Source organism: Dromiciops gliroides, chromosome 1 (genome assembly GCF_019393635.1).
Source record: "Dromiciops gliroides isolate mDroGli1 chromosome 1, mDroGli1.pri, whole genome shotgun sequence".
NCBI classification, from domain to species: Eukaryota; Metazoa; Chordata; class Mammalia; order Microbiotheria; family Microbiotheriidae; genus Dromiciops; species Dromiciops gliroides.
In genome coordinates this window covers 501787952-501854175 of record NC_057861.1, presented here as the reverse complement: position 1 = coordinate 501854175, position 66224 = coordinate 501787952, and the positions used below count along the sequence as shown (strand labels likewise).

Genomic DNA, 66224 nt, shown 5'->3' with positions numbered 1-66224 from the left:
CACTCCAAGTCTAGCTTCTACCACTATCTCTTATAGTAACCTTTCCCATTTCAATGCTTCATAAAGCCTCTATAGCATGCTTGTGTATTATGTTGTATTTTATTTCTCTGTGAATGTGTCATTTCCCCCAACTAGTTTGTAAGTGGCAGCTAAGTGACACAATGGATGGAGCTGGGCCTGGAGTCAGGAAGACCCGAGTTTAAATCTGGCCTCCAACATTTACTGTGCGACCCTGGGCAAGTTGCTTAGCCTCTGTTTGCCTCAGTTTCCTCAAATGTAAAAGGGGAATAACAACCTACCTGCCAAGGCTGTTGTGAAGATCGAATGAGTTAATATTTGCAAAAGTGCTTAGCACAGTACCTGGCATATAGGCACTTAGATAAGTGCTTCCTTCCTTCCCTTTGCACACCTATCAACACAGCCTACTATCTCACTTGTGAATGTTCCCTCACTCTAGAATGCTCAGGACCTCTTCTGTATTTCCCTATTAAAAGTCCTTTCTACCATTCAAGGCTTATTTTTCCTACAAATCTCACCTCCTATAAACCTTGACCAAATGTGATCTCTCCCGCTTGGGTAGCCCCAGAACACTTTGTATCTGTGTGATAACACTTGCCCTATTTGGCCCCATTGTTGAGAGATTTCTGCCTATGTGTAAAATGAGGGATTGGCCATAGCAGCCCAGTCCTTAGAAAATGTGCAATCATTTCTGGTGGAGTTGTGAACTGATCCAACCATTCTGGAGAGCAATTGGGAACTATGCCCAAAGGGCTATAAAGCCGTGCATAACCTTTGACCCAGCAATATCACTATTAGGTCTCTATCCCAAAGAGATCATAAAAAAGGGAAAAGGGCCCACATGTAAAAAAATATTTATAGCTGCTCTTTTTCTGGTAGCAAAAATTCAAAATTGAGGGGTTGCCCATCAGTTGGGGAATGGCTAAATAGGTTGTGGTATATGAATGTAATGGAATACTATTGTGCTGTAAGAAAAGATGAGCAGGCTGATTTCAGAGAAACCTGGAAAGGCTTGCGTGGACTGATGCTGAATGAAGTGAGCAGAACCAGGAGAACATTGTACACAGTATCAACAACATTGTGTGTTGATCAGCTGTGATAGATTTGACTCTTCTCAGCAATACAATGGTCCAAGATAATTCCAAAGGACTCATGAAAATGTTCTCCAAATCCAGAAAAAAGAACTGTGGAATCTAGATGAAGATTGAATCATCCTGTTTCTTTTCTGTTTTTCTTTTTTCTTTTTCTTTTTCTTTTTTCCTTTTCCTTTTTTTTTCTTTCTTTCTTTCTTTTCTTTTCTTTTTCTTTTTCTTTTTTTTTGCGGAGCAATGAGGGTTAAGTGACTTGCCCAGGTCACACAGCTAGTGTCAAGTGTCTGAGGTAAGATTTAAACTCACATCCTCCTGAATCCAGGGCTAGTGCTTTAACCATTTCACCACCTAGTTGCCCCTACTTTTTTCTTTTTGGAGGGTTTTCCCTTTTGTTCTGATTCTTTTTTTTTTTTTTTTTGCGGGGCAATGGGGGTTAAGTGACTTGCTCAGGGTCACATAGCTAGCAAATGTCAAGTGTCTGAGGCCAGATTTTAACTCAGGTCCTCCTGAATCCAAGGTCCATGCTTTATCCACTGCACCATCTAGCTGGCCCTGTTCTGATTCTTCTTTCACAACATGACTAATGGAGAAATATGTTTTGTTATTTATTTATTTGGGGTTTTTTTTTGCAGGGCAATGAGGGTTAAGTGACTTGCCCAGGGTCACACAGCTATTAAGTGTCAAGTGTCTGAGGCTGGATTTGAACTTAGGACCTCCTGAATCCAGGGCCAGTGCTTTATCCACTGCACCACCTAGCTGCCCCCAGAAATGTTTAATGTGATTGTACATATATAACCTATATCAGATTGCTTACTGTCTTTGGGAAAGGGAAGGGAAGGGAGGGAGGGAGAAAAATTTGGAACTAGAAATCTTATAAAAACAAATGTTGAGGGGGCAGCTAGGTGGCACGGTGGATGCCCCACAGAAAAAACAAAAACAAAAACAAAAAGCCAAATGTTGGAAACTATCTCTTCATGTAACTAGAAAATAATAGAATACTTTTATGATTTTTAAAAAAAGGAAAAAAGAAAATGTGCAATCAATTCTTCCTGGTACCAGCCCATGTGGAAGCTTCAGGAGCTGGCACTGGGAACCACTTGGCAATACATGATGGAAGGGCTCAGCCCCACTGCAGAAAATATGCAGGTATTCTGTGAATGTTTTGTCAGCCAACTTCATAGGGACAGAAAGTCTTCAAAAGGTCATAAAAGCCACCCCCAGTGGTGCAGTGAGGAGAGCCCATTGCCTGATTGGACAGTAACTAAGCCTGGGGAGGAGCCTGTCCTGATGAATGATCTGCTTGATCAGGTCAGCAGTGGATTGACCAGGCAGCCTCAAGACCATGTTTTCCAAGTCATTCTAACACAGGTCTGCTGGAGGGCTCAGCTCAGAGGGGCTGGCTAATCCTTGGGATCCAGGCCCAGCAGTTTCACAGGGACCTTATCTTCTGGTGCCATTGCACTGTCAAAGGGCTGCTCAGGTATGGGAACAACCAAAACTGAGGTCATTCCTAGACCGAACCTCATTTTGCCAGTTCCCTTTGAAGAGGATAGGAAATCACATCAACTCTTCATCCCTTATCACTTTGAGGCATGAACTATGAGCAATGTGGTATGATGGGTAGAGCACTAGACTGGTCTAGAGTCCACAGAAGGCTTGGGCTGGAATCTTGTCTCAGACATTTATCACCGCCCCTCTGCTATTCTCACAATTATCTTCAATCTCTAATGGCTTGCTTTTCTATCGCCAACAAATATACCCATGTTTCCCCCACCCCATCCTCATAAAATTATCACTTGACCCCATCCTTCCCTGCTAGTTATCATTCTATATCTCTCCTCTCTTTTGTGGCTAAACTCCATCTACAATACATAGAAAAAGTCACTTCAATAGGTGCTTCCACCCTCTCTTCTGAACTCTACAATCTGACTTCTGACCTCATCATCAGTAAGCTAAAACTGCTCTTTTCCAGAATCAACAATTCTCTCTCTCTCTCTCTCTCTCTCTCTCTCTCTCTCTCTCTCTCTCTCTCTCTCTCTCTCTCTCACACACACACACACACACACACACACACACACACACACCAGGGTTAAGTGACTTGTCCAGGGTCTTGTTTTGTTTTGTTTTGGGGTTTTTTTTGCGGGGCAATGGGAATTAAGTGACTTGCCCAGGGTCACACAGCTAGTAAGTGTCAAGTATCTGAGGCTGGATTTGAACTCAGGTCCTTCTGAATCCAGGGTCGGTGCTTTATCCACTGTGCCACCTAGCCGCCCCCGTCCAGGGTCACATAGCTGAGGCCAGATTTGAACTCGGATCCTCCTGATTCCAGGGCCAGTGCTCTATCCACTGTGCCATTAAGCTGTCCTACAATAATCTCTTATACAAAACCTAATGGCCTTGGGCAGCCAGGTGGCGCAGTGGATAGAGCACCAGCCCTGGAGTCGGGAGGACCTGAGTTCAAATCTGACCTCAGACACTTAACACTTACTAGCTGTGTGACTCTGGGCAAGTCACTTAACCCCAATTGCCTCACTTAAAAAAAAAAAAACTATCTGGGATTTATTTGGGGCAGCTAGGTGGCGCAGTGGATAGAGCACCAGCCCTGGAGTCGGGAGTTCCTGAGTTCAAATCTGGCCTCAGACACTTAACACTTACTAGCTGTGTGACCCTGGGCAAGTCACTTAACCCCAATTGCCTCACTAAAAAAAAAAATAATAAAACCCCCCCAAACCCTAATGGCCTTTTCTCAGTCCTCATTCTTCCTAATCTTTCTGCAGCCTTTGACACTGTTCATCAGCCTCTTCTTGATAGTCTCATCTCTCTAGGTTTTTGTGAAATGATTCTGATTCTCCTCCTGTTGGACCAGTCCTTCTCCATGCCCTTTGCTGCATCTTCGTCAGGGTCATGCTGGCAACCCATGGGCATCCTTCTGGGCTCTGTCATGCATACTCTTCTGTGCCCTATTTTGCTTGGTGACCTCATCAGCTCCCATGGATTCAATTATGCTCTCAATAATGATAATTCTCATATTTGCTTATCCAACCCTAACTTCTTTCCCAACCTCTAGACTCATGTCTCCAACTGCTAATTAGATATCTCAAACTAGATAGATATGGCTCAAACATCTTAAACCCAACCTGTCCAAGACTGAACTCATTATCTTTCCTGCCCAAGCCCTCCCCTCTTCCTAATTGTCCTATTATAGTTGTTGTTGAGGGCACCACCATCCTCTCAGTCACCCATGTTCACAATCTAGGTGTAATCCTCACTCCCCTCCCTCATATCCAATCAGTGATCTGGTCCTATCCATTTTATGCCCCCTTCTCTACTCTGACACTGAAACTAGCCCAGGAAAAGTTCTTAAAACTAACTCACCCCTACCTTGGGGGCAGCTAGGTGGTACAGTGGAAAAAAAGCACCAGCCCTGGATTCAGGAGGACCTGAGTTCAAATCCAGCCTCAGACACTTGACACTTACTAGCTGTGTGACCCTGGGCAAGTCACTTAACCCTCATTACCCCACCAAAAACAAACAACTTACTCACGCCCACACAGCCTATAATATAATGTCATTGGCTTCCTCATTCTCGCTCAAGACCCTCCATCTCCCAACTCCATGGAGCTCTCCTGGTTTTTCCTCTTACCTTGAATTCTTGCCCTTTTTATCTACCTCCTGGGTTGCCTAGTTTCCTTCAAGTCCCAGCTAAAATGTGCTTTTCCTCTTTCTTGTTTGTACAAGATGTTCTTCGTCTTGTTTGTATATAGTTGTTTGCATGTTTTCTCCCCCATTAAACTGTGAGCTTCTTGAGGGCAGGGATTGTCTTTTGCCTTACTTTCTATCCCCAGTACTTACCATGGTGCCTAGCACATAGTAGATGCCAGTCACTTAACCTCCTGAGGCCTCAGTTTCCTCATCTATAAAATGTGGTTGGATTCTATAAGCTCTTAAGTTCTCCTCCAGCTCTAAGTCTATGGTCTTATGAAAATCCTGGGGGGATGCCAATCTGAAGTCTCAGTTCTGTCCCAAATGGTTGGTGAATCATGGTGAGGACAGACCCTATCCATAGATGCCATATGGAGAAGTTGATCCAGGAAGTCCTCCCATGCCATGTAGAAAATATCATTGGGATATTGACGAGCTGGGTTCAACCACTTTCAACTTTTTTTTTTTTGTGGGGCAATTGGGGTTAAGTGACTTGCCCAGGGTCACACAGCTAGTAAGTGTCAAGTGTCTGAGGCCAGATTTGAACTCAGGTCCTCCTGGATCCAGGCCCAGTGTTCTATCCACTGTGCCACCTAGCTGCCCCCACTTTCAACTTTGATCACCTTGGCTGGGTCATTTGAAGTCTCTAGGTCTTAGTTTCATTTATAAAAACAGAGGGTTGAACTAGATGACCCTTATACCATTAAGCTCTCCATCTGTGATACTAGGATCCTCAGGATCTCCCTTTGGCCTCCTGCGGTGCCCCCAATTCCATCATTGGAGATTTTTTTGTTTTTGTTTTTTTGTTGTTTTTTTTTGCAGGACAATGGGGGTTAAGTGACTTGCCCAGGGTCACACAGCTAGTAATTGTCAAGTGACTAAGGCCTGATTTGAACTCAGGTACTCCTGAATCCAGGGCTGGTGCTTAATCCACTGTGCCACCTAGCTGCCCCATCATTGGAGATTTAATGGAGGCATTCATATAGAGCCTGACTGACCTTTGGCAGATAGGGGCTGGGAAGATGGCTCTGATTCTCCTGATCCCTTAAAAAAAATCTAAGACCATGATTCAGTGCTTTGGTTTGGGGCTTTGTTTTCTCAAACTTCAAACCACCTTTCATTCGCCAATACCTCAAAATGAATGAATTTTATTAGATATTTTTTCCAGGCCAGAAGGGTCTGGGATTGCAAGATTGGGACCCCAGGGTGGAAGACTGAAAGGGACTGAAGGATGCAGAAAAAAAGAAAGAAGTTTTTGGGACCAGCTCTTTCTGGAGAATCCCAGCCCAACAACTCAAGGAAAAGAAGCTTCTTTGGGATGACTTTATTTTTCTCCTCGCCACATAACTGTGCTCTCACCTTCCACATCCATTTTGTGAGAAATAGTCTTAAGGGGTAAAGGGGATGGGGGAGGGAGAGGACCAGGAGGAGATGGGACTGACTCCATGCTTGAGTGAGAGGACAGGGAAGAAATAGGTGGATGATGGGGCGAGGGTACCACCACCTTCTGCTTCAGGGGCTGCAGGACTCGAGACTTAGGCATGACCAACTCCACATTTCGCTCCGAAGGAGGGTGGCTGGATCCAATGAAGATTAGGTAGGCAATGGCTCCCATGAGGGCCCCTAACGGTGGGGCAACCACAGGGACCCACCACCAGCTCTCCCCCGCGCTGCAAAGGAAACGGAAAAATCGAGAATGAGGTTGAGGCAGAGGTCTCCAGGAGCGAGATCACGTTGGACTCCCCCCGCCCCGCCCCCAACGCATCACAGTCACAGTTCTCAGTTTTATATGCAACAGAAGGGGCCCATATTATCCTATGAAATAATCCCAACCTACTTTCCACAGGGTGAGGAGGGAAGTAATTGTATCACAGCTGGGAGAAACTAGGAAAAATTAAGTCCTGTCTCTCTCTTTTATAGATAGGGGAACTGAGGATGGGAGAGAATACAGAAGCACCTGCCCCTAAGGTCATATGACTAATTATGCCAATGGCTAACTAGTGGCAAAGAATATTAGCATTCAAGCCCCCCAACTCCCAGGCCAGAGCTCTTTCCTTGACACCGGATGGGAACATCTGGAGAGTCTGCCTTTTAGTGGAGCATGTACATGCAGAGATCGGGGAGAGGAGAAAAGTGGAAAAACATTTGCTGCTATGTAATTTCTTTTTTTTTTTTTGAAACTTCCTGTCATTTTATTATTAGTGCCATGGAACAAAATAATTAGATACTTAGTGTTTAACATGCCAGTTGCAGAAGCACTGATTGGAATATGGTCTCCCTTCCCATAGAGGGAAGACCCATTTTTTTAAATTAATAAAGTATTTTATTTTTTTCCGTTACATGTAAAGATAGTTCTCAACTTTTGTTTATACAAGTTTTACAATTTCAGATTTTTCTCCCTCCCTCCCCTCCCTCCACCTTCCCCTCCCTCCACCCTCCCCTAGACAGCAGGTAATCTGATATAGGTTTTATATATATATATACTTAATAACATTAATCCTATTTCTGCATTAGTCATGTTATAAGAGAAAAAAATCAGAGCAATGATGAAAAACCTCAAAATAGAAAAAAACCAACAGCATCAAAAACAAAAGAAATAGTATGGTTCATTCAGCATCTATACTCCGCAGTTCTTTTTTTTTCTTGGATTTGGAGATCCTCTTCCATCACGAGTTGCCTGAGGAAAATCTGCACACAGAACACTTACTCATGTGCCCTCACGGATAACTTCCCTATGCCACATAAGGTCTTCAAGAATGAAAAATCTAGGGGCAGCTAGATGGCGCAGTGGATAGAGCACAGGCCCTGGAGTCAGGAGTACCTGAGTTCAAATCCAGCCTCAGACGCTTTAACACTTACTAGCTGTGTGACCCTGGGCAAGTCACTTAACCCCAATTGCCTCACTAAAAAAAAAAAAAGAATGAAAAATCTGGCAACTATCTCCTCTGCCAATCCACTTCTAGACAATACTCCATATTAAGACAACTCCATTGTGAACCGATCCAACCATTCTGGAGAGCAATTTGGAACTATGCCCAAGGGGCTACGGGGCTGTGCATACCCTTTGACCCAGCAATACCACTACTAGGTCTGTATCCCAAAGAGATCATAGAAAAGGGAAAAGGACCCACATATACATATACATATTGTGGTGGCAAAGAATTGGGAATCAAGGGAATGCCCAACAGTTAGGGAATGGCTGAACAAGTTGTGGTATATGAATGTAATGGAATACTATTGAACTGTAAGAAATGATGAGCAGGCAGATTTCAGAAAAACCTGGAAAGGCTTCAGTGGACCGATGCTGAGTAAAGTGAGCAGAACCAGGAGAACGTTGTACATAGTAACAGAAACATTGTGTGATGATCAATTGTGGTAGACTTTAACTCTTCTCAGCAATACAATGATCCAAGACAATTCTAAAGGACTCATGATGGAAAATACTCTCCTCATCCAGAAAAAAGAACTGTGGAATCTGAATGCAGATTGAATCATACTATTTCTACTTTTCTTGGTGTTTTTTTTTCCTTTTTTGAGGTTTTTTCCTTTTGTTCTGATCTTTTTTCACATGACTAATGCAGAAATATGTTTAATGTGACCTTTTTTAACAACATGACTAATGCATTAATGTGTTTAATGTGATTGTACATGTATAAGCTATATCTGCTTTCTGTCTTGGGGAGGGAGGGAGAAAAATTTGGAACTCAAAATGTTATAAAAACAAATGTTGAAAACTATCTTTACATGTAACTGGAAATAATAAAATACTTTTATGATAAAAAAATTTTAATTAAAAAATTAAAAAGACCCCCAAAACTCCAGACACCTGAAATTCTCCCTTTCACGTCAGGATGTCCAGACAGTACCAAGCATCCCTTGGTCGCACAGTCATTTTGGGACCTGAGAGTTGACATTTGGGAAGTGTCACACTCAGAGTTCCCAAGGACAGAGCCATTCTTCCCAAAGACAGAGGTAGAGAGGTTTTCAGGGTTTTGTTTGTTTGTTTTTAAATTTCTTATCTCCACAGACCACCTATCCGGGCTTTTATGTTGCAACCTTCATTGAACCTACACTGGGAGAGCAGCTTGGTATCCTGGAAAGAGCTGTGAACCCTGGGCCTCAGTTTCCCATTCTGCAAAACAGAAATCATACTCCTACCCCCTGGGTTGTTCTGAGGATCAAACGGGATCTAAGGTTCTGAGGAGCAAATACTTCAAGCAAAGGACTTTGTGAATCTTAAAATGCTATTGTTATTTATAAACCTTAAAAGCTCTAGAGACAGGGCAGCTAGGTGGTGCAGTGGATAAAGCACCAGCCTTGGATTCAGGAGGACCTGAGTTAAAAAGTGACCTCAAACACTTGACACTTATTAGCTCTGTGACCCTGGGTAAGTCACTTAATCTTGAAAAGAAAAAAGAAAAAGAAAGAAACCACTAATTATTTTTTTTTAAAGCTCTAGATGGGGGGCAGCTAGGTGGCGCAGTGGATAGAGCACCAGCCCTGGTGTCAGGAGTACCGGAGTTCAAATCCGGCCTCAGACACTTAACACTTACTAGCTGTGTGACCCTGGGCAAGTCACTTAACCCCCATTGCGTCACTTAAAAAAAAAAAAAAAGCTCTAGATGGGCTCAAAGAGTTTACTTGGGAGCACAGAGATGTTAATAACTTACTTGTACTGGTCAAGAACCTAGGTCTTCCTGACTCCAAGGTTGACCCACCAACTGTTATCTACTCTATACTGTGTGGGGTGCAGAGTCTGGCCAAGGGAAACCAAAGCTGTTATTTAAGTGAATAGAGAGTTCTACAGTCAAGAAGACTTAGGTCCTTGTCTCTGACACATGTGAGCTGTATGACCATGAGAAAATCATTTCAACTCTTAGAACCCCCTCAGGCAAGTGCTAAGGTTGGGGCATGGGGGTCGGGGAGGCTGCTCAGGACCGAACTAAATGAAATAGAATTACGTGAAGACTTCATTGCCCCAGCCTGCTATGCTCGTGAAGATCCTGGGGGGCAGGTCCCTGGATGGGTTGATGGCGTAACCTGTGTTCATGCCCAATGACAAGCCAATGGTGATCACGAGGACGCCAACGACTAACGCCTGAGTCCCTTGAAGAGCTGGACTGTTCTTCTTGTCAGAGATAGCCAACAGGCATAACTGGAGTACCCCAGTTATGAATATCTATGGAAACCAAAGAGAGGACACTTCACCCCAGGGAACACCTTTTGGGGAAAGAACCTGGCTTCAGAGAAGCTGCCCAGCAAACTGGAGAGTATCATTTGCACCTGAATTTTCCCTTGCGGTGCCAAGCACTAAGGATGGGCTAGGGATTGGAATGGGAATTCAGTAAGAGGCTAAGAGCTCACAGATGGAGTCTTGGTATAAGCATTCATTCATTCATTTGTTCATTCTTTTGTTTTGTTTTTTTTTCATTCATTCATTCATTTGTTCATTCAACAAAGATTTGTTAAATACCCAGTGTGTACAAGGGACCGTGCTAGCTCCTATAGATAGAGAAAATAAATGGGAACACACAGGAGCTTACGATCTAGTACAACAGATCACCAGTATACAAACATAAGACAAATTTGAGTATGATCAGTGCCTAGGGAGAAGCTGTGGTTTAGTGAAAAGAATACCACATTTGGAATCAGAAGACCCGCATTCAAATTCTGGCCCTTCCACTTACTATGTCCCCTTGGGCAAATAATTTCATCTTTGTAGGACTTGGGGAGTTTCTTCATCTGTAAAATGAGGAGGGTTGGAGCAAAATGATCTTTATGGTCCCTTCTAGAATGCCAAAAAGCCAGGTGTTCAGAAACCAAATGATTGCTTAAAATGCACAAGGGAAGAAAGGCAACTCTCTTTCTCAACCCTGCAGGTCACAGGAGGGACGCTCAAAATGCTTTTTGAAAATAATTCTGGGACAATTTGGCACTTATCTGGAATGGATGTGACTTACTCAAGACTGATTATGAGGGCTAAGCTTGAACTTCCTAAAACTGCTACAACTGGGGCAAGCTAGGTGGCGCAGTGGATAGAGCACCAGCCCTGGAGTCAGGAGTACCTGAGTTCAAATCCGGCCTCAGACACTTAACACTTACTAGCTGTGTGACCCTGGGCAAGTCACTTAACCCCAATTGCTTCACCAAAAACAAAAGAAAAAACCCTGCTACAACTAAAACTCAAGGTGGGGAAAGGCTTAATGAGAATGATGGGACTCAGTGAGAGAGATGGGAACTCAGGGAAGAGAATTGTATTTAGTATTGATTCTCCTTCCTTGCCTTTTCCAATCCAATCCAATTGACTCAATGGACACCAGTGTTGCCTCTGGACACATGTTCAAGGGAGCTGGGGGAAGGGTTAGAGTTGGCCATCCGCTTGGGCAGATTTGGTTTGAGGGGAACTGGTGTTCCCCCTTCATTTTAAATACCTCCCTTGGGGCAGCTAGGTGGCGCAGTGGATAGAGCACTGGCCCTGGAGTCAGGAGTACCTGAGTTCAAATCTGCCCTCAGACACTTAACACTTACTAGCTGTGTGACCCTGGGCAAGTCACTTAACCCCAATTGCCTCACTAAAAAAAAATAAATTAAAAAAAAATAAATAAAATACCTCCCTTCTTCCCAGACCCCATACTTATATTATTGGATGCACTAACAGTAGAGAATAAGACAGGGTTCTCTGTATCCAAGATACCCCTATTTTATATGTAGGAAAGTGGTAGGAGGGCCCTCAAACCTCTCCCATGGCACTTGAAGTTTCCCTGGGTACCCTTAATTCCCACCCTGCCCTGTCACTTCCCCCAATTAGACTCTAAGTCTCTCACTCACCACTGACCTCATCTATGAATCCCCTCCACAGAGTCATGTGAGAAGCAGGGTAAGTAGCAAAGATGCCCGCAGTTGCCCGGGGTCCAGTTACTGTCAGGTTCCCATCTGTGTACCGTATGAGTGCCTCTGGGAAGGGAGGGGGAAAAATCACAATTGGCTAGCCTTGGACTGTTATGGACCCATAGCAACCAAGAGTCTAGGACCTATGACCCTTTCTGTCTACCCTAACCCCCAAGCCAGCTAAGAAACTAGAGACTGGGGCAGCTAGATGGCACAGTGGATAGAGCACCAGCCCTGGAGTCAGGAGTACCTGAGTTCAAATCCAGCCTCAGACACTTAACACTTACTAGCTGTGTGACCCTGGGCAAGTCACTTAACCCCAATTGCCTCACTAAAAAAAGGAAAAAAAAGAAAAAAGAAAAAGAAAGAAACTAGAGACTTCAGGGCCCAGAAGGAAATGAGACAGTAGATAGCTCAAGTCATTTTCTTTTCCATGTTATCCCCATAGTTTGGGGGCATACAACTTGAGAGATGTAGAATATAGAACAGGGAGCACCCATCTGATAGTGGAGGAAGCAAACAGAAATATCTGTTTACATCAGGGCAGAGGATGCGGGAGACAGCCATGAGTATATGCCCAATACCACCCATTTCACAGATAGCGACCCAGATGTGCAGAGATGAGAAATGATTTAGAATTCTTGAAGATCAGAGCTTGAAGGGAACTTAGAAATCATCTAATCTAACCATCCTATTTTTATAGTTGAGGAATCAGGAGACTTGCCCTAGGTCACACAGTAAATTTGAAGCAGAGCCCAGATCTTCCAGACAGGCTCAGGTCTGCAAACAGTCATATGGGAGTATACACCAGACTAAGCCCCTCGGGCTTTGTGCATAGGACCTCCAGATTCTAGTAGTGTGTGACTCACGATAGAAGAGGCCATATATGGTAGCTGATGCTAAGAAGGACCCAAAGCACTGTCCCAGTGTGTAGACAGGAAACTTCTTCCAGGGCATTTGACCCAGGACACAGCTTGTAAAGGTAACAGCACTGTTCATGTGGGCACCTAGGGAAAAGAGAGGAAGCAATGGGGCTTGGTCTGAAATACATCGCTAATGTCAGTCAGCCCAGATTAGTAAGTAGGTTGGGACAGTTTTCCAAAGGGTCATGTGACATAGGACCCAGTCTGGGAGTGGGGGTGGGTGGGGAGCTGGCAAGGGAATTTAAAAAGGAGACCTAGGGGCTGGAGCCTTCAGAGAAATTGGGGGGAAGGGGGGAGGAGAGTGATTGGCCATCAGTAAAGAGGGATAGTTTTTTTCAGTGGGCTGAGAGGTCCCTAATCAGAACTCTTTCTTACTTTAGACTTTTGAAAATGGTTTAATGTGTGGGAGGAAAGGGAACGGAATCAGCTTATGTTGACAATTAAGGCAAGACCTGATGTCCCAGATACTTACCAGAGATTCCCCCAGCCACATGGACCCCCATGGTAACACCAAAGCCAAATCCCAAGTTGATGCTGAGGTACGTCCCATAAGCATTCTCTCCCAGAACGTTCTGGGCCACGGACCCCAAACCAAACACCTGGCTCCGAAAAGAGAAGAGCAAACATTCAGGGCCTCTTAGTCCTACAGTCAGACAGTCACTAGTCCCAACGTTGGGCTGTACGGCCCCACCCTTAGAGAGCCCCCAAACTGGGTGACCCAAGGGGATAACCCAGATGCCCTAAGAAAGACCTGCCTTGCTCATGTCTCACCCTCATCTTCATCCATCCTCATCCCACCCACATTCCAGCATCTCCCAAAAGAGAATTCGTGGCTGTCACCACACTGCCATGCCCTTAGCAGTGTCAAAGCACCTAGTTTTTTATTGTGATCTCATCAATCCCATCTGTACAGACCACCCTGAATCCAGTTCCTTTTCTCCAATGGTGCCCTTTAGGTCACCAGGCCCTGTCCTCCCTCCTCTCCCTCTCCCTACCACCAAGGTAGGAGGATAAGGAAGAGCTTTTCAGGGAAAGTACACAGGAGGAAATGAATAAATAGGTATTGATTATTATTATTATTATTTTATTTTATTTTTTTAGTGAGTCAATTGGGGCTAAGTGACTTGCTCAGGGTCACACAGCTAGTAAGTGTTAAGTGTCTGAGGCTGTATTTGAACCCAGGTCCTCCTGAATCCAGGACCGGTGCTCTATCCACTGCACCACCTAGCTGCTCCCAGTGTTGATTATTGAAAGGAGAAAAACCAGGAACTGGAAAAGGTCATTCCCTGGCATAGAAGCAGCCATTAAGCCTGAAACCCTCTCTTATCCCCTCTATTCAGAGCCCCCATAGGCCTAAGGGAAACCTGTCTTTCTAATGAAAATCAGACATAAAAGAAACTAGTTGGCGGGGAAAAGAAACCAGACCACAGCTTCCAGTCTACTCGCCCAACCAAAGCTCCCTCATCTGGATGTGCCTTAGCTTAGCAACATCCTTTCTCTCTTTCTCTCTTTCTTTCTTTTCTTCCTTCCTTCCTTCCTTCCTTCCTTCCTTCCTTCCTTCCTTCCTTCCTTCCTTCCTTCCTTCCTTCCTTTCTTTCTTTTCTTTCTTTCTTTTCTTTCTTTCTTTCTTTCTTTCTTTCTTTCTTTCTTTCTTTCAGTTTTCAACCTTTGTTTAGATAAGATTTCCAATTTCAAATTTTTCTCCCCTCTTCCCCTAGACAGCAGGTAATCTGATATAGGTTATATATATATAATAACATTAAACATATTTCTGCATTAGTCATCAACATAATTTCTAAACTTAACCAAAACATATTTTCATACACTAGACCTTCTATGACCAAGGCTACAAACAATGGAGCCAAGCCAGGGCAAAAATTTGTGTGATCTCTAGAGTTTGAAAATTTGCCTCCTCTACTGGGGGTAACTCTCCACCTATCCACCAGGTGATTTGTACTTTTACCATGACACACATATACATGGATTCATAATGAAATAGATATGTCCTTGCTGGAGAGTAGATATTTTTTCCCCATTGGCATTTATCCTTAATTCAATTTCATCTTCTTAGGTTCAGTTCATTTATTTTTATGCCTTTAAAGATCTTTTTTTTTTAATTCCAATTTCGTTCTTCCCAACATAGTCATTCTCCTTCCCAACTTCACATCAGCTATAAATCTGCATGCAGGTTTTCAAATTAGGTGAAAAAAAAAATCAACAGTAGGCTAAGGCAGTTACAAAACCACAAAATCTAGTCTGATTCTTATGAGGCTGACATGGGAAAAGAGAAAGGAGGGACATTCCTAATTTTTTTTTTCCAAAGAGCACCAGAGAAAGGCAAATATGAAGGGCATATTCTGTACCTTCAGTCCCAAGGTTAACAGCCCTCATCGGGCTGGAATTCTTTAGTATCAATGAATAACTCCCCCTTGATGGTAAGAAACAGTAGAGAGAGGGGGCAGCTAGTTAGTACAGTGGATAAAGCACAGGCCCTGGATTCAGGAGGACCTGAGTTCAAATCCAGCCTCAGACATTTGACACTTACTAGCTATGTGACCCTGGGCAAGTCACTTAACCTTCATTGCCCTGCCCCCCCCCCCAAAAAATAGTAGAGAGAGAGAAAGTAGGGAGAGAAAAAGTAGGGAAGAGATTGGATCCAAAGCCACCGCCTGGATAAGCCTCATCTCCTTGGGGATTTAGGATGAGTGGAGATGACTGGTTATCTAATCTATTACCCCTCCCCTTGCTGGTTAAGGTAGCCCTAAAGACAAACAGGGAGCAGCTGGGTGGTGTAGTGGATGGAGAAATCAATGGGTTTGGATTCAGGAAAACTTGAGTTCTAAAATCCAGCCTCAGGTGCAGCTAGGTGATACAGTGGATAGAGCACTGGCCCTGGATTCAGCAGTACCTGAGTTCAAATGTGACCTCAGACACTTGACACTTACTAGCTGTATGACCCTGGGCAAGTCACTTAACCCCAATTGCCTCTCTTTAAAAAAAAAAAAGAAAATAAAATCCAGCCTCAGACACTAACTTGCCCTGGGCAAGATTGCCTCACTTCCTCAACTGTAAAATGAGGACACATAGGAGAAGGAAATGGCAAACACTCCAGTATCTTTGCCAAGAAAACTCATGAAACTCCATGGACCTGTCACCAAGAGTTGACACAACTGAACAGAAAGAGGAAAAGGAGATGTAGGAGAAAAAAAATCTCAAGGAATTATAGCAGCTGCTATCCATCATCCAATCAATGCCTGTGCACACTACCAGTGAACTGTTTAGAGATGTTAGCTCCTCCCTACCCCATTCTCCTTCTGCAAAGACTGATTTGAAGTCCAAAGATGTGGGTTTGAATCCTTGCTTCCTACCTATGTGCCCTGGAGCATGTCAACCATTTCCTCCCTCTCTGCCTCAGTTTCCTCATCTGTCAAAAGGGGAATAATGCCCTGCTTTGCTTTACAGGGTTGTGGAGGATCTAATGAGATGATGGGATATGAAAGCCCTTTGAAGAAATATATGTTGATTGTCCCCCCCTCCCTTTTTTTTCTTCCCTGTCCACCACTTTTAGAAATAGTGATTTAGGGGGGCAGCTAGGTGGTACAGTGGATAAAGCACAGGCCCTGGATTCAGAAGGCCCTGAATTCAAATCCGGCCTCAGACATTTAACACTTACTAGCTGTGTGACCCTGGGGCAAGTCACTTAACCCCAACTGCCTCACTAAAAAAAAAAAAATTAATAATGCACATTGCTTACATATGAACATTGTATAGCTAGGGAAACTGAGGCCCTCAGTGGTTAAGTGACTTATCCAAAGTCACACAGTAAGCCAGTTGAAAGACAAGGACTCCAATTCAACTCATGAGTCCTAACAACAAGTTCAATACTGTTACAACCTTGACCTTTATTATGTTTTTTTTTTTTTGAGGGGGGCAGGAAGACTAGATATAGACTCGTCTTCCTGTCCTCTATTCACCCTCAATTTACCTAGACTGTCTGTTGGAGCTGGGTTGTACCGGTAAGGCCCATATAGTATTAGTTATGGGCTAAAGAGAAAGACTGGTTTTATTGACAATATGGTAGTAGAAGTTAGGTGAATTTTATCTTGAACCACCCATAGCTTTCTCACTATCCACTCACTCCTCAATTCTGGGTCATGTCTTCCCCATCCCCTTCCCCCATCACACTTTTGCTGGAATTGTTCTCTCCAAGGTCATCAATGACCTCCTATAATCATCAAATCCAATCTCTTCTTCTCCATTCTCATCTTCCTCAACCTCAATGCAATTAGCTGTAGAACTTTTTGACAAGTCACCCCTTAGTTTCCTCATCTGTAAAGTACAAAATGAGGGAGGTCCAAAGAAAATCTGAAGGTCAAAGTGGCCCACAAACTTGATAAGAGTCAGCAGCCGCCGCCCCCCCCCAAAAAGTAATAAGATCTTGGGCTGCCTTAAAAGAGGCAAAGATTCCAGGAATAAGGAGGTAACTGTCACTCTGTATTCTGCTCTAGTCGGACTACTTCTGGGGTATTGTGTTCAGTTCAGGCCACCAGAGCTTAGAAAGAGCATTTGATGAGGTCTTGGCTGGGGGGTGGAGGAAGGGGTGCAGTATTTGAGGGGCTATCACATGGAAGACAAGTTGTACTTGCTCTGTTTGGCTGTAAAGACAAAACCATGAGCAGAAGAAGTAAATCGAGGCTTGAGGTGAGAAAAGGCTTCCTTCACAATTGGATCTATCTAAAAGTACAATGGGGGTAACATAGGTAGAGTGGGTTCCGTCTCCTTGGAAATCTTTAAGCAGAGATCTCTCATGAGGATGTTACAGTAAGGATTCCTTTGATTTGAACTAGATGGCCAGTCACTTTCAACTCTAAAATTTCTGTGATTTGGCAACTAGACAATCTCTATTCTATGTTCACTTCCAGCTCCAAGTTTAAATTGCCTTTTTTTAAAAACATTGCTCACCTCTCCTCCCGTGGCTCTGTCAGCAACTCTGGTTTTTATTCTCTTTTTCCTCTATCTCCATTACTGATTCTCTTTCTCCTCCAATCCCTTTAATAGAGACATTCTGTGGGGTCTTGTCCTCAGCCTTATTCACTTCTCTTCTCTATTTTGTACTCTTTTCCCTTGGCAATCTTGGTCCTAACCTGTTTTCTGAGCCCCCAGAGCTTGCATTTCCAACTGTCTGTTAGACATTTCCATCTAATTGGTTTGCTAAACTGAGATCAAACATGTCCAAAATGACACTCATCTACTTCACCAAATAGCTGCTCTACTTGGATTCCCTGGATCTATTGATGATCTATGTGACCATTGTCATAGTACCAGTCACCCAGACCTGAATGTTCAGTCATCCTTGACAATTCTTTCTGACTAATCCCTCCTATCTAGTAATCAGTTGCCAAATCCTAGTGAGTCTATCTCTACAAAAATTTCTCTCATCAGTCCCACTTTTTCTATTCACACTGCCACCATCTTAGTCTAGACCCTCATAACCTTTTGACCATACTTTTGGAGTAGCAAACTAATGTCCAGGCCTCTATAGTCTGACTCCTCAACTCATCTTTCACAACACCACCAGACTCATCTTCCTAATGGATAGGATTCCCCATTCCCCAACAGATAGAGAAAAAGTCCAATCTCAAGGATCTTTACATTCTGGTCTCAACCTACCTTTTCAAGCTTATTTTCCAATCATTGCCAGCCATCAATTTCTACTCTCATCCTGGATCAATCTCCTCACTTTCTCACCATATATTCTCCTGCCTCAACCTTTTTGCTCCTAATCCTTCCTTCACTAAGAATACCCTTAGTCCTCCTATTTGTTCTTCAAACAAATATGTATATGCTACAAGTTCAAGTAAAATTCAGCACTATCATTCAGAATGACTTTTTGAAATAATTGTTGGATTGGTTCTATTCTTTGGACATTGAATGGTTTTTACATTGTTGGAATAGACTAGATAATGTACAGTATTGTTCATATACATCACCAATAATGATTCAGAAAAAAATAGAGAAATCTTCTGCTAAGTGTTCAGGAATGTAAGTTTAAAAAAAAATTATACTTGGTTAAGATTCAACTATTTAGGGGCAGCTGGGAGGCACAGTGGATAGAGTACCGGCCCTGGAGTCAGGAGTACCTAAGTTCAAATCCGGCCTCAGACACTTAACACTTACTAGCTGTGTGACCCTGGGCAAGTCACTTAACCCCAATTGCCTCACTAAAAAAAAAAGAAAAGAAAAGAAAAAAAAAGATTCAACTATTTAAACAAATTCATACTACGGCTTAATAAAATATATTGTGTAATATTTAATAAAAATTAATACATAAAATAAACTTTCTACACTATGCAAATCCTTAAAACTTTTTTTTTTAGGGCAATAAGGGTTAAGTGACTTGCCCAGGGTCACACAGCTAGTAAGTGTTAAGTGTCTGGGGCCGGATTTGAACTCAGGTACTCCTGAATCCAGGGCCAGTGCTTTATCCACTGCGCCACCTAGCTGCCCCCTAAAACTTTTTTTTTTTAAATGCTAAACATTCTATTCATTCAAGCCTTGCTCCAGTCTCAACTCTTCAAGGAATCTTTCCATTCTCAGAGCTCCTCTAGGAGGTAGGTTAAGTCTGAAGCTTGCATTCTAGCCTTTGTGCACATGTTATCCTGCAGTGTTCTCTAATTATTTCATATGCATGAGTCTTACCTCCCCATTAGACTATGAAACTTCCCTTGTCCTATCCCACTCTCCTCATTAGACCAAGGTTATGTCTCTCTTTCCTCTTCATCACTCCCAAACCTCTTTCTAAAAGTACCAAGGAGGAGGCACTCCTGTGGCACCTTTCTTTCATTGGAGCTATAGTACCCATGGGTCTCATCTTGGCTTCCCATCCTTCCTAGCTCTCCTCATTGGAGATAAGAAGATGGTTCTTTCCTATGAAGTCAAAATCTCTCTCTCTCTCTCTCTCTCTCTCTCTCTCTCTCTCTCTCTCTCTCTCTCTCTCTCTCTGTCTCATTCTCTGTCTCTTTTTCTCTGTGTCTCTCTCTCTGTCTCTTCCTCTCTCTCTCTCTGTCTGTCTTTCTGTCTCTGTCTCTATCTCTGTCTCTCTCTGTCTCTCTCACATACACACACACACATACACACCCATACCCTTCCCTCTGACCAGGATGCTCTCTCCCCCCTAGCCCAGGCATATGTATGAGGAAGTAAGAATGGTTCCCTCCTTGCACTAGCCTCTCACCATCATGATATATGTACTCATAAATTCAGCCAAGAATTCTCGCATCATGTCTCCCCGCAAAGCTTCTTGCATGCGCTGCATCATGTCGCTAGATGTTTGTAGTCTCCTTAAAGGTTGGCTTCTGGGTTGAATGCTGGAGAAGCAGAGAGAGAATGAGGAGAAATTAGGTCCAGATCCTTGGATTGGTGCTCTTTGCCCTCTCAGACTGTCTTTTAAGCTCTTTTCCTGTCCTTCGCTCACCAGGTTAAAGCTTAACCTCCCCCCCCCCCGCCCCCAACTTAGTTACTCCCCCTACTCATGCCTGGGGCTCTCTTCCTGGGACAAGCTAGTGGGAGAATGGATCCAGCTCTCTGTCTAGCATAGTCTGTAGAAAGAATAATAAATAGTTCATGAAACAAATAAAAGACAGACAGCTCCTAGAGCTTAGTCAGAATTTACCTCCCTCCTGTTTGCATATCATAGTGCTAGAGTAAGGAGGAAAAGTTCTAGTTAAACTCATTTGATAGAGGGGAAGGATAAGATGCAGGACAGTGCAGTGGCACAGTGGATAGAGTACTGGGCCTGTAGTCAGGAAGATTCACCTTCCTGAGTTCAATCTGGCCTCAGACACTGACTGTGGGAACACTTAACCCTTGTTTGCCTCAGTTTTCTTATCTGTAAAATGAACTGGAAAAGGAAATGGTAAGCCACTCCAGTATCTTTGGCAAGAAAACCCCAAATTGGAGGGGACAGAGCAAAGATGGCGAAGGAAAGGCAGTGAGTCGCTCGAGCTCTCCCCAAGACCCCTCCAAATACCTTCAAATAATGCCATAAGACAATTCCTGGAGCAGCAGAACCCACAAAAAGACAAGGTGAGGGGGCAGCTAGGTGGCGCAGTGAATAGAGCACTGGCCCTGGAGTCAGGAGGACCTGAGTTCAGGTCTGGCCTCAGACACTTGACACTACCTGTGTGACCCTGGGCAAGTCACTTAAACCCAATTGCCTCACCAAAAAAAAAAAAAAAAGAAGAAGAAGAACAAGGTGAAATATTTTTTCCAGCAAAAGACAACTTAGAAGGTTGTCAGGAAAGGTCTGTTGTACCAGAGTGAGAATGGAGTACAGTCCAGCACAGGCTACGCCAACACACACCCAGCCCCAGAAAATCAGGTGCAGGTCTCAGGAGCCTCTGAATGAGCAGCAACAGCAACTGCTTCTGGAACTCTTAGCCCTTAGATGGTAAGGGGGCCAGAAGGAGATTACAGGGTTTCTTTGCTAGCACCAAGGCAGGACTATGTTGTTTTTCCCATACTTGGATCCAGGTCACAGTCTAGAGTGGCAGTCCTAGGCCAGGGAGGAACACAAGCACACCAGAGCTAGTAGCCACAGTGGAGCAGGACTCAGTTCATAGTTCCAGAAAAGCAGACCTGTAGTTGCTTGGAGACCAGAGCACAGGCCAGGAGAGTAATAAACATAGTTCTCCTTAAATCATACCACCTTAGGAGAACTAAAAACTTACAAATTCCTAAAAATATCTCTGAAAACAGCTGTGTGGCAGCTTTTTTCTAATGCAAAGAATTTGAAATTGAGGTGATACCCATCAATTGGGGAATGGCTAAACAAATTCTGAGATGTGATTACGATGGAACACTATTGTGCTATAAGAAATGATGAGCAGGTCAAAGGATATGAACAGGAAGTTTTCTGATGAAGAAATAAAAGCTATTTATTGTCATATGAAAAATGCTCTAAATCATTACTGATTAGAGAAATGCAAATTAAAACAACTCTGAGGTACCACTTGACACCTATCAGATTGACTAATATGACAAAAAAGGAAAATAATAAATGTTAGAGAAGTTGTGGAAAAATTGGAACACTAATGCATTGTTGGTGGAGCTGTGAACTGATCTAACCATTCTGGAGAGCAATTTGGAACTATGCTCAAAGCTGTGACCCTTTGACCCTTTGACCCAGCAATACCACTACTAGGTCTGTATCCCAAAGAGATCATAAAAAAGGGAAAGGGATCCACATGTACAAAAATATTTATAGCTGTTCTTTTTGTGGTGGCAAGGAATTGGAAATTGAGGGGATGCCCATCAATTGGGGAATGGCTGAACAAGTTGTGGTATATGAATATAATGGAATACTATTGTGCTGTAAGAAACAATGAGCAGGCAGATTTCAGAGAAACCTGGAAGGACTTACAGGAACTGATGCTAAGTGAAGAGAGCAGAACCAGGAGAACATTGTACACAGTATCAACAATATTGTGTATTGATCAACTATGATGGACTTGACTCTTCTCAGCAATACAATGGTCCAAGATAGTTCTAAAGGACTCATGATGGAAAACACTCTCCAAATCCAGGGGAAAAAAAAAAAGAACTATGGAATTTAGATGCAGATTGAACCATACTATCTCTATTTTGTTTTTGTTTTTGTTTTTTGAGGTTTTTCCTTTTTGTTCTGATTCTTCTTGCACAGCATGACTAATGCAGAAATATGTTTAATGTGATTGTACATATATAACCTATATCAGATTGCTATCTGTCTTGGGGAGGGGGGAGAAAAATTGAAAATAGAAATCTCATAAAAACAAATGTTGAGGGGCAGCTAGGTGGCACAGTGGATAGAGCACCGGCCCTGGAGTCAGGAGTACCTGAGTTCAAATCTGGCCTCAGACACTTAACACTTACTAGCTGTGTGACCTTGGGCAAGTCACTTATCCCCAATTGCCTCACCTAAAAAAAAATGTTGAAAACTATCTCTACATGTAACTGAAAAATAATTTTAAAAAATACTTTTATGGGAAAAAAAAGAAATTATGAACAAGATGCTCTCAGAAAAACCAGGAAAGACTTACATGAGCTGATGCAAAGTGAAATGTACTATATACAAAGTAACAGCAATTGTAAGATGATCAGCTATGAAAGAATTTGCTATTCTCAGCAATACAATGATCCAAGACTCTGAAGGATTTATGATGAAAAATGCAATCCATCTCCACAGAAAGAACTGACGGTGTCTGAATACAGATTAGAGCATAATTTTTTTAGTTTGTTTTTCTCAAGCTTTGTCTGTTTTCTTTGACAACTTGACTAATATGGAAATGTTTTGCATGACTACACATGTATAACTTATATTGAATAACTTGCCTTCTTAAGGGGGGAAGAGAGGAAGGAAGAGAATTTGGAGTACAAAGTTTTAAAAATGGATGTTAGAATTGTTTTTACATGTAATTGGGGAGAAATAAAAATCTAAATAAATGAAAAAGACAAAAAATGAAAATGGAAAAAACACACAAAATGGGGTCACAGAGAGTCAGAGATGGTCGAAATGGATAAACAAAGATAAGACTGAGGAGAAAGTCTGGAGGCAGCTAAGCAAAAGTAGGGAAGCAAAACGTCAAATGATATGGGGGAGACACAGGAGGGGAAAAAGTCGGGGAGGATCAGACCTCAAAATAATGGGCTTTATGTTTGTAAGCAAAAATTTGGTGCCAACCTCTGTGCATGTGAGTGTTCTCTGCAATCAGTGATGAACTTCACAAACCTTGACACACTGTGAAAATATCACTGAGATGACTAAGTGTCAAAAGACTGGAGCAACAGTTCAAAAAGCTGTGTTCTGTAAACAGCCCAGCCTTTCCACAGAGAGACATCATGTACCTAACTAAGGTGGTCAAGTGAGATACCAATCTTAATCTCAATTATCCATATAAGAATAGATTAAAGAGCAAGAGGACAGATCATCGAAAAGTGGCTACTAACCCAAAGATCATTTGTACTTGGCTTTGATAAGTGTTTGTTCTCACAAGTGAATGTGAGGATGGGAATATCAGACAATATAATCATGTTGAGAGAAGGCAAAGGGAAGGGGGTATCAGGGATCATAAGTGATCTGGATGAAAAGACCTGAACTGAATAGCAAATTTGACTTTCAAATACAAGACCTTAGAGAACCATAAAAATTGGAGCTGGGGGACATACCTGGGGTCATGCAGTGGACAACTGTCTTGTGTCTGAGGCCAGGTTTTGGCTGGGATCCCCCTGGGTCCCGGGGTGATGCTTTGTCCACTGTGTCACTTAGCTAGGTGATGACATCTTTAGGGTTAAATTGAGGGGTGAAGGGAATTCGCTGGGGGAGGGGGAAAGGCAGAGGTGAAATCCTACATGAAAGAAACAGGAAAAGGCTTATGGAGTGGGGGAAGAGATGGGAGAGGAGCAGGGCAGTAAATGCATTTTACACTCATCAGAAAAGGCTCAAAGACCTTAAACTCATCACATCTGCTGCAAGGAGGGACTAACAGACACACCCAACTGGGTGGAGTAATTGTTTAATCTGGGCAGCAAATGAGCCTAACACACATCAGAATTGGCTCAAAGACCTTAATCTCATTAGAATTGGCTCAAGGAGGGGCAGCTAGGTGGCGCAGTGGATAGAGCACCAGCCCTGGAGTCAGGAGTACCTGAGTTCAAATCCAGCCTCAGACACTTGACACTTACTAGCTGTGTGACCCTGGGCAAGTCACTTAACCCCCATTGCCCTGCAAAAAAAAAAAATTTGGCTCTAGGAGGTAATAATGTACACACTCAACTGGGTGGAATAATCTCTCTAACCCTGAAGGAAAATAGGAGGGGAAGGGGATAAAGAGAGAGGGGCAAAAGAAGGAAGGGCAGAGTTGGGGAGGGGACAGACAGAAGCAAATCCCTTTTGAAGAGTGATAGGATGAAAGAAGATGGATAATAGAATAAATATCATGGGGAAGGGAATAGGATGGAAGGAAAACAGTTAACAATAGTAATCATGAAAAAGAGAAAAGGGGGAAAAATTGTACAAAAAATATTTATAGCAACTCTTGGTGGAGGTTAAGAATTGAGAATTCCCATCAATTGAGGAATGATGGGAAAAGCTGTGCTATATGATTGTAGTGGAATGGATGATCCCTGAAAAAACTGGAAAGACTAATGAACATCGATGTATAGTGAAGTGAGCAGAGCTGGGAGGACATTGTGCGTAGTGACAGCAGTATTGTTCAGTGAGCAATTGTGAATGACTTAACTGCTCTCAGCAGTGCAATGATCCAAGACAATCCCAAGGAACTAATGAGGAAGCTTACTATGCACCCCCATAGAAATAACTGATTAAAAGAACACTTGTGGATCGCACATATATAACCTGGTTGCAATCTTGTGGAGGGGGGAGGAAAGGGAGGGAGGGAGGGTAAAAAATTTGGAACTCTAAATCTTATGAAAATGAATGTTGAAAAGTATCCTTAAATGTAACTGGAAAATAAATTAAATGTTTGTTGCTAAAAAAAATTTTAAAAATTAAAAGTGATCTGGAGATCCATGAGGAAGAAAAGGTGAAGCATCAAGAGACTAACGTGAGGGGGTAGATTTAGGGGGTCAATTAGGTGGTGCAGTGGATAAAACACTGGCCCTGGATTGAGGAGGCCCTGAGTTCAAACCCTACCTCAGACACTTGACACTAGCTGTGTTCACTTAACTCATTGCCTTGCAAAAATAAACAAATAAACAGATAAATAGATAAATAGACAAATGAATGAGTGAACAAACAAACAAATAAATAAAAGGATTAGTGAATGAATAAATAAAAAATAAATAAATGAAATGAATGAATGAATAAATAAATAAATGAAGAGACTAATGTGACTTCCTAAATCTAACAAGTCTCTGACAGGACAGCTAGGTGGCCCAGTGGATAGAGCACCAGCCCTGGAGTCAGGAGGACCTGAGTTCAAATCCGAACTTTGACACATAATGTACTAGCTGTGTGACCCTGGGCAAGTCACTTAACCCCAATTGCCTCACTTAAAAAAAAATAAAAGTATATTCTATCATGAATTCAGGATCTTTTTGCCTTTCTCCTTTCCTCCAGAGATAATCCTGAGAAAATAGCAAATAGGGTTAGGAGTGGGTTGGAAATTCCCTTCCTCCACCCCCAAGAGCCACCTAACAGCAGAAGCCATCACAGTTTTCTTTTCCCACATGGCCCAGGAGAGGAGTTCTTGGGCAATGCTAGTTAGAGGGAGGGTGAGGATTTCCTAGGCAGAGTGAACCTAGAATCTAACCTTCTAGCCAGAAAACAGAGATGTCTGGCACAGTGTCAGCCTCAGAGATTGCTTCACAAAAAACCTCAAGTCTGAATGTCTGGGGATCCAAGAAGGCAATACAATCAAGGGGATCTTCTCAAGCTCTCCCTTAGAGAGCCCACATAACGCCCGATTGCTGGACCATATAGGGACAAGGGACTGAAAGCCCCAACGCAAAGACGTTTTTTGTATGTGTGTATATATGTATGCATGTATGTATTATGTATGTATATACACACACGTGTGTATGCATGTATGAGTATATACATGTGAGAGAGAGAGAGAGAGAGAGAGATTTGGATGGTGCAGGTCTGATGTGTAGAAATTTGTCTCTCTCAGAGAATCACGTGGGTTTCCTTTCTAAGAAAGATTAAGTCCTCATGATTTCTGTGAAACAACAGAGGGATTCACTGAAACATCAGGGAGTTTCCCTTAGGGGAGGGGGAGAGGTCCAAACTACAGGATAACATGATGAGTCTGGTGGGGGATCTGTAGGATTTTATGGGAAAGCAGGACTCACTGGAGAAGGAGAGGAGTATTAATTACTTATGGACAATTTCAAACCCCTTTATAAGTTTTCTGCATTTGTTTATGGGCTCCTCTAAGTTCATCATATCTTCTTCATTTCTTTTGGGGTGAGATCAAAGCTACTCTGTATCTGTTTGTTATCCTGAGTGTAACTTGTATGGGAAGTGATGACCTTTTTACCCATATCTACAAGATTGAGACACAAGCTATGTTCAGCTAATTCCCAGAATAAATTCCGAGTAGGAGCAATACAAGCCAAAGAGAAAGTGATGCTTATAGGACTGCCTCCAAGACTAGACCTTGTCCATGTGAGCCAAGAGCTCAGGATTCTGGGTCATGGGTTACAAAATTATTTTCATCTGTGCTAATTTCTACCTCCTGCTACCAGTCTGGTCTCCATCCAAGATCTGGAGAGTCTCCAAGTGTGAAAAGAAGCAACTTTCTCTTTGACCTCCCCTCCTCCTGCTGTGCCTGTCCCTTTAGGAAAGAGGAAGAGGAAGAGGAAAGTCGACAAGGAGTGGACTGCCATCTCTTGCTGTGACATCTTCTGCCTAATCTTCAGGCTTCAGAGGAAATAATAGTAGTGAAACAAGACCTCCTACGTGGTCCTGTGCCTTGCATCTCATGATATACTTGTGTCTCTTGACTGATCTCTAGTTTCCTCTCTGAAGAGGAGTGTCAATTTCTGCTCAGTGATGAGCATTCTCACACCTGATCATATCAAGCACATCCCAGTGGTTCTGAAGTCCTATAGGTCATTTTCCAAACTCCATTCCTCATCTCTCACCACCCAATTCTTTATTCCCATCCCCCTCAACTGTCCTACCCCAAAGTCTCAACCAAGTGCCACCCATTCCTTCCATACTTTGCCTTCTGAAATGCCTGTTCCATAGGCAACAAAATTCCCTTCATTCTCAATCTTTTCATCTTTTAGCAATCAATGAAACCTGGATCTCCTTTAATGACACAGCCTCCCTGGCCACTCTCTCCAGTACTAGCTGTACCTTTGACCATTGCCCCCAGCTCATTGGTCAAAGAGGGGGAATTAGAATATTTCTTGTTCCCCATCGCCAGGTTCTCCCCCTTCCTCCATCACTCAGTAACCTCACCTCCTTTGAATTTCTTTTTTTTTTCTTTTTTTTTTCTTTGTGAGGCAACTGGGGTTAGGTGACTTGCCCAGGGTCACACAGCTAGTAAATGTTAAGTATCTGAGGCCAGATTTGAACTCAGGTACTCCTGAATCCAGGGCCGGTGCTCTATCCACTGCGCCACCTAGCTGCCCCCCTACCTCCTTTGAATTTCATGCTATTCATGGCAACCCCCAAAAAATCCTGGGAGCTGTCATCTGCAGGGCACTCACCTTATTTCCTCAATGAGTTTGGTACCTGGCTCAAATTTTTTCTCTCCTTCCCAATTCCTGCCTTTAAGATTCTGTCTCAGACCCCCTAACCACCCAGTTCCCAAAACAACTCACTTCCCATGAGCTGTTTCTCCACCCTACCTCAATCACACACAAAGATGGTCATATTCTTGAACTTGCCATCACCCCACAGATGCCCTACCTGCATATTCAAGAATTCTTAAATCCCCTTATCTGACCATAATCTATTTTCTTTCCACCTCTCTTTGTCTTCTTTTACTAAACCTTACTCTTTGTCCACTCTATGACTTCCAATCCCTTAACCCCTTAGTTCTCTCCCAGTCCATCTCTCCTGCACTAGACAGTCTTCTCTTTTCTCTATATTGACTTCTTGGTCAACCATTTCAATTCTATACTGTCCTCTTCTCTTGAGTCCCCAGGCCCCTCAGATCTTCAATTGCACCCTGCCAAACCTCAGCCTTGGATGATCCTCACCATCTGCCATCTTCTCTCCTACATGCTGCTGAAGAAAGGTGGAAAAAACCATGTAACCATTCTGACTGGGTCCCCTACACATTTATGTACACAACCTCAACAAGGCCCCCCACTGCTGCTAGGCAATTCTTCTATATCTGCATGATCATCTCACTATCTCACTTTCCGCTGTGCCTCTTTTAAAATATAAAATGAAATAAAATTTTTTTAAAATAAATCAAATAAATCAAATATTTTTTAAAATTAGTTCACGGGGCAGCTAGGTGGCACATTGGTAAAGCACCGGTCCTGGATTCAGGAGGATCTGAGTTCAAATCTGACCTCAGACACTTAACACTTACTAGCTGTGTGACCCTGGGCAAGTCACTTAACCCTCATTGCCCTGAAAAAAAAGAAAAAGAAAAATTAATTCACTATAAGCTCCCCTCTTCTCTCTTTTTCTTCATATCACTCAGATACCTTCTGCCACGATCTCCTTCACCCCTATCTCACACAGTGAAGTGACCTTACTCCTTACAAGACCCATTCTCCTACCTGCATAAGTGATCCCCATCCTATCTCCTTCAAAAAGATTGCCCCCTGTTATCCCCTACTCTGTCATTTGTTTTCCACCTCTCTCTATTTACTAATTCATTTCCTATTGCCTATCGACATAAATGACCATGTCTCTCCCATCCTCAAAAAACCCTCACTTGGACCTTCCATCTCCACTATCATCATTCCATATCTCTCCTTCACTTTGTGACTAAACATCTTGAAAAAACTGTACATAATAAGTGCCTCCACTTTCTCTCCTCTCACTCACTTCTTAACCGCTTGCAATCTAGCTTCTGACTTCATCATCGCACCAAAACTTCTCTCCAAAGTTTCCAGTGATCTCTTAATTGCCAAATCCAATGGTCTTTTCTCAGTTTTCATTCTTCTTGACTTCTCTGCGGCTTTTGACACCGTTGATCACTCTTTCCTCCTTGATACTCTCTTCTCTTTAGATTTTCAAAACACCATTTTCTCCTGGCCCTCCTCCTACCTAACACTCCATTCCTTCTCAGTCTCCTTTGCTGGATCCTCTTCCAGATCACTCCTTCTAACCCTTCCACAGGATGCTATCTCTGGATGCCCATGAAAAAAGAGAGGATGTTAAATCCTTTGAAAAATTTCCTCTAAGTGAAGTGGAGAAAGCACCAGCCTTGGATTCAGGAAGACTTGAGTTCAAATCCAGCCTCAGACAATTGACACTTACTAGCTGTGTGACCCTGGGCAAGTCATGTAACCCTCATTGCCCCACCAAAAAAAAAAAAAAGAAAAAAAGAAAAATTCCCTCTAAAAACATTGAGAAACTATCAGTAACTACATGACTTCTTTCTGGTTTCTACATTATCTTTATGGAACTAAAGCACATGTTTATCAAGGGCATCCTTGAAGCACTGAGTTGGTTTTCACACAGGATATTCTAGACCAGACCACATCTTTACAGTCACACAATTGCCCAAAAGGTACAAACAATAGAAAATTCCAAGGAGCTCATTTATTGCTGGACTAAATAAAAAACTATTCGACTCAATAGAATGAAATTCTGCCTTAAAGGCTAGTAGCCTCTGACAAAGTGTCTCCCATGGTTAAAATGGTTAAAATCATACATATTTCCTTAATAGATGGAATGGGGACAGCCAGGTGGTACAGTGGATAAAGCATTGGCCCTGGATTCAGGAGGACCTCAGTTCAAATCTGGCCTCAGACACTTGACACTTACTAGTTGTGGGACCCTGGGCAAGTTATTTAACCCTCATTGCCCCTCAGAAAAAAGAGTTTTTAAAAAATGCACAAAGATGAGTCTTCTTGACTCCAGGCCATGTGTTCTATCTACTTTAACACCTAGTTGCCCTATCTTAGTCGTAAGGATAGATACCTATGATTTCATTGGCAGAGGGAACTCCAAGGTCATGAAACTCCATGTACCAATGAATGCCAGCACTTTCTGGGTAATTTAAAGAATCTTTGAGTATTGCCTAGGACACAGAGGTTAAGAGACTTGTCCAGGGTCACACAACCAGTATATGGCTTCAAAGGTGAGACTTGAACTCAGGCCTTTTTCAGCTTTGAAGCCAGTTCTCTATCTATGACCTCTCATGGGCCTATAGAACTGGCCTATTGGTATATAAATCTTAGAAGATCATTGCAAAAGGGCAAAGAGCTGGGCCCAAAATTCAATATCAAGAGAAAGGGGAGTTGGATGGCATCTGGGGAATTGTGCAATGTTTTTAATGTTTCCAACTTCCTCTCTGAAACAAGGGCCCACCTTCGTAACAATAATATTCTTCCAGTAAGGCTGCATTGCTATGAATCATGGAATATGGTGTCCAAAAAATTGAAGCTGAAATGCAAAGAATTGAATAAAATGCAGGTGGTAGGAGGGAATTATTGGCTGTGACCTTAGATGAACTGTAAAAATGAAAGGGCATAAACCATCAAAGAAACACATTACTCGAAGAGGATGCAGGCCAGCCATGCATCATGAGCAGGGCATGACCGACAGACAGTCGAGTAGACAAGCATTTATTTTATTAAGTATCTACTATACTATGTATCACTGTCCATACAAAGAAAGGCAGAACACAAACACGCAGAGAGGCTGCATTGGTATTCGTGAAATGGCATGATGTTTCCCCCTAGAGAAGTTTATGGGAGGGCATGAGCAAGAGCCCCATTTGATGAGCTTGAGGTCTATAATCTATACAGTGGGGGTGGGGATGGGGGTTACTGACATCAGTGAAATGGATGATCCACTCAAGTTCTAAAGAATAGAGTCAGGCACTGAGGATGATAAAGCCAAAATGAAGCACAGATCCCATCCTTGAGAAGTTTATAAAACAATAGAGGAAATAAGATATGAAACAGGTCCTCTAGGTGACATGCTGGAGTCAGAAGGACTTCAGTTCAAATCTTACATCAGACACTAGCTTTGTGACCGTGGGCAAGTCACTTAATTCCCCACCTTCCTTTTTGCCTCAGTTTCTTCATCTGTAAAATGTGCTGGAGATAATAATGGCAAACCACTCTGATATCTTTGTCAAGAAGATCCCAAATGGGGTCATGAAGAATAAGACACAATTAATAAAGAAAAATAGCTACCATAAAACATGAATAACTATTATACAACTTGTAAGAAAATGTGGCAAGGGGGGGGCAGCTAGGTGGTGCAGTAGATAAAACACCAACCCTGGATTCAGGAGGACCTGAGTTCAAATTTGGCCTCAGACACTTGAAACTTACTAGCTATGTGACCCTGGGCAAGTCACTTAACCCTCATTGCCTCACCCAAAAAAAAAAAAGAAACGTGGCAAGGGAGCAAGCAATTTTAGATGGCGATCATCTCTAGTTTTTAGCAAAGTTTCTGATCAAGCCTGATATGTCTATTTTTTTTTTTTTTTGCAGAGCAATGAGGGTTAAAGTGACTTGCCCAGGGTCACACAGCTGGTAGGTGTCAAGTGTCTGAGGCCGGATTTGAACTCAGGTCCTCCTGAATCCAGGGCCGGTGCTTTATCCACTGCACCACCTAGCTGCCTCCCTGATATGTTTATTCTTGAGGAGAGGAATGAGGGTTGGGGGAAGGCCAGATGCCAGTAACTTTAGGTGGGTTTTGATCCAATTGAATGGTCAGCCCCAAAGACCAGTCCCTAATGGCTTGTTGTAATCTTGGAAGGAGGTATTTTCTGGAGGAACCGAGGGAGCCAGGTTTGGCCCTGTGCTATTTTCATCAACCAGCTAGACAAAGGCATCAATTATACCCTTATCAAATTGGAAGGTGGTAAATTAAGAACCATACAAAAGTAAAATGTGCTGCCTCAGAAGGTATTCCCTCCACCCCCTTGGAGATCTTCAAGAGAAGTCAACATATACTGTTCTTTCATGCTGTGGTGGTGGGGATCCTAGTACATGTATGAGTTGGCCTAGATGCCTCTGGGGCAAATTTCCAACTTGGAGATTCTGTGATTTCTGGAGGGAATCTGAGATCTCCTGGAGGGATAGCTTTTGAGTTGAGCCTTTAAGGAAAAGGGTGGCTATTCACCTATAATAGTAGGGAGCTTAAGAAATAGTTGTTGAACTGAATTTTACTTGAAGAAGAGGGATAGGTTTTGAGGTGATGAAGAGTTCACTTTTGGACTTGAGTTTGAAGGGTCAATTGGACATCTCTTCCTCCATAAAATGAGGGACCTTGACTGATGACATCTGGGGTCTTTTCATTTATAATCTTAACAGCCTACATCTTCTGCAGGCCTCAGTCTTTCTCATCTGTGCAATAAGTTTTCTAGAGGACAACTCTTCCAGGAGACCACTAGACTTTTTTTTTTTCTAATAAAAGTATTTTATTATTTTCAAGTTACATGTAGAGATAGTTTTCAGCATTTGTTTATATAAGATTTCCACTTTCAAATTTTTCTCCCACCCTCCCCTAGACAGCAGGTAATCTGATATAGGTTTTATATATATATATAAAATAATATTAAACATATTTCTGCATTAGTCATGTTACAAGAGAAGAATCAGAGCAAAAAAGGAAAAACCTCATAAAAGGAAAGAAATAGTATGGTTCAATCAGCAGCCATATTCCACAGTTCTTTTTTCCCCCTGGATTTGGAGAGCCTTTTCCATTATGAGTCCTTCGGAATTTTCTTGTACTATTGGATTGGTGAGAAGAATCTAGTCTATCACGATTGATTAACACATAATGTGGATGATACTGTGTATAATGTTCTTCTGGTTCTGCTCATCTCACTCATCATCAGTTCATGCAAGTCCTTCCAGGTTTCTCTGAACTCCTCCTGCTCATTGTTTCTTACAGCACAATAGAATTCCACCACATTCACATACCACAACTTGTTCAGCCATTCCCCAGTTGATGGGCAACCCCTCAGTTTCCAATTCCTTGCCACCACAAAAAGAACAGTTATAAATATTTTTGTACATGTGGGTCCTTTTCCCTTTTTTATGATCTCTTTGGGGAAAAGACCCAAAAGGACCACTAGACTTTTGCTCAAAGATGGGTAATGGGCCAATGGTAGGATGGAGATGGAAGTCATAGCTAGAGATTAAAATTTGGGGTCATCTGTACAAAGGAGATCATCAAAGATTTAGAGAGAAGATGAGGCCACCCATGCTACCCAAGGAGAAAATGGGGAGCCACACACAGAATTTAGCAACCAGCTGAATAACTAACCACTTAACATCATCTATGAGCTCAAAAACAAGTTTCTACTGAACCCTTCTGTGTACCTACCCCCTGCTATTCTTTAGGAAAGATAACTGAAAGGAGAGCTCTATTCCTTACCTGAGGGCACTCATGGTCTGGTTGGAGAAAGGAGATTCATACCCAGTGAAGAGATACTACAGAAATTCAGTTCAAAACCATGTGACCAAGCTAACCACTCAATGAAAGTGGGGGAACAGGGAATAAGGAAGAGGAAAATTATGAAAGAAAGGTTAACATGGGCCGTTCCTCTCAGGGAAGGTTAAAATTCAGGGACTGGTGTCACATAGAACAGTGATCATAATAACAGCTCACATTGGAGGCAGCTAGATAGAGCTAGATAGAGCTAGATAGGCAGTAGATAGAGCACCAGCCCTGAATTCAGGAGGACCTGAATTCAAATCCAGTCTCAGACACTTGACACTTGATAGCTGTGTGACCCTTGGCAAGTCACTTAACTCTCATTGCCCCGCAAAAAAGAAAAATAATAATAATAGCTCCCATTTCTATGTTGCTTTAAGGTTTGCAAAACACTTTACATATATTATCTTATTTGATCTTCACAACGGCCTTAGGAGGTAGCCTCATACTATTATTCCCATTTTACAGAAGAGCATGGATGTCGAGGCTGAGGAAGGTTAAATGAATTGCCCAGGGTCACACAGCTAGTGTCTGAAGCAGGATTTGAACTGGGGTCTTCTTGACTCCAAGTCCAGTGATCTATCCACTAAACCACCTAGCTAATGAGCCATTATGAAAAGTACCCTTCTTCATACTTCCCCATGCAGCTCTATTCTTCCTGAGTTCCTCTCAAATCGATGAAAAGTGAAGAGGGAAGGAGAGGAAAAAGGGAAGATGAGGGGCAATAAAGAGACTTACCGTCTTTGTGGAGAGGTGGACTCCATAACGTACCCACTTCTATCCTGCAAGGATAGAAACAAAAGAACAATAACAACAAGTTGGGAGCCTGTGGAGAGTCCCTGCACTACTTCATTTCCATCCCACCCTCGGATCATTGTCCATCTTTGAGCAAAAGTCTAGTGGTCTCCTCGGGGAATTGTCTTCTAGGAAACTTATTGCACAGATGAGAAAGACTAAGGCCTGCAGAAGATCAGGATTGACATTCCCAAGCTCCCTACGGCTTCATGATGGTCACTCACTCCCCCTCCCTTCTAAATTCTCTACCAGCCTCCAAACATATACATTCACATTGTACTCCAGATGCTTTTCCTAGGTTCTCCACAAGCTTCATCCCCTCAGCTATCCTGACCAGACACAGGCCTAATGCAATTGCCTTGGGAATTCACCCCAAAAAGGGATGTAAAGGAGGGGAGGGAACAGAGTAGACCTCTTGGGACTGCAATCAGCTAATGGGAAATGATTGCAGGGTTTGGTCTGTGGGGTTAGGGGTTGAAGGAGATTAGTTTCCCTCATTGTCTTCCCCATCCATGGGCCAGGAAATCCTCTGTTTAATATAGCACCAATCTCTCTTGCTGCTAAACTGCTAAATCTTCAATCTCCCTTCCTTTCCCCTTTCCCCACCAGTAAGCTAGCAGGGCTGGACAGCAATCTTGAGAACTCATTTAATCTATGCCCCTGCCTCAAGACCATATCACCTTCCCCTCTTCCTTTTGATGTGGTTGATTATGTTAATAGTTTTCCTAATGTGGAACCAGTCCTGCATTCCTGGTATAAATCCCACCTGGTCATAGTGTATTATCCTGGTGATCACTTGCTTATCTCCTTGCTAATAACCTTCCCCTCTTCCTAAAGAGCTGTAATCCACTATTTTCCTCCCAAACCTGCCAGGACAGAGGACCCACCTCCCCACTCCTTCTCCAAGACTTGCCTAATTCTCTTTTGTTTGTTTGTTTGTTTGTTTTTTGTGGGGCAATGGGGGTTAAGTGACTTGCCCAGGGTCACACAGCTAGTAAGTGTCAAGTGTCTGAGGTCAGATTTGAATTCAGGTACTCCTGAATCCAGGGCCAGTGCTTTATCCACTGCGCCACCTAGCTGCCTCCTTGCCTAATTCTCTTAAACTGTGCAGTGAAAACATACCCCTAAAACTCTGGGCCCAAATCCCCTCCTTCCTTAGTACCACTAGTCCACTACAGGCTATTCTAAGAGAAGTCCCCCCTTTAAGAAGAATTCCCTTTTCCTAACCTAACCTCATCCTGTCCAGATCATTACCCCCCTCAAAATCATAACTCCTCAGAGACAGGATATTTATGGCTTCAGTCATCTTGTTCATGCCTGAACAATTCCCATACCCCTTTTTTTCTACAGATACAGGGGGCCAGAGGACTGGAAATTCTGGTTACCTACCCTTTAATAATAATACCTCAGGGGGCAGCTAGGTGGCACAGTGGATAGAGCACCGGTCCTGGAGTCAGGAGGACTTGAGTTCAAATCCAGCCTCAGACACTTAACTAGCTGTGTGACCCTGGGCAAGTCACTTAACCCCAATTGCCTCACTAAAAAAAAAAATAAATAATAATAATAATACCTCACACTTGTAGAAACTTCATACTTTCCAAACCACTGTCACATCTATTATTTCATCTAATCCTTATGATAACGCTGCGAGGTAAGTAGATTACTAGCCCCATTTTACAGATAGCAACACAGAGGTTAAGTTTTTCAATCAGTAAAAGGTCTAGAACCCAAACCTCCTGTTTCCTCAGAAATTATCTTTCCACCATCCCTCACAGTTGTCTGAATCCTCACTATTTTTGTGTACTTAAGAAAGAATTATTTTCTTTTCATTTAAAAAAAAAACCACCCACATCTGGTAGACATAATGGAGAGATAACTATAGTTTGCTTCTGTTTATACACCCCATTTACCCCCATATACAAGGGACACACAGGTCCTGCAAGAGATATCTAAGTCAAACAGCCCTCACTCACCTTCTGGCCCTGGCTTATCCCATAAGCCTGGGCTCTCTGCCAGTTCAGTTCCAGCCTGCCAATTTTATGTTCTCACTTCTCATACAGAGAAACTCTGGTACCCCCAGAACTGTATCTTCCATAGAGAGGACTCTCCCTTGGTGTGCCTATGGTTCTTAGGCTCAGGAAGCCAGAGCAGGCTCCGTCTTTCCTGTCTCCTGTCCCCTTTCCAAGCTTGCCCAAGGTCCAGTGTCTCCCAGACACAAAAAGAGGAGGGAGACCCTGTCCTTGCTTGCTGCCTCTCTGGGGGAGAGGTCAGCAGGACAAAGGTATTAATAGCTGCTCATGAGACACATTAAAACACAGGGGAGCCAAAATAACATGGCTCTAGGACTTAGCACTGGCTGTTCCACTTTCTCCCCGAAGAGGGGGTCCAGGTACTGTGAAAACCCAAATGCCAAGGGAAACAGTTTCCCTTACCTCCCTTTGTGAGGTCAGTCTCCTAGCCCATGCTTGTGCTGAGGTCACAGAATCACAGCATTTGAGCCATCAGGGACCTCAGAGGTCAAGACCGTGTCACACAGAAACAAAAACACCCTCTACAAATTTCTGTTCAGCCTGTTTGAAGAATACCACTAGCAAGAAGAAACTCATTCTTCCCTGATTCAGTCCATTTCACTTTGGGGTAGCTATAATTATCTGGGGGGCAACTAGGTGGCGCCATAGTGCACAGAGCTCTGGGCATAGTCTGGGGAAGACTGACTTACCTTCCTGAATTCAAATCTGGCCTCAGACACTTAATAGCTTGGTCACCCTGGGCAAGTCACTTAGTAACCCTGTCTGCCTCAGTTTCCTTATGTGTAAAAATGAGCTGGAGAAGGAAATGGCAAACCACTCTTGTATCTTTGCTGAGAAAGCCCCAAATGGGATCATGAAAAAAGTCTGATACAACTGAAACAAATGAACAACAGCAACCAATAATTAGGGATTTCTTTTTTCTTTACAAGCCAAAATCTGCCTCTTTGTAATTTTTACCTTTTCCCTGGGACCAATCAATTATCAATCAACATGCTATTTTATTAAGTGCCTTCTATACGCTAGGTCCCAGGGACTCAGAGACAAAAAAGTGAAAACATTTCCTGATTTCAAGGAGCTAATTTGGAAGAAGCAATGTAGATGTTTACATAAATTATACATCTATATGTGTGTGTATATATATGTATATATACACACATATGTATATGTATACACACATTTATATATATACACATATGTGTATGGATCCTTATCTATATCTATCTATATAGAAAGTAAATGCAAAGTAATTTAGGGAGAGGGTGGGAAAAAGCACTAGAAGTTGAAGGAAAGGGCTCACATAGCAGGTGACATTTCAGTTGGCTTTGAAAGAAGCTACAGGTTTTAAAAGGCCAAGGTGAAGGGGGAGTGTTTTCTAAGTCTGGGGAACAGCCAATGGGAAGGTATATGATGTCATATGTGGGGAACAACAGGCGAGAAGGCCAATTTGGCTAGACCAGAAAGGACATGAAAGGGAGTAAGGCTGACCACACTTGTGAAATAATGCTAGGCAGGGAAGTTTGTATTTGATCCCAGAGGTTATAGGGAGCCACTGGAGTTTCCTGAAGAGTGAGCCATTCCTGTGCTTTGTGAATGTCACTTTGAAGCAATGTTGAGGATAAATGTGGGGGGGAGGGGGGAGGAAACGAGTCCTAGGAGGGAATTGGGGACGTCACTTAACCTCTGCCTGCCTTGTTTCTGTACCTATAAAAATGGGGATAATAGTATCACCTGCTCTTGCAGGGTTGTTGTGAGGACAAAATGAGATATTTATAAAATGCTTAAAGTGTTATATAAATGCTACTATTATTATTGTTGTTGTTATTATTGTTATTATTATCAGCTAGGGTAGTGGTGGTCATGTGATAGGAGAGGAGCGGATGGATCCACTGCATCATGTTATTGAGGTAGAATCGACAAGGATTGGAAGCCCAAAGGAATTGAGGATGACTCTAAGGATGTAAACATGGGTGACCAGAAGTAGGATGGTGCTCTCTACAGAAAAGGGAAAGCTCAGAAGAAAAGTTAGGTATAGAGGGAAAGATAATTGAGCATATTAAATTTGAGATGCCTATAGGACAATGCAGTTGGAAAAAGTGAACTGTAGCTCAGGAGAGAGGCCATGGCAGGATATATAGATCTGGGAATCATCAGTGTAGAGATAATAGTTGAACTTATAGGAGATGATGAGGTCAATGAGAGAGAGAAAATACAAAGAGAAGAGGATACAGGGAGAAACCTTTGGGGACTTCTACAGATAGAGAGAAGGACAAAGGAAACTAAGAAAGAATCAGGCAGGTAGCAGAACCAAGAAAAGCAATGTAATAAAGCCCCAGAGAGGAGAGAGAGGTTAATAATAATAGCTAGCATTAGGTAGTATTTTAAGGTTTACAAAGCACTCTCCAAATATTATCTCATTTAATCCCTCAACAACCCTTTGAGGTAGGTGCTATTATCCATTTCAAAGGTGAGGAAACTGAGGAAACAGAAGGTAAGTGACTTGTCTGATGTCCCACAGCTAATATGTATCAGAGGCTGGATTTGAATTCAGGTCTTCCTGACTCCAGGTCTAATGATCTGTCTGTCCACCATGCCATCTTGCTGCCTCTGGCAGTGTTAACTGTTATTTTAAATTTTTTTTAAAAAGGTCAAGAAGTATGAAAATTGAGAAAAGGCCATCAGATTTGTCAGTTAAGAGATTATTGGCTCACCACATGCCAAAAGACAGAAAGAGCATTGCCATTATATCTTTTCTGTAGTACCAAGGGACTATACAGTAAAATGGATACCCATCACAATTACAAAACAGTTAAACATTGTGGCAATGAATTAGTGAAATATCACTGCCTTGTTAAAAAACAAAAACAAAACAAAAACCAAAAACAATGGAGGGGCAGTTAGGTGGCACAGTGGATAAAGTACTGGCCCTGGATTCAGGAGGTCCTGAGTTCAAATCCAGCCTCAGACACTTGACACTTACTGGCTGTGTGACCCTGAGCAAGTCACTTAACCTTCGTTGCCCTACAAAACAAAAAACAAAAAACAAACAAACAAACAAAACCAGTGGCAACAACAACATGAAGAAGTCAGAGACTCATGGAAAGACTGATGGAAAGTAAAGTAAATAGAAACAGGAAAACAATATGCACAATGATTATCAACAATGTAATTTGAAAGAAAAAACAGGCCTAAATTAAACATAATGTAATTACAATGACCAACATTCTCCTCCTCCTCCTCCTCCTCCTCCTCTTCCTCTTCCCTTCTCTGTGTATGACCAGTCCACTCCTTTTTCCTGGTTATACCTCTCTTGGATATTATATTTGATGCTTCCTTCATCTTTAGCAGTGGCCTGTTTATTATTCCTATGCTGCTCTCAGTGAACCATCTTTGTGATTTCTCAGAGATGGTGGTGTTTAGAACCCAAAGAATAGATTTTACCACTGTCCCTTTCAAAATTAATTTTAGTAAGGTCAGTCCAGATGTTCTAGCCTGTTGAGATTTTCTAGATCTTTTTTCTCTCATTTAACATGTTAGCTAACCTTCCCATATTCCTGTTTCTATGCAAATTTGATAAGCATGGCCATTGATGGCTTTGGAGAGAAAAATGAGAGAAGGCAACACAGTAGAATGAAAAGAATGTTGGGGGGCAGCTAGCTGGCCCCACAGATAAAGCACTGGCCCTGGATTCAGGAGGACCTGAGTTCAAATCTGACCTCAGACACTTGACACTTACTAGCTGTGTGACCCTGGACAAGTCACTTAACCCTCATTTCCCCGAAAAAACAAAAACAAAACACCAAACAAACAAAAGAAAATAATGTTGGGTTTTGGAATCCAAAAATTGAAGTTTGAGGCCCAGGCCTGCCACTTATTCAATGTGTTACTTTGAGTAAGTCATTTATTTTAACTTCTCTATGTCTCGGTTTCCTTATTTGTAAGATGAGGAGGTGGAATAAATGCCTTCTAGAGTCTCTTCAAGCTCAAAATGAAGAGCCAAGCAAAGACCCCTGGAACACTCTACTGGAGGTCCCCTTTGAGATTGATGTGGAACCATTGATGACTATTCTTTGAGTCAACTTCTCAGTTCACCTTGCCCTATTACCATCTGGTTCACATTTCTCTATTTTATTTACAAGAAGGAAAGGATAAGACCAGGACCTGTGATTTTATTGGTATAGGATTTCCTACATTAGGAAACTCTACCAACACAGCTCAGCTCCATCTTTGTAATGTATAATCTTTGAGAGCTGCCAAGTACATATCAGAAGCATGATTTGAATGCAGGTCTTCCTGGCTTGGAGGCTGTCTCTCTATCCAATATGCCACGTGGCTTTTTGAGAAACTTTTTCATTAAATACTTTGCCAAATGTTTTGTTATAATCTAAAATCTCTGTAAACTATATTTATAGCATTCCTCTGATTTGCCAATCTTGTAATCCTGTTAGAAAAGGAAATGAACCTAATCCATCATAGCTTGTTCTTGATGAAGCCTTCTTGGCTCTTCATGATTACTTCTTTTTCCTAAATGTTCATTGACCATGCCTTCAATGATTCATTTTTTAATTCTTTTTTTTTTTAATGGGGCAATAAGGGTTAAGTGACTTGGCCAGGGTCACACAGCTAATAAGTGTCAAGTGTCTGAGGCCGGATTTTAACTCAGGTCCTCTTGAATTCAGGGCTGGTGCTTTATCCACTGTGCCACCCAGCTGCCCCCCCACATTTTTTAATTATGTCAGGAACTGAAGTCAGACTCACTGGCCTATGATTTCCAGACTTCACTCATTCCTTTTTTTTTTTTTAATTGGGACATTTGTCCTACCATCCTATGATACCTCTCTCCTATTTTCCACATATTTGCAAAGACCATTAACACCGTCTGACTAATCACATCAGTCCCTTCTCCAATCTGCCAGGTCATAGATTGCCTAAACATGGTCATTTGAATTCATCAGAAACATCTAGGTACTTCCTTACCGTCTTCTTACTTATTATTCAGTATTAGGGACCCCTGAGGTGTCCATGGATAGATTTCAGGGGGCCCATGAATTTTGATGGGAAAAAATTACCTTTTTATCTTCATTAACCTCTAACTGAAATAGTTTATTTCCTTCAATTACTTAAGAACTCTAGGGGCAGCTAGGTTGTGCAGTGGATAAAACAGAAGCCCTAGATTCAGGAGGCCCTGAGTTCAAATCCTTCCTCAGACACTTGACACTTACTAGTTGTGTGACCCCGGGCAAGTCACTTAACCCTCATCTCCCCGAAAACCAAAACCAAAACCAAACAAACAAACAAAAAAAACGAAAAGAGAACATTATTCTGAGGAGTCTATAGGTTTCACCATACTGATAACAATTATGACATACAAAAAAGTTAAAAACTCCTGAACTAAAGAATATCCAGAAAATTGTGACTAAGACGATATGTAACTCTGCAGTGTTGAAAGTTCCTTTCTCCAGTTCATGGGATGTTCAAAAAGTTCCCCTTAAGCATGGGAAATATATATCTAGTTTATCTTTGACTCCAAGTGCAGACATTTCGACACTGCAGGTTACCTTGGTATGCCATTGAGGACAGAGATGGGAAATCCAATATCCTCTGGACCTTTTGAAGCTGGAAGTTGTTCCTCCAGTTAAAAAGGGAATGAAGGATACATGTCCTAGGCTTAAGTCAATGCTTCCCCCTTTCCCCCAGGCAGTTCCCACTCAGGGAGGGATATGTTTATCCCTTTAAAACTCATTTGATAATTTATAGATAGTCCCTGGGGCATGGTTTTCTTCTCTTTTACAAGCATAATTCTTGTGCAATCTCTAGCTCAAAAGCCTTTCTGACTTAGTCTAAGGTATTTTGATTGAACGATGTATATTCTCACCTGGTTAAGGTATGAGAGCTAAAACAGAGTGGGTTGGATAGGGCTTTACATGAGGATGGTAGGGAAAATGATAACTGAAAGAGATCTTAAGATGTCATGTACCCCAGCTCCTGACATTGACCAATGAGGTGGAAGAGCCCCTAAGAGCAAAGTCAAACCCCAAATTCTACAAGGGAAGTTGGCCCAATAGGGATGGGTAACTCTTAAATGTAGAATTCTAAAGGCACACCTTCTATTTAAAAAAAAAAATGGGACAGCTAAGTGGCGAAGTGGATAAAGCACTGGCCCTGGATTCAGGAGGACCCGAAATCAAATTTGGCCTCAGACACTTGACACTTACTAGCTGTGCAACCCTGGGCAAGTCACTTAACCCTCATTGCACTGCAAAAAAACAAACCAAAACAAACAACCCCCCCCAAAAAAAAAACCCCAAAACACTCTATGGGAGATGAAAAAGAAAATGGCGGGTATGATGGAGTGATGGAAAATTAAAAACAGAATGGATATAGATTTAGAAAGGACCTGAGACCAACTAATCTAATCCCCTTATTTTAGAGCTGAAGAAACTAAGACCCAGCTTACATGTCAGAGGTGGGATTTAGACCCAGGTCCTCTGCCTCTGGAGTTAGTGCTTGAAAGAGCATTGTAGGGGGCAACTAGATGGTGCCCCCTAAAAAGCACCTGCTCTGGATTCAGGAGAACCTGAGTTCAAATATTGCTTCAGACACTTGACACTTACTAGCTGTAAGTGTCAACCCTCATTGCCCCGCAAAAATATAAAATAAACAAACAAATAAATAGATGAATTAATAAATAAAGTGATTTTTAAAAAATAAAGAAAGAACACTGTACCACATCACCTCACCTAATTCTGTTATGTCAGAGTGGGCACAACAATGGCTTTTTTAGCTACTACAGTGCATTCCTAGAAACAAGCCCCTCCCAAGCTTCCTTGTACTTACCTGATATGCCAGCTGAGTAGAAGAGTGGCAGTGAGGGGTTAAGTGATGCTACAATATGTTGGGGGAAAGAAGATCAGAGAGAGGATAGTGTCCCTTCACAGGGATTGGATGGGACAGAGATAATAGATAAGACAGAACTATATAATGTATTTCCTTTACCAAGAAGAACTTTCTTCAGATAGGTGACACCATAGTTAGAGTGCCAGGCCTGGAGGCAGAAAGACATCTTCCAGAGTTCAAATCTGTCCTCTGACACTTACTAGCTGTGTGATCCAGGGCAAGTCACTTAACTTTGCTTGCCTCAGTTTCCTCATCTGGAAAATGATCTGGAGAAGGAAATGGCAAACCACTCTGGTATCTTTGCTAAGAAAACCCCAGATGGGGTCATGAAGGGTAAGACACGACTGAATAACAACAATTTCCTTTACCAAGAAGTTTCTTCAGATGGAGGATAGAACAAAAGTGGTTATCAGGGAGTTAAAAACCAAGTTAAATGTGGAATTTTGCTCTCAAACAATTAAAATCACCAGGACTTAATGAACAGAATCTCAGAGTACTAAAAGAACTGGCAGATATGATTACTCAATTGTTGATGATCTTTGACAAATTATCTTAAAAAAAAAGATAAACCAGAGGGAACAGGATAGATGCCACAAGACTAGACAGGTAAATGTCCCTGTTTTAAAAAAAAAAAAAAAAGGAAGAGAGTAGTTTTCAAACTAGATTGGTGAGGTTGTTGTTTCCTGGAAAAATTCTAGATGATTTAAGTTATGCTTTATGAGCATTTAGAAAAGAACTCGATAATCACAAAGAGTCAGTATGCCTTCATCAAGAACAGGTCATGCTACTCTGAGGTTTCATTTCACACCCAGCAAACTGGCAAAGATAACTAAAGACTGGAAGAGTCAGGTGTTGTGGAAAGACATGCATACTGATGCAATGTTAGATGAACTGTGAATTGCTCCAACCACTCTGGAAAGAAATCTGTAATGATGCAAGGAAAGTGACTTGTATCCAAACTCTTTGATTCACAGATACCCATGCTAGGCATATGCCCCAAGAAGATCAATGGATAAAAGGAAAAAAAAGGCCCCATATATATCAAAATATTTAGAGCAACATTTCTTTGTGTTAGAAAAAAAACTGGATACAAAATAGATGTCCGTCAATTGGGAAATGGCTGAACAAGTTGTGCTACATGAACATAATGGAATCTATTTAGGGTGCCCACTAAGGTTCTGTCCTGGGCCCTTTTCACTTTTCACTCTATACTGTCTCACTTGGTGATCTCATCAGCTCCCATGGGCTAAATTATCATCTCTATGTAGACTTCTGGGTCAAGTGAACAACAAGAATGAGGACTAGATGTCAAGGAATTAGAAATTGAAGGGATGCCCATCAATGGAGGAATGGCTGAACAAGTTGTGGTATATAAATGTGATGGAATTCTATTGTGCTGTAAGAAACGATGAGCAGGTAGATTTCAGAGAAACCTGGAAGGACTTGCATGAACTGATGATGAGTGAGATGAGCAGAACCAGGAGAACATTGTACAGAGTATCAACATTGTGTGTTGATTAACTATGATAGACTTGATTTTTCTCAGCAATACAATGGTCCAAGATAGTTCCATAGGACTCATGATGGAAAATTCTCTCCAAATCCAGAAAAAAAAAGAACTGTTGAATCTGGGTGCAGATTGAACCATACTGTTTCTAGTGTTTTTGTTGTGTTTTTTTTTCTTTTTTGTGTTTTTTCCCTTTTTTCTCTGATTCTCCTCTCATAACATGACTAATGCAGAAATATGGTTAATGTTATTGTACATATATAACCTATATCAGATTACTTGCTATCTTGGGGAGGGGGGAGGGAGGGGAGGGAGGGAGAAAAATTTGAAACTAAAAATCTTATAAAAATAAATGTTGAAAATTATTTCTAAATGTAACTGGAAAATAATAAAATATTTATATAAAAAAGAATGTAATGGAATACTACTGAGCTATAAGAAATGATGAGCAAGCAGATTTCAGAAAAACCTGGAAAGACGTACATGAACTGATGCTGAGTGAAGTGATCAGAACCAGGAGAACATTATACACAGTAGCAACAACATTGTGTAGTGATCAACTGTGATAGACTTAGCTCTTCTCAGCAATTCAATAATCCAAGACAATTCCAAAAGACACATGATGGAGAATGATATCCACATCCAGAGAGAGAAACATGGAGTCTGAATACAGATCAAAGCATACTATTTTCACTTTTTTGTTGTTTGGTTTTTCTTTCTCATGGTTTTATCCTTTTGTTCTGATTTTTCTTTCACAACATGACTGATATGGAAATATATTTAACATGATTGTACATATATAAACTATGTCAGATTGCTTGCTGGCATCAGGAGCAGGGAGGGAAGGGAGAGGGGGAGAAAAATCTGGAACTTAAAATCTTACAAAAATGAATGTTCAAAATAATCTTTACATGTAATTGGGAAAAAATAAAATACTATGGGGGCAGCTAGGTGGCACAGTGAATAAAGCACCAGCCCTGGATTTAGGAGGACCTAAGTTCAAATGCAACCTCAGACACTTGACATGTACTAGCTGTGTGACACTGGGCAAGTCACTTAACTCTCATTGCCCTGCAAAAATAAAATAAAATAAAACAAAATAAAATTATTTTAAGTGGAAAAATAAATAATTAAATATTAAAAAAAGAAAGAGGACTAGACATTTTCTCCAGTCCCTATTAACTAAAAACAAACAAACCCCACACCCACACACAACACAACAATAATAACAAAGGAGGAATTATGGGCAAAAGCAATTACAACTGTCTCCATAGGACAAGAAGGCAAGATGCCCAAGAAGGTAACAACATCCTAATGAATTTAACTGTAGAGAAAATATATTCCTAGCACTCACTCTGCACTCCTCCACCAGCCCATGTTCCTAAAGGGCACATAAAACATCCTACCAGTTTGTGTTCTGGGACTCACTCAAGGAATTCCCTCCTATTGCCAAAGTGTCTGAGACACATACCACCCCTGCCCTACTCCCACAATCCTGTTGCAACAAGCAGTGAACTTAATCTTTGCCCAACCACTTAACAGAGGACAGAAAGACATAGGAAGAGGGGACCTTGATATACTTGGAGAAATATTTAGGTTATGGAACTCCAGAGTGGCAGGAACTGTCCAGGATACTCATTCCACTTTCCTCAAATCCTATAAATGATAGGCACTAATTCAGCCCAGCCAGGGAACTAAAGAATGTTGGGAACTAGGCTGAGATCCTTCCCTGGGAAATTCACCAATGGTAATTCTTATTATCTAGCAAAATTGAATGTGCCTAGTACTACCCCTCTGATAAGACCCACTGACTGGAGGGTAAGACCATGGACTCCAAGGCCTCTATTTAAAGATTGGACTCAGCACAGTTTTTCTTCTACCTTTCTCACTAGCTACACTTCTTTAGAATTTTTTTGGAACTCTCCATCATGCCCCCTTGCCAAGAAACTTTCCTCTACCCTTCTCTCCCTGCCCCCCTTTCATTTTTTAGCTTCCTTTTTTGTGTTGCCTTCCTCCATTAGATTGTAAGTTCCTCAAAGGCAGGGACTACCTTTGTTTTATTTGTATTTGTATCTCCAGCACTTAGCACAGTACCTAACACATGATAGATTTAATAAATGTTTGTTTACTGACTGACATCACATGGAACTGCACCAAGACTGAACAAAAGGGATGAAACACTGGCCCTAGATTCAGGAGGACCTGAGTTCAAATCTGGCCTCAGACACTTGACACTTACTAGCTGTGTGACCCTGGGCAAGTCACTTAACCCCCATTGCCCCAGCAAAAAAAAAAAAAAAGACTGAACAAAAGAGGACTGGAATCTGACAGAGCTAAGTCCTGTCCCCCATCCAAGTTACATGGGACATGGATCAAGACCAATGACGAGTGAGTTCCCTAACATGGAAGGAGGCTAAGACAGCTTTAGCTCCAGCCTTGAGGATAAACTCAACATCAAAGGGGATTGAGTCAGAAAGTGAATGACAAGGGAATATAACCAAAACAAAACACAAAAACCACCAAATATATCAGAAGGAAGAAAATTCCATTAAAAACCTAGAGTACAAGCAAATAAATCAACAGGGTAAAAAATAAAATAAGGAGGGGAGATGAGTAACAAGACATTTAAAAGATTATAAACCTCTCTAAATAAAATTCCAAGACAAAGGAAATTGAACCAAAGCCTGATGAAACACAAAACCCTATGGATTTCCAAGATAGCATGGAACCACATGTTCTAGAATGGTTTAAGAGAAAAATCAGAAGGGGCAGCTAGGTAGCACAGTGGATAAAGCACCAGCCCTAGGTTCAAGAGGACCTGAGTTCAAATCCAACCTCAGACACTTGACACTTACTAGTTGTGAAATGATGGGAAAGTCACTTCACCCTGTTTTACTCAGTTTCCTCATCTGAAAAATGAACTAGAGAAGGAAATAGCAAACCATTCCATTATCTTTGCCAAGAAAACCCCAAAATGGGGTCATGAAGAGTCAGACACAACTGAAAACAACTGAACAAGTAACTTTGGAGAGCAGTTTTGGTTGAACAATGATGTTGGAAGCCAAACTGAAGAGTTAAAAAGAGAATGAAAGGAAGAGGAGGTATTAATTATAGGTAAACTTTTCAAGAAGGTTAGTCATGAAAGGAAAGAGATATGGGACGAAAGTAGTCCTAATCACTTTCCTGATCCATAGTCATGCATCTTCACTGCCTCTCAGTTATCACAAACTGAATATCCTAGATACACCTCAGATTCAACATAAATAAAACAGAACTCATTATCTTTCCCCCAAAACCATCCTCTCTTCAAAACTTCCACACATTAAGGGTACCACCATTTGCCCAGTTGTTATCATTGTTCAGCCATATCAATTGTATCTGACTCTTTATGACCCCATTTGGGGTTTTCTTGGCAAGGATACTAGAGTGGTTTGCCATTTCCTTCTCCAGGTCATTTTACAGATGAGGAAACTGAGGCAAACAAAGTTAAGTGACTTGCCCAGGGTCACAGTCACATAGCTAGTAAGGGTCTAAAGCCAGATTTGGACATATGAAGATGACTTTTCCTGACTCTATGCCTGGCATTCTGTCTACTGGGCCACTTAGCTAATTTATTAGGTACCTAGCTAATTACCCAAGCTCAAAAACTCAGTATCATCCTCAGCTCTTCACTCTCACATATCCCACAGTCAATCAACTGTCAAATCTCACCATTTTCTAACTTCATAACATGTCTTGCATACATCCCCTACCCTCCACTCATGTAACCACATGTTTAGGCCCTCATCCTTACTGCAATGGCCTTCTGAATTATTCCCCTGTTTCAAATTTCCCATCCTCCACTTAACTCCCAAGATGAATTTTCTCCTTCAGTTTATTTCACAGATGAGGAAACTGAGGCAAACAGGGATAAATGATTTGCCCAGGGTCACAAACTAGTAGTGTCTGAGGCCAGATTTGAACTTAGGAAGATGAGTCTTCCTGACTCCAGGTCCAGTGCTCTATCCACTGCACCACCTAGCTGCCTTTCTAAAGTGTAGATATAGCCATATCACCCCTTTACTCAGTGAGCTTCACTAGCTCCCTATTACCTCCTAGATCAAATTTAAATTCCTTTGTTTGGCATTTAAAGTTCTTTGTTACTTGATCCCTTTCTATCTTTCCAGTCTTCTCACACATTACTCCTCTCCAGGAACTCCATGATGAAACTACACTGGTATATTTGTGATTTCTCTAACACTGTTCTCCATCTCCCATCGCCATGCCTTTGTATTTCCTGTTCCCCATGCCTGGAATTCACACACTACCCTCCCTCCTTCCAGGGGTGTGCTGGAACCTGCTTATACTAACTTAAGAGAGTCAATTGTTAAACTTGTAGTGTGAGTATTTGTTTTTGTTTTTGTGAGGCAATTGGGGTTAAGTGACTTGCCCGGGTCACATAGCTAGTAATTGTTAAGTGTCTGAGGCTGGATTTGAACTCAGGTCCTCCTGAATCCAGGGCCAGTGCTCTATCCACTGCACCACCTAGCTGCCCTGTAGTGTGAGTATTTAAAAGTAGGAAATTGGAAAATACCTCAAATCAGGGCTTGACTGTTTTGTTGATTATCTAGACTTAAGCGATGGAGAAAATGCTAGTAAGGCAGATTAAATTAAAAATGTGTCATGCATATACTTTCCCCCCAAGAATTCCAGTTGTTAAACATTTACCAGCATCCCCCTCCCTACCCCCTTCTTCATGTCTCTCATTTCCTTCAAGAGTCAGCTCAAAGCTCAGTTTCTGCATGAGTCCTCAGCACTCACCCCACTAGCTGCTAATTCTTAACCTTTTCAAAGTCCTTTCTGTCTACTATGTATAGATCTTGTATGTACCTTGATTGTATATATGCTCAATGACATGTCATCTCCCTCAGGAGAATGTACACTCCGTGAAGACAGGGATTGGTTTGGTTTGGTTTTTGCCTTTCTTTATATTCCCATTGCTTAGCACAGTACCTAGCAAATAGTAAGGGCTTAATAAATCTTTGTTGACTGACTGACTAATGACTGACTGACTGACTGACTGACTGACTGACTGACTGACTGACTGACTGACTGACTGACTGACTGATTGACTGATTGACTGGACTGTTCTGTTTTGTTGTTATTCAGTCGTTTCAAACTTGTCTGACTTCATGACCCTATTTGGAGTTTTCTTGGCAAAGATACTGGAGTGGTTTGCCATTTCCTTCTCCAGACTGGAATATTACTATGCTGCTAAAAACAAAGAACATAAATACTGAGAAGCTTGTAAAGACAATGACTACACAATAATCCCCAGAGTGGAAACAGAAAAAACAGCAACAAAACAGTCAAAATGGAAAGATTTACAATTATAATGACCAAGCTTAATCCCAAAGAACAGAGAAGATACTACCCTATCTCCTTTGTAGAAGTATAGGTTCATTATATGTATTTGGGGGGGGGGCAGGCAATGAGGGTTAAGGGACTTGCCCAGGGTCACCCAGCTAGTAAGTGTCAAGTGTCTGAGTTCGGATTTGAATTCAGGTCCTCCTGAATCCAGGGTCGGTACTTTATCCACTGCACCACCTAGCTGCCCCTTTATACATATTATACATATAATGCCAAACTTTAAAATCTCTCTATCCGTCTGTCTTTCTGTCTATCTAAGAAAAAAGTTCTACAAAACTAACATATGTGTATATGAGTACATATGTAAGTTTTGCGGAACTTTTTTCATATGTTATATAGGTAGATATTTAAAAGTCTGGCATTATTTGTAGTATAATATATGCATATAATATATGTAATATATGCATGTATAAAATGCTACTGAAACAAAGACGGCTACACTGGCTCGGTCATGTGCACCACATGCAAGACGGGCGCATTCCTAAAGACCTACTCTATGGCGAGTTAGCCCCAGGCCAAAGACCTGCTGGAAGCAAGCGGGACTTGAGGGCTCTGGGAATAGACACCAGCAGCTGGAAGGAGATAGCCAAGGACCGCGCTCGATGGAGTTCAGTACTCAGGAGCAGCATGCGCGCAGCTGAGATGGGCCTCCAAGCTCTGGAGGAAGAAAAATGAATGAGACGCAGGAACCAGGCAACAGAGAGCACAGTTTTCCGATGTCCTCCTTGCGGCAGGAGCTGTAGCTCCCGTATTGGACTGCACAGTCATACTGTGGCCTGTGCTTCTTCAAGGCGCTGATCCATGGCTGTCCGCAACTGGTGGAAGCCTACTACTACTGTATAAAATATAAAATGTGTATGTAGAATATATGTATATACAATATATATGTGTATGTATATAATACATGTGTACTATATGTTATACATATACATATATGTTAGTTTTGTAGAAATTTTTTTTCTTTCTGTTTTAAAGTATGACTGGGTTAGAATGGAGAGAGGGATAGGAAATATAAGAGATATAAAAACAAAGGATAGCAGTAAATTTTTTTTTCCGGGCAATGAGGGTTAAGTGACTTGCCCAGGGTCACACAGCTAGTAAGTGTTAAATGTCTGAGGCCAGATTTGAACTCAGGTCCTCCTGAATCCAGGGCCAGTGCTTTATCCACTGCACCACCTAATTTTCAAAAAGAAACTAATCTCATTTCATTTTTTAAAAATAGGATTACTTAATTGTTGATCATGGCAATGCCATAAATATATCATATTTGGATTATTATAGGGGCCAAATGACACAATATTTATAAAGCATTTTGTAGACATTACAGTACTATGTAAATATGAGTGATTACTTCTATTACTATTATTCCTGGCAAGGAAGACATGTTGAGAAAGGCCTAATCTCCTGACAGGAGAGTTGTACTGTGTGACTGAACTCGAGGTTTTCTTCTATAGAAGAGACATTTTGTTTGCATGAAAACTGAAAGGCTTTTTCAGAAAGTAGGATGAGAAGGGAAATGGCCAATTAGGGGACAAAACTCTTTGCATCAAAGATTTGTGGCCACTAACCAAAACAGATGACCCAAATCTATGCCCCAGTAGATAAGTGGTCAAAAGCCCTGAACAAGCAGTTCTCAAAATAAGATTTACAACTATTAATGATCATATGAAAGAATGTTCCAAATCATCAATACTAAGAGTAACATAAACAAAAACAATTCTGAGGTGCAAAGAGAGGCACACTAATGTATTGTTAGTGGAACTTTGAATTACTCCAACGGTTCTGGAAAAAAGATTTGGAAATTCTTTCAAATGAAAAGAATTGAAATATGGAATTTTGTGCAAAGTGACTTGAATGTCCATACTTTAAGATTCAAAGATTCCTCCATGAGGCATATACTCATCAAAGACGGAAGTGACAAATCCCATATTCACCAAAATATTTGTAGTAGCATTTTATGGAGTAGCAAAGAACAGGAAACAAAGTAGATACTTGAGGACTGGGAAATGGTCAAACAATCTGTGCTACATAAATGTATGAAATATTTCTGGGCTGTAAGAAAGAATGAAGGGGGCAGGTAGGTAGCAGAGTGGATAGAGCACTGGCCCTGGATTCAGGAGGACCTGAGTTCAAATCTAGCCTCAGACACTTGACACTAGCTGTGTGACCCTGGGCAAGTCACTTAACCCCCATTGCCCTGCAAAAAAAAAAAAAAAGAAAGAATGAATGAATATGGTGATTACAGAGAAGCACAGATGGGAGGAGGCTTATATGAACTGATGCAAAGTGAAGTAAAAAGGACCAGAAAAAATAATAAACACAGTAAGTACAACAATATACATGGAAAGAACAACAACACCAAATAATTGAAACGGAATACTGTGGAGTGATAATGCCCAAACTTTTCTCCAGAACAGAATCCATCTCCCCTTTTCCCTTTTTAAAAAATTTATTTATTTTTGTTGTATTTTAAGTACTGAACTGTCTCCCTCCCTACCCCACACTAGAGAAGGCCACCATTTCCCTCTCTCTCTCTCTCTCTCTTCTCTCTTATAGATACACTTACATACACACATATGTAAAAAGATACTGTGTATTCTTTTATTTGTCATTGCTCTGGAGGTGGATAGCATCTTCCTTCATAGGTTCTTTGTAGTTGATCTGAGTATTTATAATACTCAGAATAGCTTACTCATTCAGTTACTCTTGGAACAATGTTGCTGTTGCTGTATATAATGTTCTCTTGGTTCTGCTCATTTCATTCTTCATCATTTCATGCAAGTCTTTCCATATTTTTCTAAAATCAACCAGTTCATTATTTCTGACAGCAAAATAATATTCCATTACAATCATATGCCACAGGGGGCAGCTAGGTGGCGCAGTGGATAAAACACCTGCCCTGGATTCAGGAGGACCTGAGTTCAAATCTGGTCTTAGACACTTGACACTTACTAGCTGTGTGACCTGGGGCAAGTCACTTAACCCCCATTGCCCCACAAACAAACAAACATAAAAACAAACAAACAAAAAAACCACCAAACCCAATCATATGCCACAACTTGTTCAACCATTCCCCAATTCCCTTCAATTTCCAGCTCTTTGCCACCACAAAGAGAGCTGCTGTAAATACTTTAGAACAAATGGGTTCTTTACCTTTTACCCACATCACCTTAGGAAATAGAACTAATTGTGGTATTACTAGGTCAAAGGGTATATACACAGTTTTATAACTCTTTGGGCATAATTCCAGATTGCTCTCCAAAATGGTTGGATTAGTTCATGGTTCCACCAACAGTATATTAGTGTCCCAGGGTCACACAGCTAGTAAATGTCAAGTGTCTGAGGCTGGATTTGAACTCAGGTCCTCCTGAATCCAGGGCTGGTGCTTTATCCACTGTGCCACCTAGATGCTCCCAGCACTATCTTTTTTTTTTTTTTTTTTAGTAAGGCAATTGGGGTTAAGTGACTTGCCCAGGGTCACACAGCTAGTAAGTGTTAAGTGTCTGAGGCCGGATTTGAACTTAGGTACTCCTGAATCCAGGGCCAGTGCTCTATCCACTGCGCCATCTAGCTGCCCCCCAGCACTATCTTTAAAAAAATTGTACCTCTCCTGAGAAGGACAACAAGGTTAGTCCCTGGTTCCTCAGAGTGGGCAGGTTTATGAGGGACTTTCCACCCAGAAAGTAGAGGTTGAAGAAGTAGGAAAGGTGCTAAGCCCCTATGCAGGATTTGGGAGGAAGGACATAGAGGGAAGGGGGTGAGCTCTTCAGATAGTCCCAGAGGGGCCCCTCTCCTCAAGACATCTGTCCTCCACAGCTCCCTTTCCCAAAGAGGTACTAACTAAACCCAGGATTCTCCCTCAGAAAGCTCAGAGCAAGAGGAAACAGAAAATGATGAGCCAAGGGGACGTCATCCCATCCCAGGGTCACCTCATTTTCCCCCCTGCCTCTAAGTTAAACAGCTTATAGTACATTTCCAATCTTTAATCAAATTCCTCCTTTTTCTTATACCCATATCCCTAGGCCAGGTAAGTCACACCTTGCTCCAGCCCTGATTAACCCTACCTCCTACTACTTTATAGAAACCCCATGCTTTTGTCTTTGTCTTGGAATAAATGAGTCTAAGGGAGGATATCTGTGTGTATGTGCGTGTGTCTGACTGTATGTATGTGTTTCCATGTACAGGAATATATATATATACATGTACGACTATGCATGTAAATAAATACATGTGCACCTGTTTATGTGTGTATTAATATATATATTTGTGTATGAGAATGAATGCATAAGGACAGCTAGGTGGCACAGTGGATAGAGAGGACCTAAGTTCAAATCTCACCTCAGGCACTTACTAGCCCTGTAATCCTGGGCAAGTTACTTAGCTCCAATTGCCTTAAACATCCCAGGCCATTTCCAGTTGTCCACTGGACCCACTGGAGAAGAGAGTGAGGTTGGTGACCTTGCACAGCCTTCCCGCACTTAAAATCCAATTCACGGCAAGTCATGACATTACCTCCAGATGTTATAGTCTTCTTCGAGTATGAAGGACAAACAACAAGAACAAAAATGAATGCATGATTTGTAAGAAGATATATGTGCCTGTATCTATCACTTCTTGAGAGTGTCCTTATATTGCTTCTTTTGACCACCATGTGAGTGCTTGCCTTGCAAGAATTCTCCATAAAATAGTCTTTTATTTTATTTTATTAATTTAATAAATATTTTTATTTAAAATTTTGAGTTCCACATTCTATCCCTCCCTCTCTAAATCCCCTCCCCACCTCCCAAGGCAGTAAGCAATCAGATATAGGTTATACATGTTCAATTATGTAAAATGATTATGTAAAACATGTAAAAATATTAGTTATTTTGTATAAGACTCAAAAGAAAAAAAATGAAAGAAAGAAAGTGAAAAATATCAAGCTTCAGTATGTATTCAATCAATATCAGTTCTTTCTTTGGAGGTGGATAGTATGCTTCATTACTGGTCCTTTGGCATTTTCTTGGATCATTGTATTGCTGAGAATAGTTAAGTCATTCATAGTTCTTCATTGAACAATGTTGCTTTTATTGTGCAAAATGTTCTCCTGGTTCTGCTTACTTCACTATACATCAGTTCATCCTGCTTGTCATTTCTTATAGCACAATAATATTCTATTACAATTATATACCAAAGCTTGTTTAGCCATTCTCCAATTGATGGGCATCCTTTTGATTTCCAATTCTTAGCCACCACTAAAAGGAGGAACCTAAAATTTCTAAGAGGCAAAGGTGGAAAAGGAAGTGCAATATAGGCATGGGGAACATCCTGTGAAAAGGATGGTAAACACACATGCTTGTCTTTGTGTTTTTAAAATTAATTTTGCTATTACTGTATACAACAGTTTTGGCAGTGAGCATATTATTATTTATTAATATTATATACCAGTAAAAGATTAACTGTGTGTCTTACTAACTTTTCATGGTCTCAGGTTGTGTGGTAGAAGAAACAGGGAGAGAGCTTCAGCATGGTAGTTAGCCTGAACAGGAGAAAAGCCCCCCAAAACCTATGCTGTCTCCTAGAAAGACAGCACATGGTCTCAAGGAGACCCAAGGGAGTTCACAAGACCTACACTGTCTTAAGAGAAGGAGCCAAAAGCTTACACCGAGAGAGAGCTCATGGCCTCTTCCAAGAGTTTGTTGTGTGTGTGTTTTTTCAATGCAACAAACATTTATTTTATTGCAGTTACATGTAAGGGTAGTTTTCAACATTCATTTTCTTTCTTTCTTTTTTTTTTTTTGGTGGGGCAATGAGGGTTAAGTGACTTGCCCAGGGTCACACAGCTAGTCAACATTCATTTTGATAAAATTTAGAGTTCCAAATTTTTCTCCCTCCCTCCCTTTCCTCCCCGCTTCACAAGACAGCAACCAATCTGATATAGGTTATATATGTACAATCCACAAGTGCTCTTTTTGTCAGTTCTCTCTATGGGAGTGGATAGTATGCTTCATCATTAGTCCCTTGGGATTGTCTTGGATCTTTGTATTGCTGAGAGTAGTTAAGTCATTCACAATTGCTCATAGAACTATACTGTTGTCACTATGCACAATGTCCTCCCAGCTCTCCTCACTTCACTATACATCAGTTCTTATGAGTCTTTCCAGGTTTTTCTGGGATCATACTGCTTGTCACTTCCTATAGCACAATACCATTCCACTACAATCATATACCACAGCTTCTTCAATCATTCCCCAATTGATGGACATCTCCTTGATTCCCAATTCTTAGCCTCCACAAAGAGTTGCTATAAATATTTTTTGTACAAATTTCCCCCCTTTTTTCTTTTTCACAATTACTATTGTTAACTGTTTCCCTCTATCCTATTCCCTTCCCCATGATATTTACTCTATTATCCATCTTCTTTCCTCCTATCCTTCTTCAAAAGGGATTTGCTCCTGTCTGTCCCCTCCCCAACTCTGCCCTTTCTTCTTTTGATCCTCTCTCTTTATCCCCTTTCCCTCCTATTTTCCTGCAGGGTTAGATAGATTACTCCCCCCAATTGAGTGTGTATGTTATTCCCTCCTTGAGCCAATTCTGATGAGATTAAGGTCTTTGAGTCAATTCTCAAGAGTGTTAGGCTCATTTACAGCCCAGTTTAAATTAGATTACTCCACCCAATTGTGTGCGTGTGTTAATCTCTTCTTGAGCCAACTCTGATGATATTAAGGTCCTTGAGCCTATTCTGATGAGTGTAAATTTCATTTACTGCCCTGCTCCTCCCCAATCTCTTCCCCCACTCCATAAGCCCTTCCCTCTTTCTTTCATGTGGGATTTCACCCCATGCTACCTCTGCCCTTCCCCCTTCCCCAGTATATTCTTCTCATCCCTCAATTTTACCTTAAAGATGTCATCATGGGGCAGCTAGGTGACACAGTGGACAAAGCATTCACCCTGGATCCAGGAGGACCCCAGCCAAAACCTGGCCTCAGACACAAGGCACTCACCCACTGAACAACCCCAGGTAGGTCCCCTAACTCCAATTTTTTATGGTTCTCTAGGGTCTTATATTTGAAAGTCAAATTTTCCATTCAGTTCAGGTCTTTTCATCACAAATACCTTAAAGTCCTCTTTTTCATTGAAGTCCCATTTTTTTTTCTCTGAAAGATTATACTGTTTTGCTGGATATGTGATTCTTGGTTGTGTAATTCCAAATCCTCTGACCTCTGGAATATCATATTCCATTCCCTCTGATCCTTTAATATAGAAGCTCCTAGATCTTGTGCTATCCTGACTGTGGCTCCACAGTACTTGAATTCTTTCTTTTTGGCAACTTGCAATATTTTCTTCTTGACCTGGGAGCTCTGGAATTTGGCTATAATATTCCTGGGAATTTTCCTTTAGGGATCTCTTTCAGGAGGTGATTGATGGATTCTTTCAATTTGTGTTTTACCTTCTGCTTCTAGAATATATGGGCAATTTTCCCTGACAATGTCTTGGAAGATGATGTCTAAGCTCTTTCCTTGATCATGGTTTTCAGGTAGACCAATAATTTTCTTTTTTTTCTTTCTTTCTTTTTCTTTTTTTTATGGGGCAGTGAGGGTTGAGTGACTTGCCCAGGGTCACACAGCTAGTAAGTGTCAAGTGTCTGAGGCCAGATTTGAACTCAGGTTCTCCTGAATCCAGGGCCAGTGCTTTATCCACTGCACCACCTAGCTGCCCCCTAGACCAATAATTTTCAAATTATCTCTCCTGGATCTATTTTCTAGGTCAGTAGTTTTTCCAAGAAGATATTTCACATTGCCCTCTATTTTTTTTATTAATTTGGATTTGTTTTATTGTGTCTTAGTTTCTCATAAAGTCACTAGCTTCCATTTGTTCAGTCCTAATTTTTAGGCAATTATTTTCATCAGAGAGCTTTTGTATCTCCTTTTCCATTTGGATTTTCAAAAGCTGTTGACTTTTTTCTTATGTCTTTCCTGCATCATTCTCATTTCTCTTTCCATTTTTTCCTTCTACCTCTCTAACTTTATCTTCAAAGTCCTTTTTGAACACCTCTATAGCCTGAGACCAATTCATATTTTTCTTGGAAGCTTTAGATATAGGGGCCCTGACGTTGATATCTTCCTCCAAGGGTGCACTTCGATCTTCCTTGTCACTAAAGAAACTTTCTATGGTCCTCACCTTTCTCTGTCTGCTCATCTTACCTTTCTTTTACTTGATTTTTTTTTTTAGTGAGGCAATTGGGGTTAAGTGACTTGCCCAGGGTCACACAGCTAGTAAGTGTTAAGTGTCTGAGGCCGGATTTGAACTCAGGTACTCCTGACTCCAGGGCCAGTGCTCTATCCACTGCGCCATCTAGCTGCCCCCTCTTTTACTTGATTTTTAACTCCTTAAAGTGGGGCACTGTTTCCAGACTACACTGTACCAAGCTTCAGGAGGTTCCAGGTGGTATGATTTAAGGAGGAGCAGGTTCTTTACTTGCCTGGCCTGTTTCCTGGTCTGTAGATAACCCCAGACCAACTTGCTAATCAACCAGCTTTGTGTGCTGTGGTTGTCAGCTCTGATGACCCTGTGCCCCTCCCCAACCTGGGCCACTGCTACTCAAGCCTACTTCCTGGTAGGGTGAAAAACCCAAGTTCTGCCTCAGCACCAGCAGAGACCCTTGTAATCTCCCCCCTGCCAAGGGCTCAGTCCTCTCACCAGACTGTGAGCTTAGTTCCAGACAACACTGATGCTGCAGTTGATTCAGGGGCTCTGGGGGTTGCTTTCTCTGGTGAGGCCTTCCTGGGACTGGATCTGTATCAGGGTGACTATGGGGTTGGGCTCGACTCCTGTCTCGGCACAGCAGCTCCCTCCTTCTGACCTTCCAACCTGTTCTTGGTTGGAAAATGATCTCAGCACATTCTTCTGTGAATTTTGCTACTCCAGGAATTGTCCTATGGCATTATTTGGATGTTTTTTGGAGCGATCATGTCGTGAGTTAGAGAGCTCACTGCCTTTCCTCCACCATCTTGGTTCCTGCCTGGAAAGAGACCTAAAATAGTCTTTTAGAGGGGGCAGCTAGGTGGCACATTGGATAACCTGAGTTCAAATCCAGCCTCAGACACTTGACACTAGCTGTGTCAAGTCACTTAACCCTCATTGCCCCGCCAAAAAAAAAAAAAAAGGCTTTTAGGCAAGTATATGTTTGGCATTGAAATAACATGGCCAACCCATCAAAGTTGGTCTCTCTGAAAAACTCTGGAATTGATTGCATAACACCGGAGACACTGACACAGGAACACCCAGCACGACCTGCCCTCATCACAGAAGGTGCCGTGCTCTATGAGCAAAACAGAATTGAAGTAGCTCCAAAAAAAATGTGAGATGTGCAAATGTAGAGAATCTGACTGAAATGTTCCACCTAAATGTCCACATGTACTACTGACCTGTGGTACAGCATTCCAAGCTCCTATGGGTCTGATCAGCCACAGTCAGACACACTGTAAATTGACTCTAACATAATGATGTCATTTTGGTCCTCTTAGAGAATGAAGAACAGTAACCAAGCCTGTATCCATCTATATGAGTGTTGTTTTGTGTATTCTAATAATATAATATAATATAGCCCTTTCCTCAGAACAACCTTGTATACTAGGTAATACTATAATAGATATTATCTCCTTTACAGATAAAGAAACTCAGGCCTAGTAGAAGTAGTGTGATATAAGAGAATGAACAGAGTCTGAAGAATAATATGGGGCAGCTAGGTGGCGCAGTGGACAGAGCATCGGCCTTGGATTAAGGAGTACCTGAGTTCAAATCCGGCCTCAGACACTTGACACTTACTAGCTGTGTGACCCTGGGCAAGTCACTTAACCCCAACTGCCTTACTATTCTTTTTAATATCTTCAGGGATTACAAATTCATTCTTTAACTGTAGGTTTAATTCTTTTTTTTTGGGGGGGGAATGCGGGTTAAGTGACTTGCCCAGGGTCACACAGCTAGTAAGTGCCAAGTGTCTGAGGCCAAATTTGAACTCTGGTCCCCCTGAATCCAGGGCCAGTGCTTTATCCACTGTGCCACATAGCTGGCCCCTAGGTGACTTTTCCATAGTCACATAGCAAGGAAGCCTCAGAGCCACCCTCAGAACCCTCACTTTCTACTCTATCATGTTTGTCTCTGTATATGTGCCTGTGTGCATATTTGAGTGAGCATATGCTTGTGTGTGCCCATCTGTGTGTCTCTGTATATCTATGGTTTAGATGCCCAGTCAACAAAAGCATTCATTTACTCAATATGTCTGTATTGGAGGCAGCTAGGTGGTGCAGTGGATAGAGCATCAGCCTTGGATTCAGGAGGACCTGAGTTCAAATTAGGCCTCAGACACTTGACACTTACCAACTGTGTGACCCTGGGCAAGTCACTTAACCCTCATTGCCCTGCAAAAAAAAAAAATCAATATATCTATACTGAGCTCACTACCCCATAATTAATCCCTTCCCAGTCAAGGCCCATTCTCAGTTTTATAGTGGGGTTTTCTGAATAAAAGACAGGGCAAAAGAGAGAGGGAGAACCTGCATCCTCACAGAACTTATGATCTAGTTGGAGAGACAAGCTAAGTCATGAAATGAGGCATAAGACAATAATAGAAGATAGGATTTAAAATTTTTATATAATGGTCTAATAAACACATCCTAACTCATTAGGGTCAGTCCCTTCAAGGCAGTTCATCTCTCCCACTACCACCCCTAACCCTATCCGACCCAAGGAGGTTACTCACTGATTCCATTGATGACATCCTAAATGAATTGAAGTGAAATTAAAAATACAATTTAAAACAATCCAGTGAATGAGCTTTGTTTTGTTAGGTTGTGGGGTGCCCTTAAAAATATTAAATGGGTATTAAAAATTTAATATTTGACATCACTACAATCAGATCGATTATTTACATTTGAGTCCTTTCCAACATATCAGAGCATAGTGACTAGTTTCAATCACTCCCTCTAAGACGACCCTCAAGATTCTTCATCCATTCATTCTCTTTCACTTGTCCTCATTGTGAATGGAGTTAATATGTGCTCTCTTCCTCAGCTTTTGCCTTTTTTTCCACTTTAGATTCCACTTTTCTACATGAGATTGTAAGCTCCTTGAGGGCAGGAAATGTCTTTTGCCTCTTTTTCTATCCCCATCAGTGCTTAGCATAATGCCTGACACATAGTAGGTACTTCATAAATGCTTATTGACTGAATTAAAAAAAAACCCAACTTTGCAGATTTCTCTGCATTCCTCACAGTTGGCAATCTTAATGAGAGTGTCTTTTTTTCATCTAAAGTGATGTGACCATAAGTCTAGAAGACTGAAATTCCAGGGTACATCTTGAACAGGCTCTGTGGGATAATGGAGCAGCCCCTCTAGAAGACAGTGTTGGAGGGCAGTTGGACAGTGTTCAAAGGACTGTAGATTTAGAGTTGGGGAGGACCTTGAAGGTCATAGAGTCCAACGGCCTTATTTTATAGATAAGGAAACTGAGATTCAGACAGGCTTGCCCAGATTCACAGAGCTAGTGTCTGAGATAGGATTTGAACTTAGCTCCTCTGAACTCCAAGTGCAATGGTCCACACCCCACACTGCCAATCTATCTTTTTTTTTTTTTTGGCTTGTCATATATCAAGCATGCTAAGTACACAAGTGTATTTAACCCTGTGAATATCCCTGTGTTTCTCTTTGCCTCTATAGTGAATCTGTGTGGATGTTTGAGTTTGCCCAAGTCTCTATCTGTGGGCATGGGTGGGCGTGTATATACATGCATACATTTCTGCTGTTGAGTTAATGTTTTTCCTTCTGCATCAGCAGAGACACATTAACTGAACACCATTGCAGTGGAACGTGCCCTATCTGATCCTGTGACATGCCGGTAGGGGGTGGGGAGTTGTGGGCAGGGAGCCCATCTCAACTCCCCAGGGCCCCTCCCTCTGGCCCCTCTCCCAGCCTAGCCTGAGCCAGGATCAGGCCAAGATTAGGAAGACCCAGGAACCTCCAGGAGTCCTGGAGAAAAAATAATTTTTAGGGCTTCAGGATGCCAGGGAAAAAAATGTGGTGGGGAAAAAAGAAGAAAAAAGTGGCAGATATGAAGTCAGATGACTGGATCTGCCCATTTCTACTTGGATGACCTTAGGCAATACAATTCATCTCTCTGGCCCTCAGTCCCTCATCTGTAAAACAGGGCTAATCTCATTTGCACTATCTCCCTCACAGGAATGTAGTAAGGAAAATACTTTGTAAGTCTGAAAGTACCATATAAATTCTGAGCCATAAGCATTAGTCCCAGGGCACTGGAGGATGACACCTGGGTCCTCTGTTTCCCCTCAGTGCCCAGGAATGGGCCTCTCCCCACAAGAGGTGTGAGCTGATGTTTGTATGTGGATATGCAATGAGCAAGAAGCCAGAGTAAACAGGGATGGGCTGCACTGGGAAAGACTTTTTGACTCCCATGGGAGTTGCAGGGCAGCAGGGATGATCAAGGAGCTGGACTCGGGGGCACTCTCTATGGAACTGGACACCCCTGGTCACCCCTGTCTGCCATTAGAGTCCCACCCCTGGCCCACCTCTTGCCTCAGGGCACAGTTATCCTCCATGGCTAACAGATGGTCTTAGAGCAAAAGGTTTACCTTTTTATTTCCTCATCATGAACCCCCTTGGCAGTCTGGTGAAGCCTGTGGATAACTTCTCAAAATGTTTTTAAATAATTGAAGAAAATGATAAATTCAGTTAGGGGTTAATGAAAAGAAGGATGTAAGTTTTTGTTTTTTCCTTCCAAGTTCAAAAACCCCTTGAAATGAATCCCAGTTTTAAAGTCAGGCTGGCATAGAGGTAGGGGAATGGATGCTATGACCTCTTCTCCCTCCCTGGCCAAACTGTACCATTCACTCCCTGCCCTTTCTGACTGATCTGGAATCACAGATTCTCAGTTCTTTTTTTTTCCCCCCTTGGGGCAATGAGGGTTAAGTGACTTGCCCAGGGTCACACAGCTAGTAAGTGTCAAGTGTCTGAGGCCGGATTTGAACTCAGGCCCTCCTGAATCCAGGGCTGGTGCTTTATCCACTGTGCCACCTAACTGCCCCAGATTCTCTGTTCTTGTCTTAGCTCCAACCTGAGGGTTATAAGCACAGGATTTAGCAAAGACCTATTGCTTTCCTCCAACTGATGCCAGGAAGTGGGAGGATAGCAAACTAGGAGTTGGCCTTGCTGACGCTGATTCTACCCAAATTCAACACACACACACGCACACACACACACACACACACACTTTTTCCATTGTGTTCTTTGGATACCCTCTCCCCACCCCATCCCATTCTATCACTAACAAATCACTTCATGTTAGACCTTTTTCCTCTCATGCTCCTTTATCTTCTAGAACTCATGAAGTTGTGGGTCATCCCCAGAAGACAACTGTCCCTGACCATTCTCTCCATTATTGGTTGTGCCTTTTATCATGCACCCCAACACACTATAGTATAAGGTATACACCTTGCTCTTCACTGCTACCTCCAGGCCCTCCCTCTGTCACCATCACTCAGCAAGTTTTCCTTTGAGTTTCACTCTAACCAGGCCACTATTTATTGAGTCCTAGATCATTCTGTCTCTTGTTAGCTCCCATGGATTTCATTACCATCTTAATGCTGATGATTCTCAAATCTATCTCTCCAGGCTCTCTCTGCTGATCTCCGATCTTGCATCTTCAACTGCCTTTCAGACATCTCAGACTGGATGTCAGGTAGACTTCTTAAACTCGCTATATTCAAAATGGAATTCATCATCTTTCCCCTAAACCCAACCCACCTCCCACCTTCCCTGTCACTGTAGGGGACAACACTATCTTCCCAGTCTCTCAGGCTGCAACCTAGGAGTCATCCTGGTTTCCTCACTATCTCTCATTCTCCCCTCTCCCATATCTGTTGTCAAGCCCTTTAATTTCATCTTTGCAACATCTCTCCAATCCACCCCCATCTCTCCTCTGACACCACGACCACTTCAATCACATCAATTACTGCAATAGTTTGTTGGTGGGTCTGTCTGCCTCAAGTCTTTCCCTACTCCAATCCATTCTCCATTCAGCCTCTAAAGTGATTTTTCTAAAACACAAGTCTGATCACGTCACCCTCCTACTTAGTAAACTCCAGTAGCATCTCATTACCTCCAGGGGCAAATACAAAATGTTCTATTTGGCATTCGAATCCCTTCATAACCGAGCCCCTTCTAATCTTTCCAGTCTTCTTACACCTTATTTCCAAACACAGTGACATTGGCCTCCTGGCTGTTCTTCAGTCAAGACATTCCATCTTTCAACTCTGGTCATTCTTTCTGGCTGTTCCCCATGCCTGGAATGCTCTACTTCCTTTGGTCTTACTACTGACCTCCCCAGCTTCCTTTGAATGCCAACTAAAATCCCATCTTCTACAAGGAAGCCTTCCCTAACCCCTCTTAATTTCATGCCTTCCTTCTTTCAATTATTTCTTACTTATCCCATACGTAGCTTGCTTTGTACTTATTTGTTTCTGTGTTGTCTCCTCCATTAGATTGTAAACTCCTTCAGGGAAGGGGCTGTCTTTTGCCACTTTTTGTACCCCCACTGCTTAGCATTCTCCCTGGTACATAGTAGGTGCTTAATTTTTTGATTTATTGATTGATTTTCTCAAAGAGCTCAGTACCTAGTTCACGGTCTTTCCTTTCTCTTCCCCTCAAATCCTTGCCATATGCTAGGAGGTTTCAACATACATATTGATGTTCTCTCAAACACCTGGCATCCTAGTTCACCAACCTCCTCAATTCTCATGACCTTCATTTTCATTTTACCTCACCTCACCACAAGCATCGTTATACTCTCCATCTTGACATCACCCACTAATGTTCCATTTCTATAATCAAGAATTCCATAATGCCTTTGTCTGACTACGAAAGCTATTCTCTCTTCTTAGAATGACCTCCAATTACTCTTCCCTTCCCAATCATAACTGTCTCATTAACTAGTTCTACTATATGCTGTTCTCTGCTCCTGAATTCCTTATCTTTTTGCCCTATTGTCATTAACATCTTGCTGAAACTTAATTTTGGATTACCCCTTACCATCTACCTCTGCCACTCCTACTCATCTGCTTCTGAACAGTGTAGAAGAAGTCACATAACCATACCAACTGGGCCCACTACAAATTTGTTATCTAATGTCAACTTGACCCTCGGTGCCACAAGTCAATTCTTACTCTTCCCCAAGTGATTCTTTATCATACTCCCCATACCTCTCTTCCAAACCCTTTCTTCTCTCTTCAAACCTCCCTTTCCACCCTTCCTCCTTCACTCTAAACAGAGGACCTCCCCTGAAATTTTACTGAGAAAATCAAGGCCATTACTATTTGTGAAGTCCATCTCACCTACATCTCAAAACCCCTTGACATTATCTTTTCCTCACCCTTCTTTTGCTCCAATCTCTGATGAAGTGAACCTCCTATTTGACAAGACCATCTCTTCTACATATAACCTTATATACACATCCCCTCCTTAATCTTCAATTTCCCCCTATCTATTGGTTCCTTCCCTGATATCCCCACAAACATGCCCAGGGCATGTTAAAAAACAAACAAACAAAACAAACAAACAAACACAAAAAAACCTACCTTACTTGTTCCTACAATTTCATCAAACTTTGTACTGTCCGTCTCTTCTCTTTCATTGCTAAACTCCTAGAGAAAACTATCCCCATCCATTTCCTTCACTTCCCACTCTTCTACCACATCATATAACTGTCTTCTGACTTTATCACACTAAAACTGACCTCTCCAAAATTAACAAATATCTCTAGCTGACAAATCTAATATTCTTTCCTCAGTCCAAATCCTTTTGGATCTGTCTGTA

The 66224-nt window shown here is 41.9% G+C and overlaps 1 protein-coding gene across 1 annotated transcript; it reads right to left on the bottom strand.

Moving 5' to 3' along the window:
* Positions 1 to 6025: 6025 nt before the first annotated feature.
* AQP7 (aquaporin 7) lies at positions 6026 to 36808 on the bottom strand. Its single transcript, XM_043976608.1, has 8 exons — positions 36491 to 36808; positions 34461 to 34504; positions 19857 to 19989; positions 13095 to 13221; positions 12569 to 12706; positions 11647 to 11765; positions 9773 to 9990; positions 6026 to 6481 (listed from the first exon to the last, which is right to left on the bottom strand). The coding sequence occupies exons 2-8, from the start codon at positions 34484 to 34486 to the stop codon at positions 6136 to 6138; spliced, it is 1107 nt and encodes a 368-aa protein (XP_043832543.1). The 5' UTR covers positions 34487 to 34504; positions 36491 to 36808; the 3' UTR covers positions 6026 to 6135.
* Positions 36809 to 66224: the final 29416 nt, after the last annotated feature.

Excerpts from the sequence above, each read along its gene's own strand:
- AQP7 (XM_043976608.1), bottom strand. The coding sequence starts at position 34,486 with ATGGAGTCCACCTCTCCACAAAGACG. Across the intron at positions 13,222-19,856 it reads TGAGTACATATATCATGATG|GTGTTTGGTTTGGGGTCCGT; the intron begins GTGAGAGGCTAG and ends TTTCGGAGCCAG. Across the intron at positions 9,991-11,646 it reads GGAGGGGATTCATAGATGAG|ATATTCATAACTGGGGTACT; the intron begins GTCAGTGGTGAG and ends TGGTTTCCATAG.